Raw genomic sequence first — 72,089 nt, 5'->3', positions numbered from 1 at the left:
AAAGAGCAAAGTAAAGACAATGTGTGGAAAGAAATTAAACACCTTTGGCAAGATAAGAATAATGTTACGATTAGACACCATTACACTGTACGCAATGACGTTCTGTTTCGCCGCTCTCATCCAGACAGCAACAATTGGTTATTATGCATTCCTGACGAACTGGTTAACAAATTAATATGGTATACTCATTTAAGTTATGCACATTATGGAGCCAGAAAATGTTTTCTTATACTGAGACAGAATTGTTATTTTGCCAACATGGAAAAACGTATACGACGAGTTTTAGCGTCATGTAAAATTTGCCAGAAAGCTAAGTCAGACTCAACTTCACATATTCCTCCATTATATCCCATTATACCTGTTAAATTAAGACATATGGCCGCAATAGACATTTTTGGTCCTATTCCCAGAACTAATAGAGGTTTTTGCTACATCTTTGTCGCTGTTGAACTCACTTCAAAATTTGTTACTTTCACTCCGTTACGCAAAGCTACTGCTAAAACTGTTTCGAAAGCATTTGTAAAACATTTTCTATTTCATGTAGGGTATGTGATGAAAGTAATTTCCGATAATGGATCACAATTTCGATCTGCTATATGGACACGCATGTTACGAGCTAGAAACATTTCCCCGATCTATATATCCAAGTACCATGCTTCTTCGAACCCTTGTGAACGACTAATGAAAGAAATTGGTAAACTGTGTAGAAAATACTGCCACAAAAGACATATTGACTGGGATACACACATACTCTCCTTCCAAGATGTAATTAATTCCATACCAAATGAATCCACTATGCTATCTCCGTCTGTTATACTGAAAAACGTTGAACCACCGAACAAAATTAAAGAATTAGTAAACTTTCCTAGATCAGGTCGACTAAGACACCACGAAATAATTGACATTGCGCTGAACAACATCAAACGTGCCGCAGAGCGCCGGAGAAGACAGCAAAAACAGGTTTGTACACGCCGCGACTTTCACATTGGACAGAAAATATTAGTACGTACACACTATTTATCCAACAAAGGAAAAGGTAGGTGCAGTAAATTTGAACTTCTATACGCAGGTCCATATCGGATTCGCAGCATTCCTCACCCCAATGTTGTACACGTCGAGACTTTGAGAACCAAAAAATCGAAAGGCAATCACCATATCTCCAATGTTAAACCATTTATTGAATGAACATACTTTAGGATTTATCACACTGTAATACATTTTCCAGATATTTATGTGAACAATTATTGATGATTATCGTATTTTTTCTTGGCAAGTGCCCGGCAAGGTGAGGTTAGCAGGTCGCTTTTCTTGTCGTTACACATCAGACAGTGCACATTTTTCCATTTTTTATGTATGTACAATTGTTTTCATCTTTTGTTTGTATGCACTGTGAAATAGTTAAGATATAACACACACCAGTTGACTTTGACATTTTTTGCCTTATGACATCTCAAGATCGTGACTGTTTTACATTTTTTGCTGCTGCATTGTGATATTCTGTGTACATTTTTGCCTTTGAACACTGTCTATGCTTTTGATATATTACGTTTTCTGTCATGTTATGCTGTATGCTTAATTATGGCACCATAAACCAGTCATTATTTAGTGGGTATATGATTTAAATGAAAGACATTAATCTCTGTTCATCATTTTCAGAAAGAAATAACGTGTAAAGGAAATAAATTAAACAGAAATGGGAATTTCAACTACGGAATAGACGAAAGAAGATACAAAAACCTTATGAGGAAGAGTAAATGGATCAGAATTAACAAGCTTTAACAAGAATATACTATGCACATCGTATAGTAGCAGTGTTAACTAATTTTTTCTTTCAGAATACAAGGCGATTGATGCAGGCTGTCAGACAGAACTACACATCTTAGTTTTAAGTGATGAAATATGCTAGAGATAAGGAATAGTTGTGTAATGAATAATGAAGTGATTTTTTTGCAGATGATAATGAATACTGATGAAGAGTAATGATGAAGAATATGCTACTATGAATAATGAAGTTTTTCTTTACAGGTGATGATAATAATGAAGTTATGATAATATGGATAATGAAGTTTTTCCTTACAGAGGAGGATGATGTTGAAGTTTATGCATTTATGCTATGTAGTCATTTAAGTATTTGTTGCAGTTTGTTTTGACAGTATGTTTTATATGGTATGGTATGATGACTGAAGGTTTTGGAAAGGACAGCTATGGAACACATTTTTATACACATTTCACTACCTGTTAATTCACTACTTTTCAGCATAGTCTGCGTTTCTTCTTTCAGCTCAATAATCCATTTTGTATTTTTTTTTCCAGGAGAAGCTTTTCATGATACTTACTAAACTTGTTACTTATTATACCTGTTCTAGTACTTTCATTTTTATTTTTTACCCATTTGTGTCTATAATTTATAAATGTGATCACATATACTGCCTTGTTACATAGCCTTGCTACAGCTGACTCATGACGAATGACGTTACCTATCCTCATTTGCAGCAATAGGTAAAAAGCAAATATTGTTATGCCTCAGCAATTAATTATTGATCCCAACGCAATGCATTGCTAGCACAAAAACAAAAACAACAAAAAAACAAAATGTATTACCAGTCCCAAATAATGCTACTAGTTTAAGAGAATTCTGAATAATACTGATCAGCTCTGAATAGTATGTCACTTCAGTAATAACTTCTTAATGATACAAAAAGAAATATAAAATAATGCTTTGTAACTGGCTAATAACTGCCACTGTTTATTGTAATGAGACTACTTATAATGCCCATGATTATTAATGCTATGACTGTAATTAACTGATTTTTAATAATGACTTCTTAATGATCTGAATAATACTGAATGATGAACAATGTTTTATACTATTCAATACTTGCTGGCCACTGAGTGCCAATAATTAATATAACTAAATGAATTATGACTTTTCATATTTTGCTAACTGGCCACTGAGTGCCAATAATTAATCTCACGAAATGAATTATGTTATTAATTATGCCATTAATTAGCTCCTGTTTTCAATGATGACTTTTCATGTTCTATAACTGGCCACTGAGTGCCAATAATTAATGTCACTAAATGAATTATGTTATTAATTATGCCATTAATTAGCTCCTGTTTTCAATGATGACTTTTCATGTTCTATAACTGGCCACTGAGTGCCAATAATTAATGTCACTAAATGAATTATGTTATTAATTATGCCATTAATTAGCTCCTGTTTTCAATGATGACTTTTCATGTTCTATAACTGGCCACTGAGTGCCAATAATTAATGTCACTAAATGAATTATGTTATTAATTATGCCATTAATTAGCTCCTGTTTCCAATGATGACTTTTCATGTTCTATAACTGGCCACTGAGTGCCAATAATTAATGTCACTAAATGAATTGTGTTAATAATTATGCCATTAATTAGCTCTTTTTTCAATGGTGACTTTTCATGTTTTGGTAACTGGCCAATGAGTGCCAATAATTTGTATAACTCAATGTATTATGTTAATGCTAGGCCAATAATTGACTCTTTTTCAATGAAGACTTCTGATGAACATTATTCTGTCATATTAAATATGCTTAGTGACTGGCCAAGGACTGCCACCGTTTATTGTAATACGATTACCCACGATGCCAATAATTTAATTTTATGAACATTATTCTGTAATACTAAATACATGGTACAGAAATGTTCAATAACTGGGCTATGAATGCCGCAAACTACTAATGTAATTCCTAATCAAGACTAGTCTGTGACTTAATGTCCTTCACCTTCTGTCCTAACTACCTGGAGTTACTGTAATATCCATTTGTCTTGTCCATCCTCATGATCATGGAGCACTATATTTGGTTTTTGCACTAATTCTACGTTGGTGTGCCTTGTAAGAGCGTGGTGTTGACACGACATGCTGTCCACCACCGTGAGCGATGAAGACGTTATTATGGTCCCACTGTTTGGTGTACCTGATGTACTGCCTAAATGATAACAGGAAATATTACTACGACATTTCAGTGTTTTGGATACGCTGATAAATACTTCTGGGAAAAGAACTGCAAATTGTCTCACTTGGTGTTGTACTTCTGTGGAAAGATATGGACTTCCAGTGCAGCTGCGTGCAACCTAAGTGCTACAACCATGACGCAATCCTTCCTATTCCTTCCATAATTCTTGTAAAATGAAAAAGTCATATACAGTGCGTGTGCACTTCCTTTCTTTTGTTAATAAGATCAGTTATCCTGAAATTACTAAAGACTTCTATAGTGCATGTGCACTTTATTACACTCCTTGATTTGTTTGTTTGTTGTAGAAAAATACTAGAGAGTACTACAGTCTGTGTGCATTTTTATCATTTGTCAATATAGTTTGTACTCATTAGGTTTATTTGTCGTAAAAATATTAAACAGTTTTTCAGTGCATGTGCACCTATGTTATGTGTTAGTATGTTTTCTACTGAACTTCAGTGCCTGTGCACTTTTCTCATTTTTCAATATGATTTGTACTCATTCTGTATACCTTTTACGATATGTTCAATACTTCAGTGCGTATGCACTTATGTCATTTGTTACTCATTGTATATACGTTTCGTCATTTGCTAATATGTTCTGAACTGCAGTGCATGTGCACTCATGTCACTTATCAACATGATTTTTTGGGCATTCTGTTCTGAAAATGCTAAAGAATTTTTCAGTGCGTGTGCACTTTGTTATCTATCAAATAATTTGTATATACATTTTCCTGATATGTTTTGTACTCTTATTTTGTCTTTGTCTGAAATGTTTTGTACTCGGTGCATGTGCACCACATTTAATTTATGTACTACATTTGAATATTCTGTAAATTGTAAAAATTGATTAATTAAAGAAAAAATTTTGCCGCGCTTGGCAAGTCCAAATGACTCACCATCGCTGCCAAATTTTTGCCCCCCCAGTGGAGGGTTATGAAACACGTATGTTGTGTGGCGGCGATGCCGAGGCATTGCAGAGTCTCTGAGCAGAGAGCTATTTGTCGTCTAGTCTGCGCTTGACCGCGCGAGAGTTCAGTGCAGTGGCAGTCGAGTTACGAGACAGTTCAGTTGCGGGTTAGCAGTTGTGTGTGAGCAGTCGTCGGGTGTCGACATGGCATTCTGGTCAAGATTCCGGACGAGGTATATTATTTTTAAATAAGGTAATGAAGCAACATTGCGCTCAGCTAATGATGTAAATTAACTGTAACTAATTTGTCCAAGAATCGCCCCAATAATAATTTTGTTTTCAAAGCAATTTTTTAACAAAGAATCCTTTAATGAAAGAAATATTTCCCTTGCTATTCCTTAAAGAAAAGTTTCCCTTAAATTCAAAATTTTTGCAATGAATTTCCTCCAAGCTATGGCAAAAATAAGAGCAGATGCACTTTTACTAAGGTAAGAATTACAGTTTAATTAGTGAACAGGGCCTAAGATCGACATTTCGATCTATTTGTGTTTTCATTGTCACTGAGATTTTATTATCACTGAATTGACTTTCATTTTTTTGTGAGGAACTTATACTTGGGTCAGATAGCTAGTTTTCATTTAATTGGCATTGTCTTTAAATTTATTTGCTGCGAGGTTACATTAAGTTGTATTCTAATTAACATTCAATTATTGTGTTTCAAAATTTCTCTGGGGAGCTTACACTTAGCACAATGTCCATTAGCATTTAAAAATATTTACTTTTAAATTTCTTGCGGGGAGGTTACACCGGTTGAGCAAAAAATGGTTCAAATGGCTCTGAGCACTATGGGACTCAACTGCTGAGGTCATTAGTCCCCTAGAACTTAGAACTAGTTAAACCTAACTAACCTAAGGACATCACAAACATCCATGTCCGAGGCAGGATTCGAACCTGCGACCGTAGCGGTCTTGCGGTTTCGGACTGCAGCGCCTTTAACCGCACGGCCACTTCGGCCGGCCCGGTTGAGCAGCAAGGTGTTTGTGATCCGTTGATCATCTCGAATGAGATTGTCCGCAGATTCCAACATTGCAGGAGTCACAGTTGTGTGCGGCCGACCGGCACCCGAGAAATCGTACAAATTTTCGCGGTCTTGTTACAACAACGACAGATGCCTCGCCAATCATTCACCGTGCTTTTGTTCACTGACAGGTCTTTGCAGACATTCTGCAAGTGGAAATGAATATCTGTGATGCTCTGCTTTTCCTCCAAAAGAAAGATATTGGCAGCTCCGTGCTTGGAACGTACCACCATTTCAGACGCCGTTTTGAAGGCTATGACAGCTACTGGAACTTCATGAAAGTATGCTGAAGCAGGAATATTCCATGATGTTCCATAACAGACTCCGCATTTTTTCAATCGTAATTGGCCGATGAAGAAAGTGTTGCATTATTAATTAAACGCCCCTCGTTTATTATATAACCAGCGACAAAAAATGTAGCTATTGTAGGCTGAAATAGGCAAATCGAAGTGGGTACCGTTATATTTTGACGAACTGTAGGAAAAACTTGTAATAATCAAATTTGTCGAGAATTTTGTGCCCTTTCAAAACAGAAATACACTCCAAAACGCTAGGAGTATAATTAAAGAGCGATTTTTTCGATAAAACTTAAAAAGGCCAGAAACTTTCAAAAAATTCGGCTATAGAAAGCTTAACCAACATTAATTTTGTTGGTTAAACTTTATTTTCGTGTCCTTCAAACGATATGAATGATGTAAAAAAAAAAATCTTCTTCATCACCTTTCGCATGTTGTACCTGTTGTTCGACTGAACTAAATGACATCGTTTTCATTGGCAAGTTAAACTCCAATCTTCCTTCCGTCCTCCCAGGAGGAAATATTTCGCAGTCGATCTCCTCTTCCAAGGATGTTTCTGACGTACCGATCTTTTTGCAAAGAAGGCTGGATGCCTGTCCTTTCTACTGTTGTGCGTGACTTGAATTTGTTCTGCTCATATAGGAGACTAGCAGTATTTCATGCAAGAGAAAGGCCAATAGCCTATAAATAATGATTTTGTCTCTTTTTAACATTTAATTTTCTCCATCCACAAGTCTAGTCGAGCCGTTCACTTCGTGTAGCTGCAGTTGCCAATAAAGCAGAGGTCTCGGTGGATCGCTATATTGGGAACTAATACGGGTGGGCTATTAATCAACCCGAGTGAGGTGAGTCAAAGTCTGCTACCCCATCGATTACGCGCATAACGAGTGAAACAAAGAGTGATTGACTACTAAATCAAAATGTCGGCATGAGGTCCACTTTGGAATGTGATCAGCATCCGAACTGGTCGTATTTATCACGCGATTTGAGAATTAGTATCACTCACGCCTACAGTGGGGACACAAATCTGCGAGATTTAGTACTGCACACGTTCTTTACCAACCGTTCTCGCTCTGTAAGACTGATTTTCCATGGGTAGGGCTTTTCGAATCGCTATTGTCACACGCTAGACCCTAGAATTTCTATGTTCCGATTTGGGTAAAAAATATTGTCATTACTGGACTGCAATGGTTTCTGGCCAAGAGACATTCCCAGCTACTTGTGCACCCGGGCACAATTTCACGAAATTCTGTTGAATAGAGAGTAACAGGCACCATAGGACGTAGCTGCATCAACTACTTTATACTAACGGACAAAAAAGATTGCGGAAGTTTAAAATTCAATACAAGTTAGTGAGGCGGAAGACGAATTAAATAACATCAGAAGGGTTATTTGGACTGCAGTGAAGGACCGAGAACATGACAGAACTGAATCCATTACTTATATTTTCCTTCAGAGCAATACAGCAGGGAAGAAATCGTGGTATAGGGTTTACTCCAAACAAAACTAACGACAGTAATGAAGATTTTTAAGGAACATCTTACAGACCAGCAACATCGGTGTTAAAAGCGTGAAAAGATTTTCTATAGAAATCATTCAAGAATATGTTCCAAAGTAAGCACTGATGGACAAGTAGGTTTTAGGTACTGATAACATGCTACGAAATTCCTCTATAGGGTAAAAACAGGAGATTTTATTGAAAACGTAGGACAAACATTGATGAACGATTGTTCATTATCAGACTCAGTACACACTTTTCTCAGTAAACTCTACTTCTTACAGCATTTTGGATGAACTTTTTTAACACATTTTCCAGATGGAAATGTTAAGAAAATTAAGTGATAAGAGGACTGTAACGGATGTGACACTTTTGGATTTTAAATGGTCCAACGGCCCTACGAAAGTGCAAAAGGCGACAAAAAAGCATCAAAGGAACGCATTTATCTGGCAGGCAGTAAGAAGTGTACACTAAGGTAATTTATTGAAGAAAAGTTAGCTATTCCATTATAAATGAGGTAATAAACACAGCTTGCTGGAGAATGAAGATTGTACCACTATAAATAGAAGAGTAAGTCGTTTAACCACTTTATTAAGGTAAGGAGCAAAAGATGTTGCAGATAGGCAGAAAGCAAATGAAATTTAATTGTGAACCTAAGCAATCAACTACAAAGAAGAAACCTGAAGATTCAAGCAAACAATAACAGAACTTGATAAAACACGCACTGTTAAATAAAACTTTTTGACAATGTCCTACAGACGGGCAAAGAAGACAATATGAATATTTCGAGGTGAAAGAATTGCGAATAATAAACAGTTTGATGTAAAGTAAATGGAGACGAACATTAGGTAGACATAATATATCTTCAGCTGAGATGATAAATGACACAATAAGTAACAAGAAAGACCAATTCGGGCTATCACTATAATCGTTACGTATTTGTGTAGTACAAGAGATTAATCACTACACACATCATAAGGAAGTAGATGGACAAGACATAAAACCTACAGCTCTACCTGAATCCTCTCCGTAACATATAAGATACTGACTAAAACTATCATCAACAAACACAAAGGAATATTAGATTGCAATATCTAGGATGCCTGCATACTAGGATCGGTAGACAAACAATCAAACAAGTCATATTAATGAGTGTTATTACGAAAAGAAAATTACAATACTTAACTTGGCAATTCTACAGATTTGTCACAAGCAAAGGGCGACATATGAAATAATCTATCTTACTCAGTACAGACAATTTCAAGCCTGTGCTACATAGAGATTACAAGCGAGGTCGCTAATCTTGAAGCTGCTATTGAACTGGGCCGTCTCCAATCGGTCGCGGTGCTTATGTGCTCTCCACGTAGGGGCCGCTACTGTCGCGTTGTCGTATTGCAGGGAGGTCCAGTCAGCGTGCGATTGCTGACTTCTTCTCACAGCCGTCTCTTTCATTTCGTTCCCGACTGGCGTGCCGGAGCTTGACATTACGCCATAACATTCCTTCCCACCAAAACGACGGACCGTCGTCGTGTAAGGAGCACGACAACGGAAGGGGAGGCAGGAGGGTGGACAACCTGATGGACTGGAAGCAGTGGCTGCAGGGGACATCAGACCTCCGGTCCTATCCCACCATCCGGCGTTCGCTCCCCCGGAAAACGCCAAGACGGGTACGCCTCCACCTCCTGAGGCCCATAGCCAGATGTAGAAGGCGTCGGCTGCTGCGGCGTGCCCGGGTCCAGCTCTATCGGTAGGACGAGAGGAGGCGGAGGAGGTGAAGCCTCCGTCTCCATGGGGTCGTCCCGTAGTGCCATGATGACACCCTTAGGCGGCTACTGTGGCCGCACTCTCTTCGGGATCCGTGAATCTGGGAGAAGAAATACCTTAGAATCCCCGTGCACATGGCAGGGGCGAATTTGATTGTGATGTCGGCCTGAAAGGAGATACATGCATGCACCAAGTCGACGAAGGATCTCCCCTCACACCCACCGTCTGCTGCCGCTAAATGGCTCTGAGCGCTATTGGACTTAACATCTGTGGTTATCTGTCCCCTAGAACTTAGAACTACTTAAACCTAACTAACCTAAGGACATCACACACATCCAAGCCCGAGGCAGGATTCGAACCTGCGACCGTAACGGTCACGCGGTTCCAGACTGAAGAGCCTACAACCGCACGGCTACACCGGCCGGCCTGCTGCCGCTAAAAACCTTGAAAAATACAATTTCATATAAAACGATACTTGTGGCCTTCCTTCGACGCCAGTTGCCGAGGAGGGAGTAGCAGGTGGAGCAGTGTCCGATGGCGGCTGCCGTGAAGCAGTACCGCCAGCGATGGTCCATCTCGCGGATGCAAACGATATGAGGCGAGAAACAGTTGTAATGTTTGATCCCTGGTGTGCGGTGCGGAGTTTGGCTACCTGCTGCTTGCATGTTCTGACAAAATGTTCCGCTTCACCATTGGACACTGGATGGAACGGTGCACTAGTTAGATGCTGTATGCCATTGCATTCACAGAATGCTGAAAATTCATTTGACATGAACTGAGGGCCGTTGACCGATACTATGACGTCAGGCAAATCTTCGATGCAGAAAACAGAGGACGACGCCTGAACTGTGCTACGTGACGTTGTCGAGTTCACTGGCACAGCAAAAGGAAACTTGCTATAAGAGTCTACCACAATCAACTAACTAATCTTCCAAAATGGTCTCGCAAAGTCTATGTGCACAGGTAGCCAGGGTGCTTGCGACTTATGCCAAGCAGAGAATTTTTGTAGCGGAGCGGACTGGTTTTCCGCACATGCGTGACACTGTTGTCATCTCTTCTATTTGGGTGTCCATCCCTGCGAAGTACAGAGTCGACGCGCTAACAATCTCCTTGGAAAAGTAACTGCAACACTTCTTTTTTCAAAGCTTTAGGGATCAACACACTTTACTGTCTGCATCAGGACCAGTCGGAAGACGTGAAAGTGCGTCCGCATTACCACGTTGAGTTGTCGGGCGATACACCATCTCGTACTGGTACTGAGACAACGCAAAACCCATCTTTGCAATTTTTTGGCAGTTCGTACAGCAACCTGCTTCATCGGATGTAACAAGGACTGCAATGGCTTATTATTCGTTACTAAGTAGAATTTTCTGCCACAAAAATAGTGATGGAGTCTGGTGAGACCACACACAACAGCCAATGCCTCTTTTTCTATTTGTGAATAGTTACACTGAGCTTCGGACAACACTTTTGATGCGAAAGCAATAGGACTGTCTTTATCACTGAGCAAAGCATCTTTAAGTTTCTTCTTGGCACTCATCTGTCCAAACGAAGGGGAGGTTTTTGCGGCACAAGCGATGCATTGGAGCTGCGATTTGTGCAGTATTTGGCATGAACCGAATGTAATAGTTCATTTTCCCTAAAACTGACTGCAATTCTGTGACACTGCTTGATACTGGCATGGCACGTATGGCTAACAAATGTGATTGAAGGGGATGTACACCTTGACTATTTATGACATGATCAAGATACTGCAACTCACGTTTAAAAAAAATCACACTTGTCCAATCTACACTTCTGTCCTGCACTAAACAGCACACGAAACAAAGCACTCAAATTTGATGTGTGTTCTTTAGGTGTACCACCTGCTACGACAAATCGTCCAAATAGTTTGAACCGTTCGGTACTTGAGCAGTCAGCAGTTCGAAAACTGTTGGAAAATGGCGGGTGCAGAAGCACTGCTAAACGGCAAACGCAAATATTTAAACAAGCCCAAATGAGTGTTTGCAACACATACGGTTTGAGAATCTTCATCTAGTGGTATCAGAAGACATGCGTCGTGCATATCAATTTTTGTAAAGTAACGGCCAGCGCCTAAGCTGTCCATGAGATCGTCTGGTTGTGGCAGTGGATAAGTATCAATCACAGTTTGTGGGTTGACTGTAGACTTAAAGTCAACACAGAGGCGAAGGCCACCAGAAGAAAACCAGTGTAGTTGCCTAATTGACCAGCTTGCATGGGCCCAATAGCTCCTCTATCTTGGAATTCTTAAAGTTCAGCAGCCACTTTGTTGCGTGGTACAATGGCAACAGTTGTGGCCGGTCAAAATTTCGGCTGAGCATTGTATTTCATACTAATATGTGCAACAAAATTATTAGCCTTACCTAAACTTTCAGAAAAGTGTTCAGGGAATCATTTCAGCAAGCTAGCTACACTGTCTTTTGCATTGAATGTACTCACTGACAACACATTGTCCTGAATTTGGAAACCAAACAAATTAAACAAATATGTTCTCACAATCGTGCGATTGTAGCATAGTGAAGTCACAGCTCACGTATGCGAGCGATACATGGCAGGCAAAGTACTTTTTCCGAGAACGGAAATGTCTTGTCCATTGTAAGCAGTCGGGTGCATACTGATTTCAGACGGGAGTGCGAGCCTAACATTTCATATGTGTTATGATTCAACAATATGATAGAGGCACTCGTGTGTAACTGTATTTTCACTCGTTTTCCACTAAGATGCAAATGAACAAAAAAATGTGTTGGACTGACGGTGCACTGAGGAAACTGTTTGCTTGCTAGTTTTGTGAATGCTTGAAGCAGGCTTTGAATACACTGCCTTGATTCTATGGGCCTTGTGACAACTTTTGTGAGTGGGCAGAAGTCTTATGTTTGTTCTGTTGCAAACATACGGATTGTACGCGACGTCTCTCTCCACAAGCGGATCACTGTGCTTGACTGGAAGGGCAATTCGGGCGTTTGTACCATACATAGCACCGTGCGCACGACTTAAGTCTATTCGCCTGTTTAAAGAACTGACTTGGAACTCGCGGGGTGTTGCTGCGACTGGGCCGGTCATGAGCAAGGGGCGACTCAACGCGACAAATTGGTATCTGTTCAAATTTATAAGCCGCTACGGCACCTCAATCACACTGATTGAGAATTTGCACTACGTGATGAAATGATTGATCTCACTGTTTCAAAATCTGTTTTCTATTTCTGACATCAGGTACATTGTACACGATCCCATCAATCAACATTTCATTCGAATATAAACACCACAAGCACATTTGAATATCCATTTCCTCTTCAGACCCTGAAAACCCGTTACCTACTCGCAATAAGATTGTTCTGGCCGTTTCTTGCAATGAAAGAATTGGTACCTAGCTGCCTACCACATTCACTTGTTGGTCGTAATAGGTAGTTGGAGAACCTATTACCTGATCATAGGAAAGTTCAGTCGGAGTGGCGTTAGGGAATACTGGATGAATGAGGCGAAAGACAGCACTTCCTACCGTTGACAAAAAGTAATGTACTTTCACAGTACCTGGTACGTTGCGAGCAATGATGTGCGCTTCATACTGTTGCAACGACTCGAGCCATTCCTCTTCTTTTTCATTAAGCTGGCGAAAAGGCGGTAAAACACCCGGAGCTACCGTCCTTTCTTGTTGCGCTGCGTTAGTAGCATGGATCGTCTGGAGCTGCTGTACATTGTTTAGTAGAGTGGCAATGTACAGCGTCTGAAACTGAAACATCTGTGTTAGCTGCGCTGCATCTATCGCTTCCAACTAGGCGCCTGAGCAGCGGTTGGAACAGCCGGGCTGCTCATTGTGGAATAGGCGGCAAATGGGATAAACGTACAATGCAAGCCATAAGGATAACACACAAGCAAAGAAAATTTCTGTGACGCCCACCTGAAAACACCGAATAGAAAAAACAGTATAAGACGCTGTTAAAGCATGTAAACCCACTCCTACAAGGAAAAAGGGCGCCAGCAGAACACAAAAGCCCACGACAAAACAAAATAGCGGCTCTGGGTGCGAAATGTGAACAGATTGCCGCGTTGGTATTCGTCCAGCCTCGTCGTCAAAGACGTAATGTCTAGGGAGCTTGCATACTCGTATCGCTAGACTAATAATCAAACAAGTCGTATTAATGAGTTTCATTACAAAAAGATAATTAAAATACTTACCTTGGCAGTTACACAGACGTGTCGCAAGCAAAAGTTGACGTACGAGATAATCAGTCTTCTTCAGTATAGGAAATCCCAGATCTGAGCTGCCTAGAGAGTACAAGCCAAGTCAACAATTTTGAAGCTGCTACTGAGCTGGGCCGTCAGCATTCGGTCGCGGCCGCTGTTGTCGCATTGTCGTCCTGGAGGGAGGCCCAGTCAGAGTGCGACTGGCTGATTTCTTCTCACAGCCGTCTCTTCTCTTTCGTGCCCGACTGGCGTGCCGGCGCTTGATTTTACGCCGCAACATAGATTTTAAGTAGGAAAAGGTACAAGTGTGATTTACAAGTATAACACATGGACCACTTGCACGGTGTCAACAACATAATAGAACGAAGTGAACTGTATGACTAACTTGATTGTTATATTCAAAGATTTTCCGAAAGCTTTCTCAACAAAACATTTAGTACCAGATCTCTACCACCAGCTCAGTAGTCGAAACTGTGTTTTTAAAGTGAAGAAAATGAATGTCAGTGTTAAGATATTCAATGAACTTCAGCACTATAGTAAGACCTTTGTAACTAAACGACGATACAGAGAAGGAGATTATATCTAAGAAATCCTAAAAAATTTCAGTTCCGTAAAATAGACGAATGAAGAATGAATATGGGCTAAGAGAAAATATTTGAGCCTTCTCGGTTTTCCTAACGACACTGTACTGTTGGTCGCCAGTGCACAAAACGTCAGCGACTAATGGAAGGAACGAGTTTGAGTGTAGAACTGTAAAATCAGGTATAGTAAGACTAAAATAATACAGAAAGAAAATATTCGAAGTGTCATTAAGATTACTGGTTTGAGCACCAGTCTTTCACTATGAGACGAAAGTAGTAGAGCAGTGGAATAACCGCCAACGACCATCTGCGCCGCCATTTCAAATCCACGTGACATTGCACCATATCGGCGAAACTCTTCTGCAGGCAGCAACGAGTCACTATGTGGAAGAAAAGTGAATCAATTCTTTCATCACATACCTCTCCCTTAAGATGTCTACCACAGACAGGGACCAAACAGATACATTTGACTACGGGATAACTGAAATATATTTTCTTCTTAATTTGGATTCCTTGAGTAATCTTCGGCAGTTCTCATATTTAAGAATGTCAAGTTCTTTTTTCTGTCACCCTTCAACACACGCTTCCTCCTTATCTCGATTTCTGAGTTACGAATCTCTAGTACCCCATTCAGTAACTGCTCAAGGTACTCCGTATTTGAAGCGATGTAAACATTGGAATTATACTTGTTTCACTTACGCACTTCATTTTGAAATTTCCCTTCGAAACTCAATTTAAACAGTATACTGGGGAAAATTCGAAAACCCTGGTGAAGGGCTGTCCAATTCGATCTTCTTTCTAATGTTGCCGTTGTTATTACTTCATCTTAGTTATATCTTTTAGCTTTATCTCAGTTTCCAACCTCTGTATCTGCGCTTCAGTCTCAGGCTTTTGATTATTTTCTCCTTACGCATCTTCTACTTTGGGAAGCTATTATCTACATTCACAAATGCTATGAGAATACCCTTGCTTTTCTTAAGTCAATCCAGGATCTTAAAATTATGAGCTATGTAGCAACGTGGGGCAGTTGTAGTGTAGTGTGAACAGAATTTTTTTTTTTTAATTTGCTGAGACGTCTCTAGTTTATAGATCGTGTTAAGTAGAAAAATAACCTTATGGTATCCAAATTGATTCTAATAGGGAATGAGCTTTCATAATGTGCTTGTTGTGATGACAATTCTAATAAGCAAGGTAGTTAGTAGCTGTAAAATGCAGCAACAGTCTGTGGTTGGCAAAGGGTGCTGTTACTGTGTGTGTTTTTAGCGGAATACAGCCGATACACAGCTTTCCGTTACCAGCAGTTAGTGGCTAGCTGCCCTTGCAATGTCACAGGTGTGTTGCAAGCGTGTACCCTTCTAGACCAGCGGGCAGTTTTTTAGTTTCTGACGACCAGCGGACTACCCACGTTCATCTCCGTAGTTGGGTAGTGGGCGCGTCTCAAAAAAATGGTTCAAATGGCTCTGAGCACTATGGGACATAACATCTGAGGTCATCAGTCCCCTACAACTTAGAACTACTTAAACCTAACTAACCTAAGGACATCACACACATCCATGCCCGAGGCAGGATTCGAACCTGCGACCGTAGCGATCGCGCGGTTCCAGATTGTAGCGCCTAGAACCGCTCGGCCACCACGGCCGGCCGGCGCGTGTCACTGACACGTGGAGTCCCTCGGTTCAGTTCCCTGTACTGCCACGTATTGTTTATTGGTGGGAGAATTCGACACCGTTTCGGTGTCCTCTCACTCTCGTGCTGCCAATTGAGGAGCTCCTTGAAAGAGAAGCACCCGATCCAAGGTCTGGAAAGCAGACAACAGCCGGGAGAGCTGTGTTCCGACTCCATGCCCCTCCACACTGCTGAAGATGCTCTTTTGGGTATCTACTTTATTGTAATGTCCGCCGAACACTCCGTTATCGAGTTACAAGGCGATTTATGAAAATATGCCCCGAAAATCATTCACAGAGGGAATAGATGAGTCGACATGTAATTTCAATGACGGCATAACAGGCATTATGGAAATTATAAATGTACCTGTTACAGCTTTGCACAACAAGGGACGAAAAGCGTATCGACCGAACGGAACAGAGGATGACAGGAACTGCAAAAGAGGCCTATAGGACAACCATGGCCACGAAAAAAATTGGGGAGGATCTCTTTTGTAGCTGGATGTATTATTATACAGTCCAGACATCGATCGATGACTGGACGTATGTTTAGCTTAACGCATACCCTATGATGTTCTCAAGGAACAGCGTACATCATTCGTAACAAAGTGAATTTTTGTAAAGATGGCTTACTACCAAACACAAAGGGACCGAAATACCCCAACCAATAAAGCTATTCGTACTTTGCTGTGAGTTAAAAAGTAGTTTTCTAACGTGGATTATGTGTTAACCGCCATCAAACTAGGTCGGAGCTATTTTCTGTGGACTAGAATCATCCCTCCTGCGTTGAAAAGTTAAACAAGTTTCAGGCTGGTCCTCTCTTGTTGATGTCGCTACACTGTTTTGGAACTTCGTTATTGTGCTACCCTCGTGAGTGCTGTGGGAACACTCTAGCCTCCGAGGGTCCGTTAACGGCGATGTTGACAGTGTTGTACTACAAAGAGAGTCTGTAGGGAAAAAAAAGAAAACTAAAATGTTTGGCGTTTAACGAATCATATCCTACTACATGTTTCTCTCTTTCCTGCAAAACGATATTACTTGCGTATCTTCTAAACTACCTAATTTCGGACATGCGTCTTTTTATATGCGATTCTATAGCCCATGTGTGGTTTAATCCAATCTACACTCCTGGAAATGGAAAAAAGAACACATTGACACCGGTGTGTCAGACCCACCATACTTGCTCCGGACACTGCGAGAGGGCTGTACAAGCAATGATCACACGCACGGCACAGCGGACACACCAGGAACCGCGGTGTTGGCCGTGGAATGGCGCTAGCTGCGCAGCATTTGTGCACCGCCGCCGTCAGTGTCAGCCAGTTTGCCGTGGCATACGGAGCTCCATCGCAGTCTTTAACACTGGTAGCATGCCGCGACAGCGTGGACGTGAACCGTATGTGCAGTTGACGGACTTTGAGCGAGGGCGTATAGTGGGCATGCGGGAGGCCGGGTGGACGTACCGCCGAATTGCTCAACACATGGGGCGTGAGGTCTCCACAGTACATCGATGTTGTCGCCAGTGGTCGGCGGAAGGTGCACGTGCCCGTCGACCTGGGACCGGACCGCAGAGACGCACGGATGCACGCCAAGACCGTAGGATCCTACGCAGTGCCGTAGGGGACCGCACCGCCACTTCTCAGCAAATTAGGGACACTGTTGCTCCTGGGGTATCGGCGAGGACCATTCGCAACCGTCTCCATGAAGCTGGGCTTCGGTCCCGCACACCGTTAGGCCGTCTTCCGCTCACGCCCCAACATCGTGCAGCCCGCCTCCAGTGGTGTCGCGACAGGCGTGAATGGAGGGATGAATGGAGACGTGTCGTCCTCAGCGATGAGAGTCGCTTCTGCCTTGGTGCCAATGATGGTCGTATGCGTGTTTGGCGCCGTGGAGGTGAGCGCCACAATCAGGACTGCATACGACCGAGGCACACAGGGCCAACACCCGGCATCATGGTGTGGGAGCGATCTCCTACACTGGCCGTACACCACTGGTGATCGTCGAGGGGACACTGAATAGTGCACGGTACATCCAAACCGTCATCGAACCCATCGTTCTACCATTCCTAGACCGGCAAGGGAACTTGCTGTTCCAACAGGACAATGCACGTCCGCATGTATCCCGTGCCACCCAACGTGCTCTAGAAGGTGTAAGTCAACTACCCTGGCCAGCAAGATCTCCGGATCTGTCCCCCATTGAGCATGTTTGGGACTGGATGAAGCGTCGTCTCACGCGGTCTGCACGTCCAGCACGAACACTGGTCCAACTGAGGCGCCAGGTGGAAATGGCATGGCAAGCCGTTCCACAGAACTACATCCAGCATCTCTACGATCGTCTCCATGGGAGAATAGCAGCCTGCATTGCTGCGAAAGGTGGATATACACTGTACTAGTGCCGACATTGTGCATGCTCTGTTGCCTGTGTCTATGTGCCTGTGGTTCTGTCAGTGTGATCATGTGATGTATCTGACCCCAGGAATGTGTCAATAAAGTTTCCCCTTCCTGGGACAATGAATTCACGGTGTTCTTATTTCAATTTCCAGGAGTGTATATGAAAACGCTGAGATACAGAAACTGAAATGCAATGGAGACGCACATAAGTGGATGGACACACGCCTCAGGAAATTAAAACAAACTCTTCACGACAGTGGGAGATGATAAGCCACTGTGTAATCGAATGACTGATAAAACAATATATCTGTTTCAGCAGTATAATGGAATCACCATCAGGAATAACGGATGTTATTTAAAAATTATGAAAAGAAACAGTCTTGGCCTCATAACTGCGCAAACTCTCAACTGAAAGGTAACCGATATATTCACTTTGCCCACCTGGACCTGAATCATAGCGCCAATTCCGGAAGGCTGCTGATATCCAAGCCATCAAGCTGAAACATCACATTGGAAAAATTATAAATGACTGTGCTGGTATTACATTATTTCAATTTCAAACAGTTGAGCAAAACTGAACGTACTCAGACATTTCTCTCTTTACTTATTCTGATCATCGCTAAACTGACGCACAATATTTTAGCACAACGCAATCTGAGTTTCAATAGTCCCTACAAAAGAATGGCCCTGACTAACAATAATCTATACCTTTCATGAATCACTTACCTCACAAAAATCTTCGTTGCTCGAACTACTGCAATAGAGCGAGCACCAATACCGCCAGCTAAATAAAAGTTTCTAACTACTGAAGGTACTAACTACTGACAGACATAGTTAGCAAATGAAAGCTTTTGATAGAGAACAAACAATGTATTTATCTTCATAATGTTCAAAAGTCATCGTATATATATCTGTCAATTCATGACATCCATCTTTACAAATTTCCTTCTTCCGGCGGACACACGTCCAGTTCGTCCGCTTATAGCAACCACTCAAAACTCTGGCGTCTCTCTCTCCACATCCACCACTGCTGGCGGCTCACATCCAACTGCTCAACGCTATGCGCTGTTCACATCCAACTGCCCAACACTACTAAAGCGAATATTCTAACAATGCCAACCAGCCACAGACTGCCCACAGCACTATCAGTGGTTTTCATACAGAGCGCTACGTGGCGTTACCAACATAAAAACCTAAACAGCCTACTTACAAAGCGAATTTATAGGAACTTAACTCCCGCAGACTTCCTCTTAAAGTGTCTACATGGGCGGACCCAGAATCCCTTTGACTCTTTCAATAATATTATCTGCATACGAGTGCTCAAAAATGTGTTTGTAGTGTTATATAGACTGCAACGGGAAGTTAGTGATAATGTATTAATGCTTGATGATGGATTCATGGAGAGGATAAGAGTTGTGGTCCATCTTAACATCACCCCAGGCTGTCATACAGTAAAGAAGTTGAAACTGTTGGACAAGTCGAGACATGTCAAGCCATAGCGTGTAGCCGTGCTCAGCACCGAAGAACCAGAGAAGCAAGATCAACCAGAAGCAAGAAGCTTTTAGAGAAGGAGGGTGGCAAGGAACGTGATACTGACTATGCTGCTGGCTGATTTTTGGCCTTAATTTAAAAATGTGAGTTTTTAGCATTTTAAACGCGATTTTCTCAAAATGACTTTTGTTTCACTTTATGTACCTATATCAAAGGTACCTATACAAAAACTACTCGTGAAAGCTACAATGAAACTTTCTGCCCTTTTTCACTACAGCGTACTGTACCTCCTGAAGCACAGTCACTGTAATGATTTATATAGGTATGAATCTACGGGCTCACATGTACAAACACTCGCAATTAAAAAAAGGCACAAATTTATAAAAAAAATATCTGTGGTTCTTTTGTATTTTATGTCTTATCTCTGTTTCAGTATACATAAATGACTGAATAAATAACGTGGTATCTACATTGATTCCAGAGGCAAAGGTACAGAAACTTGGATTATTTAACAATGATTACGTAGGCCCTGCAATCTCCCCTTACCGGCGAACCGCCGCCGCAACCACTACGTTGGACCGGCTCTGCCGCGGATTGAATATTCCTGCGGAAAGGCCACATGTGCGACGTCCCCGATGACTAAGCCCCCGCCGGGGTTACCTAATGCCTCATCAGCAGGGCTATCTATTTTAAATATCGCCGGCTGCCCTCGCATACGAATCGCTGGAGGCTCGTTACGTAACTAGAACACGGGGCGCCCTGCGGCGTTAACCGGACATGAAGCAAAGCACCGTCCATTCGCTTTCAAAATGCAGTAGAAGAACAAACTAAATCTTGCGCAGCGCAACGCTGAGACGGCAAGACACCTGCCAGTGCATGTGGATGTGTGTGTGTGTGTGTGTGTGTGTGTGAACTGTCTCATTTACATGGCCAGCTATAGGCTCTGACACCTAATCAGATATATCTCTGCGAACAGGTGCAAATGGATTGGTGTGACCGACGAAGGAAATTAGTCCCCCGTAAATTTGGAACGTCAGCTATCATTCCAATCGCTTTCACGAGTCGTCAACTTCCGCCAGTAACTGTTAAACTGAGAAATGTGGCCATGTGGTTATGCCACTGGTTTTCTGTACCAGGGAACAGATGTTACATTCAGCCGCCACGAACGTAGAAATTTGGTAACCTACACAAGGGCACACACGGGTCGATGGTAATGGTTAACTCTACAAGGAGCTTTGTCACTTGATGCTGAAGGTGGATTTGACAATCTGAGCATTTCTGACCTGGTGGCTAGTTAGCCCCGTCATTATCTTAGTGGGACGAGTACCACTGTGAACGACTGTTGGACGGCTGTGTTTGTCAAAGCACGTCGTCAGACCCCTGTAAAAGGCTATCAACCCTAAGATCGGGTACAGGGCTGCACATTTTTAATAAATAGTCTACTTAACTCTCCTACACAAAGTAATGGACAGGGCAAGGTCGGTCAGTATTTAGATTACGTCGGACTAGTTACGCAGTGTGGACTATGGAGCAACAAGGCCGCTCACACGATTAGGAATCAGAATAGCTGTGCGCTTCCGAGTGGCACCAATTATCTGTTTCTAGTGAATTTTTCGGTGCGCGGAATTTGGTTTTATATAATATTATATTTTTCATGTATTCCTACAAATAAATGGATAACATGATCTACATTGGAGAGTGTCACTATCTCTAGTCCAAATACGAGAGTGGGAACTTCAATAGTGGACGCTATTTAGTTAGAACTGACATAAAATTGGTAGATGTTTCAGAGCCATACTGTATTTCAAAGTAGACTCCACCATTGTGTCTAACCCGTTGCCAGCGATATAGAAGTGGTAGAAGACACTTAGCAGCGTCAGGTCTGTTGATAGTATATAAGGTACTCCTTCTGCTCAACCAACAATTTTGTTTACTTATTTTCCAGTTTTACGGTTTTGTACGTCAGACACTTTCGCCTGAGATCGCCGAGTAACATCGGCCGACAACATGATCATAGCGCGTTCGATCTCTTTCGTCAGTTTTTGACAGGATGAACGAGGTTAGGTTAGAATCTATTCTGTGTATGAAGAAGGTTAGATTTAAATCTTATAGGGTGGGCGGATACCAAGTCGCTTCTGTGCTTGGATACGAGTGCTGCACAGCGGCTTCTGCCATTAAAGAGACTCCGAATGCATTTGAATGAGCTTTCCTGTCTCGTAAGGAATGTGGCGAGTACTATACAGTCTGTCCTCAGTTCTCGGAATAACCAGATAAACTTTACGAATATATCACATGACGGGGCAAACGTTCTATTGCATATTCGAGATAATTCGTGGTGATCTACAACAGAAAGTTATAAAGACTCTTCTTTTGCTGTATTTATTTAAAGTTGTGCAGACGTAAGTCAAAAAACCTTCAATGACTATAATTTAGAACACGAGTGAAAGACAAGCACAAAGTGTACCATAAGATGCTATTAAAACTTAAAGCGCTCAAAAGTGAAATTACATACCGTACAGCACATCTGCAAACCACTTCATGTTAATATAAACACTATCAGAATGGCATAAAAGGCCAGTAAGCAGTAATAGTAAATTGTAGACTACTAATCACAACCTACCACAAAAAGGATACAGTACAACAGCTATAAGCAAATGATACACGCCTCCCTTCTCATTTGAACAAATTATTTTTTGAAGTTATAATCTACGCCTAAAATTTCCGATAAAGATCTGCCTATTTGAGGTTTCGAATAAACCTGCGATCCCAGTGCAAACTATATCCCGATTATGATATCTTCATCCTCGAGATGTCGCAAACTCACTCTTTCTGGGACTAAACTTATCAGTTTCTCACGCTCTGTATTTAGTGTACGAGTATGTCGCTCGATTCGACCGAAGGAAACAAACTGATCTGAATTTCACCGATTGTCGTCCGAAGTCTGTACATTCGGAAGATAGGGTTGGCTATGGTGTGACCGGGCACGTAATGCCGTACTGATCCGGAAAGGTCGGCCATCTCCGGCAGATGTCGGACGTCGGCGGAATCCTCCGATATCGGATTACGATTATGCAAGAAGTTTTTATCGGTAAGCTCAGTTATGATGCAATATTTTGTGAATTGAAAATTATACCCTTCTCCACCCCCCTGAAACACAAATGTGGCCCTGTGCTCCATACTCCAGACGGTGTATGTTTTGCTCTTGTTATTTTTAATTTATTATTGCCTTTAATAACAATTTACACTCACATCAGTTTGCAATTTCCCCAGATTGTCTGACTATGTTTAGAACAGGCGACACATGTGAAGATTAAATAAACCTATCTTTTACAGTCAAGACTGCTTTTCCTGTTCTAAATAGCCAACAGTGGCTCATCCGTTTCTAAAAGCTGCTTTTTCTTCAGATGTTAGCTTCTCCACGATGTTTTCGAGTCTTGCATTCAGGATTTTGGGCATAATTTACAGGCTGACTGCAGTAGGGTTATACCTCGATAGTTACTACATTTATTTTTGTTGCCCTTTTTAAAGATAGATTTTATTTTCGCTCTTTGCCAGTTTTTTGGTACCTCGTTATTTATCCAACATTGATTAAACACGCGAAGAAGACTTAGATGTAGGAAGAACCCTCCATATTACCACAGTTCCATATTAGTAGCATCTAAACCAATGGCCTTCCTATTTTTTCTAGCTTTTAGAACTTCCGTCAATTCTCTCATGTATCACTGCAATATTTTTGGCTTTGCAGCTATAATATTCGGATACATGTAGATATTCTTAGAGCGGCTGAGAAGGCAGCAGTGGAAAAATGACATAATGTGGTGTGAGATACCGATGACAAATGGTGTATTCGGTACGGGTACTGAAATTGTGGTCCTTCTACGCGATTTGGCTGCAAAAATGATAGTGTTCTGTTATTAATATTAGACAAACTAAATAGCATATTTACTTCCATTTCAAATTAAAGCATTTCTCAATACCGTACTATCATACCATTATGTCACAAGTATTAATAACCAGTACAATAAAAAACAACTCCAAACGAAAAGGCACACAAAGCACTTCGGAGATCTTCGGATCGCACCAAAATTGAATGGCTGGCGAAGTGGTTCGGCTGTAAGATCAGAGCGGGTTCAGCAGTTTCGCAGGACAGACATGTTGTCTGCCGCAACCTGTATAGTTAAGACTTAGTTTCCAATGTATGGTTTGTAAATATGAGAGCTGGTTAGGCAGTCTCGGAGGGTAGACATATTGTCTGCTGCATTCGATGTCAAGACTTTATTAGCAAACTCTGGTTATTTGGACGTATAGTAGAGAACTGCGGGGATATGCTGTTCATTATTTAGTTGAAGAATGGTTCAAATGGCTCTGACCACTATGGGACTTAATTTCTGAGGTCATCAGTCCCCTAGAACTTAGAACTACTTAAACGTAACTAACCTAAGGACATCACACACACCCATGCCCGAGGCAGGATTCGAACCTGCGACCGTAGCGGTCGCGCGGTTCCAGACTGTAGCGCCTAGAACCGCTCGGTCACGCCGGCCGGCGATGAAGAATGGAAATTATTTGTGACTCTAAAGTGGAATGCAATCATGCAGTTTCTCGTGTTCTGCTAACAAAAAGTGAGTGGCATCTCATATAAACAATTTTTTTGGAAAATTTGATTATTCACACAATATCACTTCCTCGCTATGAATTTCTTTCAGACTCAAGATAACGGATTCACGACCTAAGTGCTGTTTTCTGCGCAGGGGACAACAACTGTGGCAGTGTGGTGAACATTAATTAGAACTGATGCATTCCACTCAGGGCGGTGGAAGCAAATAGGCACCTCACGTGTACTACAATCTTAGTACAAAGGAGATCAGCGACCAGTGATACATCATCTGTGGTAACACAGAGAAGGTATGGAGGAGAGAAATTTTCGAGGGAAGGGGTTTAGCATATGCACATTGTAATGGTCGCCTAGTCGTTGATATTGCTAATTGCTGTAATCGCACTATTTCACTCCCGTTTACGGAGCTTGTTAGCACTTGATGTTTGGTTGGCGCCATTAAAATGCGTTGTAGTAATCGCTGCTGCTTGCTGGATCGCTGCTGTGTCTCGATGCTGATGCTGGCTCTAAATCTGGTTGTCTAGGGTTACAACATGAGGTCCTGTGTTTTTTATATGCTTTTGATGATAAAGAACGAGCGAAACCAACAAATATGTAAACCTCAAATATTTATTACTCTGGTGGCCATCTTAATTCCACTGTCCACCAAAGACCATGACACAAGACAAAGTAGTATTTCCGTTACATGTTCTTTGCATTGTTTATCCACCTCAAACAATAACACACAAACACACTCTACCAAAGTGACATTCCGACTGCTTCCCGACCGTTCTTGCTGCTTGTATTTATAACATTGTCAAATAACTACTAAAAAGAGATATAGTTTACAAGTCACATGTACATCTGTTATCATAATTTGTGCAGAAAAGTTATTAATTTGCATCGAGTGACATAATGTAACATGTTATTAAAATGACAGACAGATTTGTAGACTTGACAGAATAATTCTTTGTTACAAAAAGGCCGTTTTTTAGAAGTTTGTCAACTGACTTCTCTAATTTGCATAAATAAGTAATTAACATGAATTATTAAGAATTACATTGGTTTTCGTCTAAAATAGGATTGATTACGTGAATACTGAGTGAAAACGCTCCTAGTGAACAAATAGGTTTCACTGGGTGATTTTTATTTAAGGAGATCCAAAATACCTAAGTTGGCTACTATTTTTCGTACTTCATATTAATTATTTAAGATAAACTTAGTGCTTTTACATGATGACATTTGCTGTATCAGTCATCAAGTGATATTAACTTTTGTGTGGGTCAGTTATTCAGTATAATTTAATGGGTTGACTGTTTATGGAGACATGTTGTGCAATCATTGTTAACATACACAATAACTCTTCTATAATCATAAATACTCGTTAAACTGGTTGAATTTGGAGGGTATCACATACTTCATTAAAGTAAAGCCTTTAATATGTTCCGTTACAACATGTATATACCTCTCCCTCGTTTTAAACTTGACTATCATCCAGGCCTATTTTGTCGTTTAGCGCAGGTAATGTCTTTACTGAATTATCATCATACCACAACTTTTGTATGAGTTATCCATTCGTTCACTTCTATTTTATTATCACGGGCACTATCAGTTTCCCTGTGGACATATCGTCTGGAATGAACAACGGAATGTCAACGACGAAGGCAGTAAGGACCTCAAATCGATGGGAGGTTAAACGCAAATCTCTATTTCTACTTTCTAATTTCATTTTATATGGAATGCTAAATTCATTTTCTTCTTACAACGTACTATTGCGGTCGCTTAGTGTTATAAACTGAATGGTCAGCAGTGATGGGATCAGCTATCCCATTTGAGGATGTGTCGTGTACAGCACCCGTTTGTTGCGGTTAGAAGCGAGTATGACGCGAATGTATACACAATATCTAAGCACCCTGTAATGAATACGTGTACAGTCAACATCTTGATTTAACCGACTTTGAACATCGCTTTATAAGGTCAGCAGTGTCTAGGACGCATCTGTTACACGATGCACCTAAAGTGTACACCTAGGCAGCAGCGCCCCAAGCGTACATGTTTCGAACTGCAGATTGACTCAGGTCGTTCGATTACACGTTACACACGGCATAGTGCCTTGCGCGAATCCATGCATGCGCATTAGACAGCTATACTAGGCGAATCTCGAAGGGGCTTGTACGATTTCTTCTAAAGCCTTTCACTCGAATTAAAAATTTCTCAGAGGTAGGTAACTACCACAGAATTATCTTATTACTGTTCTGAATTATGGGCTGCATTATTCGCTTTATATTACGACACGTGGTAGCACAAAATTATGTCGAGCTAAATTTACGTTCATGCAACATCTTGCACATGAAGGACGTAGCTGTTTTTGGAGCTATTGCCATGCCAGTGTCTGTAATCCATACAGTTTGGACACGATAAGGACGACGAAAAACAAGACATGGTTGGATTCTGTCCTGTTGACGAAGACATGTATTTCCTATCGACGAAGGAACAGAGCGCCGAAATCGGCTACAAATTCGGACCTCCGTGAGAATGAAAGTGGTTTATTTCGGCGAGAAGATGCTATCTAAAATAAGGGATGAATGCGCTCAAGTTACTGAGCAATGTAGGAGGCAGTTTCACCTAGCCAGAAGGAAGAATTAAACCATTGGGCTCTCTCGTCAACTATTACCAGTTTCTCCTTGCTGGCACGCGGAAATAAAACAAAAGATGGAGTCAGATCAAACGTGACTTTTCGTCAATTACGGCAGCATATATATCCAAGTAGAAAATGAAAAATACGAAGTTATATGCATATTTACTCAAAAAATTATTTCCGACGTTTCTTATTATGATACAGTGATCATGTCATGGTAGTCAGTGGATAGCTTTCCTCTCTATAAGCCTGAATTAGGACGTTTAATTTGTGTTTTGAACATTCCATTTGTAGAATTCGAAGCAGTCAGTACGCAGAATGCTTTTCACAAACAACTTGTATAATAGAATGTTGGTTGCCAAAAGAAATATTGCATTTGTTTAATTGCGGCATTTATGAAAATTTAGTCACTGAAAAATTCGCAAAATCTCCAATATCAAAACTTGGTTCAAATGGCTCTGAGCACTATGGGACTCAACTGCTGAGGTCATTAGTCCCCTATAACTTAGAACTAGTTAAACCTAACTAACCTAAGGACATCACACACATCCATGCCCGAGGCAGGATTCGAACCTGCTACCGTAGCGGTCTGGCGGTTCCAGACTGCAGCGCCAGAACCGCGCGGCCACTTCGGCCGGCCTATCAAAACTTGAAATAAGCTGCTGCTCACAGATATCAACAACAATAGTAAATCATAGACAACAACAAACAGAAAACATAATGAGAGTACTCACTTTTGAGCAGTGTAGTGCGCTTGCTTGGATTCTCGGGAGTTTAGAATTACTTTCAATTTCCGAGCGCGGTTGTCAGTTAATTCTCTTAGTTCCAAGCGTTCTACAGCCAGATGGCTGTCGCGGTAGACCTACATCATTCGTAGCGATTTGTCGTCTAATAGCATAGTGGAGATAGTGTTTCCTGTTGTGTCGGTATCTGGGCCGACACCGTGAAGTTGAGATGGCTGAAAAGGCAAGCTAGACTAACGCAGACGGGCGTGAAGTACTGGAACAGGATACGTAATTAATATTAGGAAGAAAAGTACGGAGCAGGTTTAATACTTAACTTTACTCAATCATGGTGGTACATCGATCTTGACGATACACAGGAGACTTTAAGTACAATCACTGTATGGCTAATGGCGCCTTGCTAGTTCGTAGCCATTAACTTAGCTGATGGCTATTCTGTCTCTCGGCTAATGAGAGAGAAAGGCTTCGTACATCTGGTCGGTAGCTAGGTTCTCGTACAACTGGGGCGAGTGCTCTCTCGTATCACGAGACCTGCCTTGGTGGTGGCGCTAGGTCTGCGATTACACAGTGGCGACACGCGGGTCCGACATGTACTAAATGGACCGCGGCCGATTTAAGCTACCACCTAGCAAGTGTGGTGTCTGGCGGTGACACCACATTTCCACTGGAGTAAACCGCTGCACAAGACGACCTAGTCGCCTCTGCCGAACCATAAGAATCTAGCGACGGTCTAAATTGTCAGTTTACGCCTTTTTGATTGTGGTGCGTCAGGAAATCAATTGTACCGGGCTGTACGGCGAGAAATGTATCGCATAGGCTTCGGCAGACGAAAACCATCTTGAATCTCTCAACGGAACATTCCCGATTGTCAGTAAACGATATTGATGAAACCAGGCGGGAGTGTAGACAGGGCGCCATTGTGCAACACGTATATTTTCTTTTGTACCCAGTTTCACTTTCAAGTGATGAAACACATCGAGAAAGGTAATTTGACAATTTAGGTTTAGAGGGTATAACGTCGAAACGACGATGTATAAAAAATGGTTTTCATATAAAAGTTTACATGTAATTAATGTTGTTAATAACTATATAATTTACTTTCGTAATAATTTGAAATTCTGCAGACTACCTCGCCACTATTAATTAATTCTGAAAACTGAAAGCCGGCCAGGGTGGCCGAGCGGTTTTAGGCGCTACAGTCTGGAACCGCGCGATCGCTACGGCCGCAGGTTCGAATCCTGCCTTGGGCGTGGATGTGTGTGATGTCCTTAGGTTAGTTAGGCTTAAGTAGTTCTAAGTTCTAGGGGACTGATGACCTCAGAAGTTAAGTCCCATAGTGCTCAGAGCCATTTGATTTGAAAAGGGAAAACTTTTGTTACGACTTAAATTAAAGAAGCTTTCAGGAAACGTACATCCCTGTGCAATGAAGCTGGTGCCTGAAACACCATTTTTGGAAAGTAAGGTGTACACAAGGTGCTGTCGGAGGATTTTCAACATACCTCATTAAAATATCCAAAGATGCATTACTAGTTTAACTATTTATTTTACTTATATTTGTTTTATCTTTTAAATCGTTATTCCGAGTTTTACAAGCAAGGTATTTTTAGTTTTTTAGTTTACCGTTTCACATACGTATATTTTGTTAACTGAATATAATAAGTAACTCACTATTTTGATAGAAAATAATTACAATAATCATAATCATTTGCATCATTCACACAGAATGAACGAGATTTCTTAACGTAACATACATGACAGAGAAGAAAATATGAAACAAAATTCAGCACGATTTCAAATTACTATAGATGATCCTCTAAATATGCTGATTTGTATCAGGAATATTTCAGTAGATTATTAAGCTTCGACGAATAGAATTGTTATGTGCTAGTGACTGCAGCTTGATTGATTTTTCAAGCGGACATCGACATCAAAATCATTCATTTTCCTATTCATTTTCAAAAGGTTCTTACAACATCGGAAGCCGTATATGTACTACATCTGCGCGTGTGCTGTCGATTCCTTTTGGAACATCAGATGAACAAGTTTCTTGTCCTCGGGCATGATGGACGCACTGACCACCAGTCTTTTCACATTATTAAAAGAAACTAATGGCGAGTTCGGACCGAAAGTTTGAGAATCACTTTTTGAAGTCCCAAATGCCCTTGGGACAGCATCGGAATCTGGTAAACAAACGCTTGACCACGTCAAAATGTGTTTGAAAGATGCTTTTTGAACCAGTGATGGAGGAGTCTCTGCATTACTGTTAGATTCCTAGGGCTGTCAATGTGAAACAACCGTGTAGAGCAGCGTAGCTGAGGACAAGGTACTTGTTCATCTGGTGATTCGAAAGGACTCGACAGCTTTCGATGTTGTAAGAACTTTGTGAGATTTTTCACATCTATTTCTGATTTAGAAGTCAATCTCCACTTGGTAAACAATATAACTAAGCTGCAGCCACTAGCAATGGCTTACTGAAAGATTCCCGATACAAATCAGGATATTTAAGCAATCACAACAACTTGATATTCTGCTGAATTTTGTTTTATATTGTCTTATCCGTCGAGCACATTACACGGAGAAATTTCGTTCATTTTATGTGAGTGATGTAAAAACAAGTTATGTTTCAACATTTCTTTTACAGATCATCACTACTGTAATTATTTTCCTACAAAATGAAGTAATTATTATTTTCCATTAACAAAATACATGTGTGTGAAACGGTAAACTAAGAAACAAACAAAAAAGGCTTTAAACCTAAAACAACAATTTAAAACATGAAACAAATACACTCCTGGAAATGGAAAAAAGAACACATTGACACCGGTGTGTCAGACCCACCATACTTGCTCCGGACACTGTGAGAGGGCTGTACAAGCAATGATCACACGCACGGCACAGCGGACACACCAGGAACCGCGGTGTTGGCCTTCGAATGGCGCTAGCTGCGCAGCATTTGTGCACCGCCGCCGTCAGTGTCAGCCAGTTTGCCGTGGCATACGGAGCTCCATCGCAGTCTTTAACACTGGTAGCATGCCGCGACAGCGTGGACGTGAACCGTATGTGCAGTTGACGGACTTTGAGCGAGGGCGTATAGTGGGCATGCGGGAGGCCGGGTGGACGTACCGCCGAATTGCTCAACACGTGGGGCGTGAGGTCTCCACAGTACATCGATGTTGTCGCCAGTGGTCGGCGGAAGGTGCACGTGCCCGTCGACCTGGGACCGGACCGCAGCGACGCACGGATGCACGCCAAGACCGTAGGATCCTACGCAGTGCCGTAGGGGACCGCACCGCCACTTCCCAGCAAATTAGGGACACTGTTGTTCCTGGGGTATCGGCGAGGACCATTCGCAACCGTCTCCATGAAGCTGGGCTACGGTCCCGCACACCGTTAGGCCGTCTTCCGCTCATGCCCCAACATCGTGCAGCCCGCCTCCAGTGGTGTCGCGACAGGCGTGAATGGAGGGACGAATGGAGACGTGTCGTCTTCAGCGATGAGAGTCGCTTCTGCCTTGGTGCCAATGATGGTCGTATGCGTGTTTGGCGCCGTGCAGGTGAGCGCCACAATCAGGACTGCATACGACCGAGGTACACAGGGCCAACACCCGGCATCATGGTGTGGGGAGCGATCTCCTACACTGGCCGTACACCACTGGTGGTCGTCGAGGGGACACTGAATAGTGCACGGTACATCCAAACCGTCATCGAACCCATCGTTCTACCATTCCTAGACCGGCAAGGGAACTTGCTGTTCCAACAGGACAATGCACGTCCGCATGTATCCCGTGCCACCCAACGTGCTCTAGAAGGTGTAAGTCAACTACCCCGGCCAGCAAGATCTCCGGATCTGTCCCCCATTGAGCATGTTTGGGACTGGATGAAGCGACGTCTCACGCGGTCTGCACGTCCAGCTCGAACGCTGGTCCAACTGAGGCGCCAGGTGGAAATGGCATGGCAAGCCGTTCCACAGGACTACATCCAGCATCTCTACGATTGTCTCCATGGGAGAATAGCAGCCTGCATTGCTGCGAAAGGTGGATATACACTGTACTAGTGCCGACATTGTGCATGCTCTGTTGCCTGTGTCTATGTGCCTGTGGTTCTGTCAGTGTGATCATGTGATGTATCTGACCCCAGGAATGTGTCAATAAAGTTTCCCCTTCCTGGGACAATGAATTCACGGTGTTCTTATTTCAATTTCCAGGAGTGTATAACAAAAATAAATAATTAAAGTGTAATTAATGTTTGGGTATTTTAATTAGGTATATGGAAAATACTCCTACAGCATATCATATAGAGCCCAGTTTTCCAAAAGCTATATTTCAGTTTTATTACACAGGGATTCATGTGGCTTGAACACTTCTTTAATTCATGTTGTAACAAAACTTTTCATTTTTCAAATTAATTAATGGATTATTCTGCCAAATTTCTGAGTACTACTAAATTTCACTCTACAGTTTTCTTTACATAGTGCATATGAGAAACATTTTTATGTATCCTTGTTTCGAAGATATTCCCTCCAAACCTAAGGTGCCAAATCACGTTTTGGGTTGTGTTTAATCCTTGAAAGTGACACTAAGCACAAAAAAAAAAAAAAATAAGTATTGGGCTGTTCTGCTACCTCTACATGTCCGCCAAGTACCATCAAGGTCGTTTATTGACAATTGGGAATGTTTCCTCATCAGTGCCACCCCATGAGATTCGGCCAGTGTATCATATTTTCAGTGTCACGTAAAAAGTTATCTTTACTTTTCGTGTGACTTCCTCCTCCCTTCGGGAGACCACTCTCCGTCTTCTCGATCACAGCTTTGTGACCAGTGCAAAATAACGTCGCGTACACGTTGTTTTGTGAGACACTAAACATTTACAACACATCCGCCGGGAAAGCTTGAAGAGTCACACTAAACATGTAGCCTTCATCCATTAGAAAGAGCTGCCTCTCCTGTTACAGTAAGAAGCAATTCCGTTACAAATGGATAAGAGTGAAGCAACTTTCCTAGCCCGTATCTCTGGTAATAAGAGAAGAATATAGCTGTCTTGGCTGAAGTGGATCCCGATAAGACATTGTCCGTGAAGAAAGGAGATGCTCATAAGGCAGCACTTTTATGTCCCGGACGAATGGACATCAGTCGACGTCGTAAATTTTAAGAGCCAATTAGGGTGATGTAGGATCAGCAACGCATTCATCTGCCTTAAGCCCAAGAGGCACAGACAACAAATCATAGTAATGAGCTGTTGAAATTGCCTTCTGGAGGAAATGAGAGTGGTTAGAGGTTTACGTCCCGTCGGCGCCGTGGTCATCAGAGACACATCCCAAGTTATTACTGGACAAAGACGGTGAAGGAAATCGTCTGTGGCCACGTCGAGTACACTGTTACGGTATTCCCTTTGACGGATTTAGGAAAACCCACATCTATATGGCCAGATGGCGATTCCAGTGCAACCCCACAACGTCTGCACTGCGCAAAAGAATTAAAGGATCACTTTTTCGAAATACCGTTAAAAACACCTGTTGCAAAGCATGAGCTTCAAATGTGGCTCAAAGGCCTGTAAACTCTTCCACTGTGATGGTACAAAACCGTGGCGCCCTGTGATATTACATACGGGATGCTCGACAACACTTCAAACGTCAGCTTGTCGACACATGTGAAAAAAAAAAGGCCACAGCTCAGAAGTTCATGCGAAGTGTAAGGGGGGTTAATTACGTCACACTGGCACGATGTTTCACCATAATTGTGCCCAACGCAACCATGGACTTGTCACACGATGTCAGGGTCGTCACAGCCCCTATTACCTACATTTCACCCCTTCTTTTGACACGTCTGTGGTGGAGGTCAGAACCGCGACGCCCAGTGGTTTTCCTATGGGTGACATAGGAAAACATTTCAGACGCACCGCCCCTCAGAATCGAAACGAAATGACCTCAGCGGGTGATAAAAAGATTGCCAATAAAACCACCCTTTCCCTTGGGGCGTTGATTTCCACATATTTTGCGGTCGTAAGTTCGCAGTGCAATGAGCATTGCCACTGCTGACACCCTCGAAGGTTTCAACCCTTCTCTAAGGACGGCGTGAGGCCGCATCTCCATTAAACGTGATCGCACCATTCAGGAGTGCAGCGCGACCGCAGTTTTTGATCTAGCGTACAGGCTCATTTCGAAACGGGACTCATCACTGACGATATTTTTACTCAAGCCAACCTACGTTTCTAGCATTTGTAGACGTAGAGAAAGCTTTTGACAATGTTGACTGGAATACTCTCTTTCAAATTCTAAAGGTGGTAGGGGTAAAATACAGGGAGCGAGAGGCTATTTACAATTTGTACAGAAACCAGATGGCAGTTGTAAGAGTCAAGGGGCATGAATGGGAAGCAGTGGTTGGGAAGGAATTGAGACAGGGTTGTAGCCTCTCCCCGATGTAATTCAATCTGTATATTGAGCAAGCAGTAAAGGAAACAAAAGAAAAATTCGGAGTAGGTATTAAAATCCATGGAGAAGAGATAAAAACTTTGAGGTTCGCCGATGACATTGTAATTCCGTCAGAGACAGCAAAGGAGTTGGAAGAGCAGTCGAACGGAATGGACAGTGTCTTGAAAGGAGGATATAATATGAACATCAACAAAAGCAAAACGAGGATAGTGGAATGTAGTCTAATTAAGTCAGGGGATGCTGAGGGAATAAGATTAGGAAATGAGACACTTAAAGTAGTAAAGGAGTGTTGCTATTTGGGGAGCAAACTAACTGATGATGGTCGAACTAGAGAAGATATAAAATGTAGACTGGCAATGGCAAGGAAAGCGTTTCTGGATAAGAGAAATTTGTTAATATCGAGTACAGATTTAAGTGTCAGGAAGTCGTTTCTAAAAGTATTTGTATGGAGTGTAGCCATGTATGGAAGTGAATCATGGTCGATAAATAGTTTGGACAAGAAGAGTACAGCTTTCAAAATGTGGTGCTACAGAAGAATGCTGAAGATTAGATGGGTAGATCACATAACTAATGAGGAGGTATTAAATATAATTGGGGAGAAGAGGAGTTTGCGGCACAACTTGGCAAAAAGAAGGGACCGGTTAGTAGGACATGTTCCGAGGCATCCAGAGATCACAAATTTAGCATTGGAGGGCAGCGTGGAGGGTAAAAATCGTAGAGGGAGACCAAGAGATGAATACACTAAGCAGATTCAGAAGGATGTAGGTTGCAGTAAGTACTGAGAAATGAAGAAGCTTGCACAGGATAGGGTAGCAAGGAGAGATGAATCAAACCAGTCTCAGGACTGAAGACCACAACAACAACAACAATGAGATTCCAGTACGAAGACGTGTCTGGAGACGCCCTGGACAGCGACGAGTACCAACCAGCCTGACTGTGGCACTGCAAGAACCCCCACTCGTACTAGCCTTCCAGAGATGTCTCACTTTAGCCGGTGAATCCGTAGATGGAGGTATAAGAGGCGGGCAGTATAACTGGCTACGATTTCCGATCCGGGTTTTGAGATAATCATGCCAGTCCGTCATTGAAATGACTTAGTAAAAGAGTCTCCTCTTAGGAATTCTTCCTACCTGTTATGCGGAGATGATCTTGTAGTCTTATGTCCTACTGAAGTGCCATAGCGGTGCCGTCGGATTCTGAAAGAGCAATAGTACTCTCTATGGGTTACGTAATGAAGTGGGGAGAAGCTTTTCTGTGCAAATAATATTTGCATGGGATGCCACTATATTGCGTTTATTCGAGGAACACCGAAAAATGAGCTTGTTCGCACTGAATATAAGCTAACTATTAACGGTACGAGAGCATGGTTTATCACACGACTAGATCTAAAGGCATCCTATCGACGGCTGCCGACTACGGCGCACAGTCTGTAACTTGAGGGTACAATCGGTATAGTTCGTATAAGATCTTCCATTATGCGAAAGTTATTCATTTATTTATTGATATCAACGTTTCCTGGTGTTGTAATATTACTGAAAGACAGTATTTATGATATGTAGTCTCCTCCCAATGTCTGAGAGGAAAAAGACAACTGTTGTTAACAAATATTTGTTAATGACGATTACCTGATTTGGGACAGAATAACTATACTTTCCCCACGTATCTCTTTGCTGAAGTCTCGAGCGATTTCTGCATCGGTACATCATCCCACTGGTTCTGAAAGCGCCAGATGGCCAACCGCCCCTACGAGCGTGGGAATTCATCGCTCGCTCGATACTCTCCGTACTTACTGCAGCGCTGATACATTCACTTGACGTATACGAATCAGAAAAACTGTATGTTGTTGTTGTTGTGGTCTTCAGTCCTGAGACTGGTTTGATGCAGCTCTCCATGCTACTCTATCCTGTGTAAGCTACTTCATCACCCAGTACCAACTGCAGCCTACATCCTTCTGAATCTGCCTAGTGTATTCATCTCTTGGTCTCCCTCTACGATTTTTACCCTCCACGCTGTCCTCCAGTACCAAATTGGTGATCCCTTGATGCCTCAGAACATGTCCTACCAACCGATCCCGTCTTCTAGTCAAGTTGTGCCACGAACTCACCAATTCTATTCAATACCTCCTCATTAGTTATGTGATCTACCCATCTAATCTTCATCATTCTTCTGTAGCACCACATTTCGAAAGCTTCTATTCTCTTCTTGTCTAAACGATTTATCGTCCATGTTTCACATCCATACATGGCTACACTCCATACATATACTTTCAGAAACGACTTCCTGACAATTAAATCTATACTCGATGTTAACAGATTTATCTTCTTCAGGAACGCTCTCCTTACCATTGCCAGTCTACATTTTATATCCTCTCTACTTCGACCTTGATCAGTTATTTTGCTCCCCAAATAGCAAAACTCCTTTACTACTTTAGGTGTCTCATTTCCTAATCTAATTCCCTCAGCATCACCTGACTTAATTCGATTACATTCCATTATCCTCGTTTTCCTTTTGTTGATGTTCATCTTATACACTCCTTTCAAGATACTTTCCATTCCGTTCAACTGCTCTTCCAACTCCTTTACTGTCTCTGACAGAATTACAATGTCATCGGCAAACCCTTCAAGTTTTTATTTCTTCTCCATGGATTTTAATACCTACTCCGGACTTTTCTTTTGTTTCCTTTACTGCTTGATCAATATACAGATTGTATAGCATCGGGTAGAGGCTACAATCCTGTCTCACTCCCTTCCCAACCACTGCTTCCCTTTCATGTCCCTCGACTCTTATAACTACCATCTGGTTTCTGTACAAATTGTAAATAGCCTTTCGCTCCCTGTATTTTACTCCTGCCACCTTCAGAATTTGAAAGAGAGTATTCCAGTCAACATTGTCAAAAGCTTTCTCTATGTCTACAAATGCTAGAAACGTAGGTTCGCTTTTCCTTAATCTTTCTTCTAAGATAAGTCGTAAGGTCAGTATTGCCTCACGTGTTCCAACACTTCTACGGAACCCAAACTGATCTTACCCGAGGTCAGCTTCTACCAGTTTTTCCATTCGTATGTAAAGAATTCGCGTTAGTATTTTGCAGCTGTGACTTATTAAACTGATAGTACGGTAATTTTCACATCTGTCAACACCTGCTTTCTTTGAGATCGGAATTACTATATTCTTCTTGAAGTCTGAGGGAATTTCGCGTGTCTCATACATCTTGCTCACCAGATGGTAGAGTTTTGTTAGGCCTGGCTCTCCCAAGGCTGTCAGTAGTTCTAATGGAATGTTGTCTACTCTCGGGGCCTTGTTTCGACTTAGGCATTTCAATGCTCTGTCAAACTCTTCACGCAGTATCATATCTCCCATTTCATCTTCCTCTTCCATTTCCATAATAGTGTCCTCAAGAACATCGCCCCTGTATAGACCCTCTATATACTCCTCCCACCTTTCTGCTTTCCCTTCTTTGCTTAGAACTGGGTTTCCATCTGAGCTCTTGATATTCATGCAAGTGGTTCTCTTTTCTCCAAAGGTCTGTTTAATTTTCCTTTAGGCAGTATCAAATCAATTGAAATTCACTTTTATCTGGAAATAAGGGGTACCTTACAGCACGTCGTATGACCAAACAATCAGGAGTGATGGTGTGGTGTGATATTTCTTCTCGAAGCGGGACCACTTTGGTTGTCATCCGCGGCAACCTTACAGTTTATTTATTTATTTATTTTTTGATTCATTAGTCTTCTGACTGGTATGATCCAGCACACCACGAATTCCCCTCATGTGCCGACCTCTTCATCTCAGAGTAACACCTGCAAATTACATCCCCAATTATTTGAGGACTGTATTCCAATCTCTGTCTTCCTCTACAGACTTTGCCCTTACAGCTCCCTCTAGTATCTTCGAAATCATTCCCTGACGTCGTAACATCCTGTGCCTTCCTCCTTGTCAGTGTTTTCCACATATTCCTTTCTTCTCCGATTCAACGCAGAACTTCCTCATTCCTTACCTTACCAGTCCACCTAATTTTCAACATTCGGCTGTAGCATCGCGTCGCAAATGCTTCGATTCTTTTCTGGTTTTGCCACAGTCCATCCAATGCTGTGATGCAAACATACATTCTCAGAAATTTCTTCCTCAAGTTAATGCCTACGATTGACACTAGTAGGCTTCTCTGGGCAGGAATGCCATTTTTGCCAGTGCTAGTCTGCTTTTGATGTCCTCCTTGCTCCGTCCCTCATTGGTTATTTTGCTGGCTAGGTAGTGGAACTCCTTAACTTCATGTACTTCGTGATCATCGGTCCTGATGTTAAGTTTCTCGCTGTTATCATTTCTGCTACTTCCCATTACTTATGGCTTTCTTCGATTTATTCTCTATCCACATTCTTACTCATTAGAGTGTTCATTACATTCAGCAGATCATGCAATTCTTCAACACTCTCACTCATGATAGCAATGTCATCAGCGAATCATATAATATCATTGATATCCTTTCACCTTGAATTTTAGTTCCATCATTGCTTCTTCATTGTCCAGATTGAACAGTATGGACGAAGGACTACATCCCTGTCTTACACCCGTTTTCATCCAAGCACTTCGTTCGTCGTCGTCAACTCTCATTATTCCCTCTTGGTTCTTGTACATATTGTATATTACCCGTCTCTCACCATAGCTTACCCCTGTTTTTCTCAGAATTTTGAACATCATGCACTATTTCACATTACCGAACGCTTTTTCCAGGTCGACAAATCCTATGAACGTGTCTTAATTTTTCTTTACTCTTGCTTTCTTTCTTGGCCGCAACATCAGAATTACTTCTTTCGTGCCTTTACCTTTCCTAAAGCCAATCTGATCGTCATGTAACACATCCTCAATTTTCTTTAGAATTATTCTGTATATTATTCTTGTAAGCAACTTGGATGCATGAGCTGTTAAGCTGATTGTGCGATAATCCTCGCACTTCGGAGCTCTTGCAGTCCTCGGAATTATACGGACGATATTTTTCCGAAAGTCGAATGGTATGTCGCCAGTCTCATAGATCCTACACACCAGCGTTAATAGCCGTTTTGTTGTCACTCCTCCTAGTGATACTGGAAATTATGATGGAATTTTATCTATCCCTTTTACCTTATTTGATCTTAACTCATCCAAATCTCTGGAGATCCTATCTCTTCTAAATCGACTCCTGTTTATTGTCTATCAAATCAGTCAAATCTTCCCCCTCATAGAGTTCTTCAATGTAATCTTTCCACCTATCCACTCTCTCCTCTGCGCCGGCCGGGGTGGTCGAGCGGTTCTAGTCGCTACAGTCTGGAACGCGCGACCGCTACCGTCCCAGGTTCGAATCCTGTCTCGGGCATGGCTGTGTGTGATGTCCTTAGGTTAGTTAGGTTTAAGTAGTTCTATGTTCTAGGGGACTGATGATCTCAGTAGTTAAGTCCCACAGTGCTCAGAGCCATTTGAACCATTTTTTTCTCCTCTCTCGTTCCTTGTCCCAACCTCATATTATCCTGTAACATTTTCTTCTACTCCTCCCCGAGAACTGCATCGCCGTCCCCCATAACTACTAGATTTTCAACCCCCATTACGTACTGTATTACCCTATGAATAATCTTTAATATTTTCTCTATCTCTTCGTCTTCAGCTTGCGATGTCGGCATATATACAAGAACTAACGTTGTCAGTGTTGGTTTGCTGTCGATTCTGATACGAAAAACCATTTCACTGAACTATTCACAGTAACACACACTCTGTCCTACCTTCCTATTTATAACGGATCCTACACCAGTTATACCATTTTGTGCTGCTGTTGGTATCACCCGATATTCATCTGACCAGAAACCCACTATATCTAAACTGAGTATTAGCATTAGCCTTCTCAGATTTTCTAGCTTCTCTATCACGTTCACGGTCCTTACATTTCACGCCCCGTCTCGCAGAACTTTGTCTTTTCGTTTGTTTTTCAATCTTTCTTCTCATAGTCACCTCTTCCTTGCCTGTCCTCTTCCAGATATACGAATGGAGGACTATTCCAGAATCTTTTGCCTATGGATAGATCATCATCACACTTTTTCAATTGCAGGCCAGCTGTCCTGTGGATACACGTTATTCGTCTTTAATGCTGTGGTTTCCGTTGCCTTCTGCATCATCATGCCGTTGATCGTTGCTTATTCTTCCGCCTTTATGGGAAATTTCCCACCCCATGTACAGGAGAGTGCCCTGAACCTCTGTCCGCTCTTTCGCCCTCTTTGACAAGGTGTTGGCAGAATGAGGGTGACTTCTTATCGAACTTGTGACCGAGAACGTTTTGATTACCAATCGAAGACGCTACCGCTTGACCACAGTGGTAAGTCAACGATATTACACGTTCCGTTGTGTTACCCTATATGGCAAGCCAAGCTTGGCTTACATTTCAGCAAGATGATGCACGCCAGCACACGGCGAGAGTTTCTACTGCTGGTCTTCTTGCCTTCCAAACCCTACCAGGCCAGCAACATCGCCGGATTTCTACCCAACAGATACCTCCTGGACCATTCTGGGCAGGGCCCTCCAACCATCTGGCGATTTTGACGATCCAACGCGCCTATTGGACAGAATTTGGCGTGACGTACCTCAAAAAGACATGCAACAACTCTATCAATAAATTCCAAGACTAATAACTGCCTGCATAAGGGTCAGAGGTGGACAAACGTGTTACTGACTTGCTCATTTGTGAAGCTCTTTGTCTTGAATAAATCATATAATCTTTCTGAAATTGTAATCACATGTACATCACGTCTACCGATTTCAGTCCCATTTGGTTAATTCCTTCGTGGTGCGTCTTTTTTTTTCTTGTTGAAGTGTAACTGATAAAGTGTGTTGGGGGGATTACGAATAGCGAGATAAGTTTTCAGGAACAAAAGCTGACAACGAGATTTCGTTGACTTAAATTACTAATTCCTTCAATGTTCGACTGCAGGACAAACACTACCCCTCAGAAGAAGAAAATTCTAGATGTGCAAGCACACGTTGAAAAGTAAAAAGTAAAACCTCGAACTATAGAGTCGATTGATACCTTAAAATACAAAATAAGTTAATTTATTTAAAAATTTGTCGCTTTCTCAACCACCGTTTACGTTCTTGTTTATCCATGGTGTTAGGCCTCACACTTTGTGTTGGTTTCTTCAAACAGTAGCCGGCCGCTGTGGCCGAGCTGGTCTAGGCGCTTCAGTCCAGAACCGCGCTGCTGCTACGGTCGCAGGTTCGAATCCTGCCGCCCGCATCTCGTGGTCGTGCGGTAGCGTTCTCGCTTCCCACGCCCGGGTTCCCGGGTTCGATTCCCGGCGGGGTCAGGGATTTTCTCTGCCTCGTGATGGCTGGGTGTTGTGTGCTGTCCTTAGGTTAGTTAGGTTTAAGTAGTTCTAAGTTCTAGAGGACTGATGACCATAGATGTTAAGTCCCATAGTGCTCAGAGCCATTTGCACCATTTTTTTGAATCCTGCCACGGGCAGGTGTATTGTCCTTACGTTAGTTAGGTTTAAGTAGTTCTACGTTCTTGGGGACTGATGACCTCAGATGTTAAGTCCCATAGTGCTTAGAGCCATTTGAGCCATTTCAAACAGGAAACAATATTCAAAGATCCAAATTTTGAAGTCTACTGTTTCCATCTCTGAACATCACTTTAGCAAATTATATGAATGTCAGCTATGTGGTACACATCCAACAAATTTATAATGTTTTCGTAAATTCATGTTCCTACGTCAGATTGAATATACCTGCTATCAAGTTATTTCCTCATATTTATATCTCGCTATATCATGCTGCAGAAAAGTAATATGTTGCGCTCAACCTGAAACTTTTTCATCTGGCGGAATATATGCCCTCCAAGAATATACTGCGACCACCTTCTAAAAGCCTGAATAACCACGTTTTCCAGCGCGGACCTCTAGGAGACGTGCAGGAAGAGAGTCAGGGAGGTTCTGGAAGATTCTGGATATTTAATTGAATCAAAAGATAAGACTTAAGGAGCGTGTATATCACTGTGCAGGGCGAGATCAAAGCTGACAGACAATAATTTTGATTGGTTACTCAACGAGGATCCAGAGTTCACCTCTGTATCAGACAAGGAGAACGGTGACGACTCTGAAGAAGAAGAGGTAGTTATCACACGATATGACCACGATTCAGATTCTGATCAAGTCCACGATTCAGATGTTGACTGTGAAGAGCCACTCTCCACTGCTCGTATTTTTATTGGGAGGGACGAAACGTATAAATGGAATAAAATATGTCCTAAAGTGACTTCGAAGACAAAAAGAAAGAATATTGTGAAAATATTCCCTGGGCCTGCGTGTTGCCAGAGGGGTCACAAGTAAAACAGAGGCTTTATGCACAATACTTAGTCTGGAAATAATTGATGAAATTGTAAAATACGCGAACATATACATTCAATCTAAGAAAGAATATGCACAATATTCCATAGAAAGGGACGCTAAGGAAACTAAAAGGTGTGAAATTATGGCATTGTTGGGACTGCTATATATCATCGAGACTAAGAAAGCAAACCACACAAATGTCGGTGACCTGTGGACAGTAGATGGTACTGGTATTGAGAATATGAAAGTTGTGATCAGCTACAGAAGATTGCTAGTAGTTTTACGATGTGTCCGTTTTGACGACAAGAATGCAAGGCAACGAAGAAGACTAACTGATAATCTTGCAGCAGTAAGGCAAATATTGGAAGCCTTCGTGTCGAAGAGCAAGAACGCTTATACTTTAGGACAATTTGTGACAGTAGAAGAAAATCTGCGGGCTTTCCGGGGTCTCTGTTCTTTTGTTCAGTATACCCCGAACAAACCAGAGAAGCACGGGATAATTTTTTTCTTTTAGCAGATGCTAAAACATTCTTCGCTATTAATATTGAAGTATATTGTGAAAAGCAACCTAAAGGACAATACGAAGTCTCTGGGTCACCCTAGGATACTGTAGGAAGGCTAGTTACTCACACTAAAGGCTCAGGAAGAAACGTTACAATGGATGGTTCAAATGGCTCTGAGCACTATGGGACTTAAGTTCTGAGGTCATCAGTCCCCTAGAACTTAGAACCACTTAAACCTAACTAACCTAAGGACATCACACACATCCATGCCCGAGGCAGAATTCCAACCTGCGACCGTAGCGGGCGCGAGGTTCCAGACTGTAGCGCCTAGAACCTCTCGGCCACTCCGGGCGGCGTTACAATGGATAATTCGTACACTATCTATTCCGTGGCCAACTCACTTTTGAAAAAGCAACTAACATGCATTGACACGTTAAGAAAAAGCAAACGAAAGATCACACAAGAATTTTTACCTGGGAAATGTAGGGCTATCCACTCCCCTCTATTTAGTTTTGAGAATGATATGACGCTAGTTTCGTACGAGGCGAAACAAAACAAGGCACTTATATTTCAACTATGCGCTGTTTTGGAACCATTGACGAAATTACAGGTAAACCAGTGATAGTTTTCGATTAAAGTATAATAAAGGGGTAGTCGACACAGTTGATCATCTGGGAGGTGTGTATTCCGTTGCACGGGTGACAAGAAGATGGCCATTTTTTCTATTAGTATGCAACCAATTGCCATCTCATTGTCACCCGTGCGACGGAATACGCACCCCAGTTGATCGACTGTGTTCTCCTCCCTTTGTTATATTGTAATCCAAAACAATGTCTGGTTTACCTGTAATGGATATAGAAGGAATCAATGCTCAAATAATTTTTCATGCAAATGAGGCAATTCCACAAAAAAAAAGAGAAGAATTTTCGTCAAAGATTAAGCACTCTCTTTTACGAAGTCTCAACTAGTGGGAAGAGGTAATTTTCCTTCACTTCCTGCCGAGATTGCCACTTACCTCGTGAAATACAAAGATCGACGTGTTGAAAAACACCACCAAGGAAAGACAAAAATAAAAACACCTACAGCCGTCCTTATGATTTTATTATACTTTGTCGCTACCAGTTTCGACGCTTCATTCAGGCTGTTTTGATGCGGTACAGGTGGATACGATCCCCTTGCATAACCCATCAGTTGCCAGCCTTACTGGATTCGCAGATAATCTGAAACTCACGTGTCAGCAGTCCAACCACCAACTGTCCAACTGGGACAGTTGATGGTTGAAATGCAGTTGCCAGCCTTACTATTCAACTGGGACAGTTGATGGTTGGAGTGCTGACACGTGAGTTTCAGATTATCTGCGAATCCAGTAAGGCTGGCAACTGATTGGTTATGCATGGGGATCGTATCTACCTGTACCGCATCAAAACAGCCTGTAGATGAAGCAATGAAGCGTCGAAACTGGTAGCGACAAAATAAAATAAAATCATAAGGACGCATGTAGGTGTTTTTATTTTTTGTCAAGATAGTGAACGGGCGTCGACCCAGAGACGTCCTGCTAAAAGGACGGACATACAAAACCATGAAAAGAGGTCGGTGCGTGACATGTGGACGTGCAAGAAACATATCTGGTACCATACGGTGTAACTCATGTCATAGCTACGTTTGCAAAGGACATGTAAAAACAGTGCATACATTTGAGAAGTGTTCAGGCGTAACCACAAGCACCGGAACGCAGATATGGAACGCAAGACCAGAGGAGGCAGTGAGGAAGCGTCGGCCAATGCTAAGCGGAATTGTACCGCCCTGCGCCAGGAGCGCCCCCTGCCAAAAGTGAATACAAGCGCCGCGCCTGCCAGCCCCAACGGCTCAGATCGCCTCAGTGTACTAACATGAGTGGAACGTATTTTCGGAACGTGCTACAAGAACAACTACTTCTGATCCTTATCAGATACTTGTCTAGACTTTGCCTATAGCGAGAATCATTACTGTTTGCATGTTACATGTGACACCGATGTATCTCCAGAGTTAAGTATTGTCAGTTGCTTTATAGAAATAAAACTGCGAATGGAGGAGGAGATTAGTGTTTAACGTCCCGTCGACAACGAGGTCATTAGAGACGGAGCGCAAGCTCAGGTGGGGGAAGGATGGGGAAGGAAACCGGCCGTGCCCTTTCAAAGGAACCATCCCGGCATTTGCCTGAAGCGATTTAGGGAAATCACGGAAAACCTAAATCAGGATGGCCGGAGACGGGATTGAACCGTCGTCCTCCCGAATGCGAGTCCAGTGTGCTAACCACTGCGCCACCTCGCTCGGTAAAACTGCGAATGTAATTTATTTGAATTGTTGTGTAGCATTTCGAGAACGCTGCATCTCTTATGCACCCTACTAGCAATGAGTGGGCAAGATCCAACAACGGCGACGGGATGTTAGAAACAATCCCCGTGCCCGACGGCCATCGATTTTTTATGTATACGGTGCCGGCGCCTTAATTCTCTCTTGTCTTTACTTTGCAGGGGCCCCGGCTTTGATTTAACAGTTTCTTGTTGTTTGTGCTGATCGTGTTTTCAGGTGGCCGTTGCACAACATTTCTTTGTGCATATATGTGTCTAATTATTACATTTGTGTCTTCCAACATGACCCCCCCCACCTGTCCCGCCCCCTGCTCAGGAGCCACAGCTGCAACCATTAAATACCACACAGCTAGCGCAGATGTTTCAGTTCGATACTCGATAAATCTCCGCGTTACTCAACCCGGTGCAGCAGCGACTGGCCAACGCTGCGCGCCCGATGGAACAAGCACTGCCTACTTCAGCTGCGATACAAACTTTTCGACAATTTTGTGAACAAGATGAAGGCTGCCTCGAGTGGTTACAATAGTTTGAGGCACATTTACTCGCCCACAATGTTGCAGGTACTGTGAAAGTTCCCTATCTGTTATCCACAGTAGGAAGTGTTCAGATTAATTCAAAAACTCTCTCCCAACGCCACTCCAAGTGAACTTGCTTACGACGCAGTTCAAAAAATAGCTCTGAGCACTATGGGACTTAACATCGGAGGTTATCAGTTCCCTAGAACTTAGAACTACTTAAACCTAACTAATCTAAGGACATCACACACATCAATGCCCGAGGCAGGATTTGAACCTACGCCCGTAGCCGTCGCGCGGTTCCAGACTGAAGCGCCTAGAACAGCTCGGCCACGACGGCCGGCCTACGACGCAGTGATAGACTCACTAACAAACTACTGTGACCAACAAGTGAATGTGGCATCATCTAGGTATCAAAACTTTAATTGTAGACAATGGTCAGAACAAACTTATCGCAAGTGGGTAACAGATTTGCAAGGTATGACTAGGAAATGCAAATTCAAATGTGCTTGCGGTGCCTTATATTCAGATGTTATGTTGCGTGATGTAATCGTGTGCAGTCTACCTGATGCCAAAATCAGAGAACAAATTTTGAAACAGTCTGATCCATTATTTTATCAGGTAGTGCAAATACTAGATCAGTTCGATTCCGGTGCCTTGTTAGTTCATACGTTTGAGCAGCCAGGTATTTGTTGGGTAGAGTCCCTTAGTTGCGATCCCCCCATTCCTCACCGGCAGCTTACGCTAGTAAACAATGCCTTTCCATGCCGTATAAACAGTTCGCTACACGGGCGACTACACGGGCGAACAGAACGAAGTCTTGCCCTAGGTGTTATTCACAGCACAAACGCCAAGACTAAAAAAAATGGCTCTGAGCACTATGGGACTTAACATCTGTGGTCATCAGTCCCCTAGAACTTAGAACTACTTAAACCTATCTAATCTAAGGACATCACACACATCCATGCCCGAGGCAGGATTCGAACCTGCGACCGTAGCAGCCGCGCGGTTCCGGACTGAGCGCCTAGAACCGCTAGACCACCGCGGCCAGCAACGCCAAGACTGCCCCTCCTGACAAGCTCAATGTTGCGCTTGTGGTAGGAAACGATATGTGCAAGCTGTATGCTTGCAGCGGAACAAACACAACAATTCAGCCCACTCACAAAAATCTAGTCACAATGCCCCTGTCATTAATGCAGTGTGTTCCAAGTCCGCAACTAGCAAGCGTGCAGTTTCATCAGTGATATTACACTCAAACAAACTTCTTATTCATTTACTTATTTGTGGGAAGCGTGTGCAATTTCAGTTGGACATGGGTGCCCCTGTCACATTGCTGAATCGTCACATGTATGAACTGTTAGGCTCCCCATGCTTGTCTACAATTAGCAAGCTACTGACGGCTTGTAATGGACAAGACATTACCGTTCTCGAAACATGCACGTTGCCTGCTAGGTATCGTTCACATACACGAACAGTAACTCTTACAGTTCTAAAATCCCGCGAGTGTGAGAAAATATTTGGTCTTGATTCTTTTGATTTGTTTGGCTTCAACATTCAGGACAATGTGTTGTCAGTGTGCATTCAATACAAAAGACAGTGTAGCTGGCTAAAAGAATTCCCGGAACTCATTTCTGCAGGTTTTGGCAAAGCTAACAATTTTGTTGCACATATTATGCTGAAAGAGAATGCTCAGCAGAAATTGCCATGCCAGAACTGTTCCCATTGCATTACGGGACAAACGCGCGGCTGAACTTAAAGAACTTCAAGATATCTGAGTTATTGCGTCCATATCAGCTAGTCAGTGGGCAAGTCCACTGGTTTTGCTTCCCAAATCTTCAGGTCGTATTCGCCTCTGTGTTTTGTTTAAGTCTACAGTCAGCCCGCAAACTGTCATTGATACTTATCCATTGCCACGCCCAGAGCATCTCATGGACAGAGTAAGCACTTGACTCTACTTTTCTAAAATTGATTTGCGCGACGCGTATCTTCAAACCCCGCTCGATGAACAATCTCAAAAAGTGTGTGAGGTAAGTACTCGTTTGGGCTTGTTTAAACATTTGCGTTTGCCTTTTGGGCAGTGCTTCCACACCCACCATATTCCAATGGTATTTGGAACAGCTGACTGCACAAGTGCCAAACTGTTCAAACTACTTGGACGATATTGTCGAAGCAGGTCGTACACCTGAAGAACATATTGAAAATTTACGTTCTTTGTTTCGTGTGTTATCCGAGTACAACTAAAGTGTAGACTGGACAAGTGAGATTTTTTTAAACCTGAGTCAGTATCTTGGGCATGTCATAAACAGTCAAGGTGCACTTCCCCTACAGTCACATTTGTTAGCCATACACGACTTGCCAGTTCCTCGCAATATCACAGAATTGCAGTCAGTCATAGGGAAAATAAACTATTATATTCGGTTCATAACGAATGCTGCACAAATCGCAGCTCCATTGCATCGCTTTTCTTAAAAATGCATTAGTCAGTGATCGATGCTTAGTTCACTTTGATCCTGACAAACCAGTGGTCTTCTTTCATGTCCAGATGGTTTGCCACTAAAATCAATTTCATCTTTGTCAGGTACACGATGATCTTTCACTTTCTCTTCCCCCAGATTCACGGATACAGAGGACAACGCGTCCGTAGCATCACGAGAACGCGGGACGACCACATGGAGACGGCGCCCCCTCTCATCCTACCGATGGAGCTGGACCCGCCCACGCCGCAGCAGACGTCAACTTCTTCCACTGGTTCATGGCAGCAGAAGGTGGACATGTATCCTTCTGGTCGTTTTCCGGGGGATGTTTGCGCCAGAGCGCAGGCCGGATGGCGGTGTATGGCCGGAAGCTTGACGATCCTTGCAGCTGCAGCTTCTGGCTCGTCGAGCGCCCACACTCCTGCATACTCCGCCGTGATCGCACTCCATACACCAAGACAGTCCGTCGCATTGGGGCGGGGGTTTGAGGAGGAATTGCCTGGCGTAACCACAAGCGCCGAAACGAAGATGAAGAACGCAAGAGAAGAGATGGCGGTGAAACGACGTCGGCCAGTGGTGCGCGGAATTGGACCACTTTACAGGGGGATTGTTCGCCCCTCGAAATAAGTGACTATAAGCGCCGCTCCTGCGAGTCTGCACGGCTCAGATCGGCTCAGTATACTGACTTTAGTAGAACGTATTTGTGGATCAAACTAGAAGAACAACTACACTACTGCCCATTAAAATTGCTACACCAAGAAGAAATGCATATGATTAACGGGTATTCATTGAACAAATATATTATACTACAACTGACATGTGATTACATTTTCACGCAATTTGGGTGCATAGATCCTGAGAAATCAGTACCCAGAACAACCACCTCTGGCCGTAAGAACGGCCTTGATACACCAGGGCATTGAATCAAACAGAGGTTGGATGGCGTGTACAGGTACAGCTGCCCATGCAGCTTCAATACGATACCACAGTTCATCAAGAGTAGTGACTGGCGTATTGTGAAAAGCCAGTTGCTCGGCCACCATTGACCAGACGTTTTCAGTTGGTGAGAGTTCTGGAGAATGTGCTGGTCAGGGCAGCAGTCGAACATTTTCTGTATCCAGAAAGACCCGTATAGAACCTGCAACATGCGGTCGTGCATTATCCTCTGAAATGTAGGGTTTCGCAGGGATCGAATGAAGGGTAGAGCCACGGGTCGTAACACATCTGAAATGTATCATCCAAAGTGCCGTCAATGCGAACAAGAGGTGACCGAGACGTGTAACCAATCGTACCCCATACCATCACGCCAGGTGATACGCCAGTATGGCGATGACGAATACACGCTTCGCTAAACACGGATGCGACCATCATGATGCTGTAAACAGAACCTGGTTTCATCCGAAAAAATGACGTTTTGCCATTCGTGCACCCAGGTTCGTCGTTGAGTACACCATCGCAGGCGCTCCCGTCTGTGATGCAACGTCAATGCCATGGTCTCCGAGCTGACAGTCCATGCTGCTGCAAACGTCGTCGAATTGTTCGTGCAGATGGTTGTTGTCTTGCAAACGTCCCCATCTGTTGACTCAGGGATCGAGACGTGGTTGCACGATCCGTTACAGCCATGCGGATAAGATGCCTGTCATCCCGACTGCTAGTGATACGAGGCCGTTGGGATCCAGCACGGCGTTCCGTATTACCCTCCTGAACCCACAGATTCCATATTCTGCTAACGGTCATTGGATCTCGACCAACGCTAGCAGCAATGTCACAATACGATAAACCGTAATAGCGATAGGCTACAATCCGACCTTTATCAAAGTCGGAAACGTGATGGTACGCATTTCTCCTCCTTACACGAGGCATCACAACAACGTTTCACCAGGCAACGGCGGTCAACTTCTATTTGTGTATGAGAAATCGGTTGGAAACTTCCCTCATGTCAGCACGTTGTAGGTGTCGCCACCGGCGCCAACCTTGTGTGAATGCTCTGAAAAGCTAGTCATTTGCATATCACAGCATCTCCTTCGTGTCGGTTAAATTTCGCGTCTGTAGCACGTCATCTTCGTGTTGTAGCAATTTTAATAGCTAGTAGTTAGTTGTGATCCTTATCAGTTACTTGTCTAGACTATTGCTGTTTGCATGTTACTTGTGACACTGAAGTATCTCCAAAGATAAGTATTGTCAGTTGCTTTATAGAAATAAAACTACTAATGTTATTTGTTTGAATTGTTGTGTAGCATTCCGAGTACGCAGCATCCCTTAGGCATTCTATTAGTGACGAGTGGGCAAGATCCACTAAGAAGTGTAAAGTATTTCCCGAAAATGTGAATGACAATTAACTGTGTAAATGGAAGGAACTTTGTGATGACTGATACTTCTTCAATATATAAAGCGGTTGTCCTTTTATATTGCAGTGAAGGAGTGTTTTTGTTTAGTACGTGCTTAAAAAAGTGTTGGAATAGATTGATATGTCAGCTGCTGTAATATGATGAAAGTTTCTCACTTGTTTAATCAAACTGTAAATTAGCGATGTAATTTAAGGGTCTTGTAACGTTGTTTAAATAAACTAAAATTAACCTGTGATTTATCACATACATGTTTCCCTTTGTGGCATAACGACAGCTTTTGACAACACGTGTACAAAGTGCGCCGCTCGCCCGCTCATGTTACGAAAATCGGCGAGCCGGCTCGAGGGTTAAGTGCTGCAGATTTTTGAAGTGTAATGTATTTAGCATCACATGAATTATCCGGTATCTGGTACATTACATTATCACAGTTTAGTGCCATACGATGTATGCGGGTGAACCGTGATACCTGACTGTGTTGTGTTCTCAAAAAAACCTGAACTATTTTACAGCACCAAAAGATAGAATAGTTTTTTACCTTCATGTCCACCAGTAGACAAAAACAACAAGTACTGCAAAAGAAAGGTCTGCACAACTCCTCACCAATTATCTTCATAGTCGCTGGAATGAGTAGACAGTGCAGTTACGGCTAACAAATAATGCACCAATAAATGTATAGTGTTAGATCTGTCCCCCTACAAGCCACAATACACGCAACTTACCAGGTTCTTACCACCACAGTTGCGTCCGATTCAAATGATCCAGTACCTGCAGCATCTACGGGTAGTCTAGTTATTTTTTCTAGGTCTTTGGTACCGTAGCAGGCCGCTACAGTAGGCGAAACAAAATGGCGCGAGCGATTTATAATGTGGAGTATCATGTGGTAATTAGTTTTCTCGAGGCAGAACACTGTCCCAACAGTCGGCGCTTAGTTGGTTCAAATGCGCGACAGCGGAGTATCAACATATGATACAGTGGCTAGGAGAGGCAGATTCTTCCTTCGTGGTCAAACGAGACCGAATAACGAAGAATAGGTTGGTTCAAATGGCTCTGGGACTTAACAGCTATGGTCATCAGTCCCCTAGAACTTAGAACTACTTAAACCTAACTAACCTAAGGACATCACACAACACCCAATCATCACGAGGCAGAGAAAATCCCTGACGCCGCCGGGAATCGAACCCGGGAACCCGGGCGTGGGAGGCGAGAACGCTACCGCACGACCACGAGCTGCGGACTAACGAAGAATAGGTGGCTGACTTTCTCGCCATGAAGAACTGGGAATCCAGGATAAATGGGGACCCTGGTGCTCGAAGAAGGGCATATCACAATCACTGCGATAGAAGAAAGAGTTAAAATCAGTCATGGATCAGTTTTCAACACCTTCTATGACATTTTGTACATGACAAATGTCTCCGCTGGATCTGTTCCGCAACAGTTCAGAACCATTCATGAAGGACCTCTAACGCAGGCAGCAGCGGAAGTTTAGCAGTTATGTTAGGCCAATTCAGATGACACCTTTAGTTGCATAGTCATCATGGAAGAGTACTGGGTGTATCGCTGCGGCCCCGAGAACAAGCGATAAAAACATACGGATTTACCACGGCCGAAGGAAGATGCAGCCATCACGGTTTGCATTTCCATAGTAACGACGAGATGATTTCGGAGGTGAATCCTTTCCTGAAAATCAAAATGCAAACTTCTACACCCAAGATCTCCGGTAAATCTTCTATCATTGGGGAAATTTTTGACGCATTGAAGGGTGAACTGGTAAGGAGGACTAACACCTACAGCACGTTTCATGATAGCAGCTTCATTTTTTCGACGTCATAATTAAAACTGTATGAGCGCCACTGACTCGCAGCTCATTACTTATACAAAGTTTTCATCGTAATCAGACGAGACTCAAAGTTTTGAGTACGAAATATTATCTTTAGGAAAGGCGAATGGTCGACATCGGCTTTTTGGTAGAATGTTAAGGAAGCGGGGTCATCCTTAAAGGAGATCGCATATAGGACGCTAGTGCGACCCATTCTTGAGTACTGTTCCAGTGTTTGGGATCTGTACCAAGGCGGATTAATGGAAAACATCGAAGCAGTTCTGAGACAGGCTGTTATATCTGTCACGGGTAGTTTCGAATAACATGCAAGTATTACGGAGATGTGTCGGCAGCACAAATGCGAAACCCTGGAGAGAAGGAGACTTTCTTTTCGGGGAATACTACTGTGAAAATGTAGATAACATGTGTTTGAGGCTGATTGTAGAACGATTATACTACCGCCAACGAAACATTTCGCCTAAGGACAACGAAGTTGAGACGGACAGATTAGGATTCGTAAGGAGGCGAGTGGAACAGAAAGAGAAATGACGAGTCGTGGTATAGGATACTCTCCGTCATGGGCCATACGGTGGCTTGCGAAGTATGTATGTAGATGTAGATGCAGATGTAGATGTAGACGACGAGGTGAGTACAGACTTAGTTGAGGGTCAGTGTGTACAAGGATTGGGAAAGGAACCAGCTGTGTCATTTCTGTCAAAGTAATCATCCCGTAATTGATCGAAAATATTCACGTAACCCATGAGAGACCGAATGCGAAGACCACTGAGCCACCTAGCCCGGTCATCGGTTTCTACAGGGAAGATAGTCAGTTCCTCTCCAAGTCGTCCGAAGAAATGAGGTCAAAGAGACTGCAGAGGAAGCTGTAAAGTAGGTTTTCTCCTTTCACCATCCGGCATCGTTTTGCAGTTGCAACGACGGTTCCCATGTTTACGCAGTACATTATTTCAATTCGTGCAGAGGCCCTTCTTCTTTTCCATTATAATACGACGTTAGACGTGATAGCTTCCTGTTATTGTAAACTAAACTCTCACTACAAAAAAAAGAGTTCGTTATGAATCCTGTCCATTTTACGAATGGAGATAATAAAACGTAATTACTCTAGTCCATGAATTAAGGTGATATACTTCTTAGCTCATGCTGTTTTTGTAACCAACGTAAACAGCAACATAATTTACCGGAAAAGTGATGATGAACTGGTGTATCGGCGGAACAGGTATTTTAAATTTGCCATGCCGACTTCTGGTGTAGGTCACAATATGTACCAACATGGACGTAGATAGTACAGCAGTAATTACTGTACTGAAGGAGAAGATTGTATAATGATGTAAACATAGGTCCGAAGACGGCAACAGAGAATTGCTGAAACCGATCATCTGTATGAATGAAGTATTCTAGTTATCTTCGAAGTTGAAAATTTATTCGGTGTTCAATATAATTTAGCGCGAATGACGTGTTCGGTACAGTTATTACTAGGGAAAAGGAATTAGGTCGCTATCGGAAGATGGCCGGTGATGCCCGAAGCTAGTAAAATTGAATTTGGCTCATAGAGGTCCAAAACTTGTTATTCGTAATTCAGTATAAGGCGTAAAAAGAAGTATTCCCTAATCTTTCTGAACCTTTATTTATTTCTATGTCCTCTAAAAATCTTCAAAAATTGTCCTTTAACTGTGGGAAACACAGAGGAACAGAACATCCAGTACACCACGTAAAATTGTTTCATATGTCAACATCTACATTCTGCAGACCACTGTGGAGTTCATAGCAGATGGTAATTAACACGGTACCATGTATTAAGATCCATCTCTATTCCATCTACTCTGAAGCACGGAACTAATTATTGCTTCCGTGCTTTAGTGCAGGCCGTAATTACATTAATCACATCTTCTTCAAACGTACGGGAGCGATACATAAGAGGTTATAATATATTCAAAGATTCTTCACTCAAGGATACCAAATGTGCCATTCACTCTTTTACCATGAAAATATGTTGATGGATGGTGGCGAGCATATCAGTTACCGGCAGTAGCTACACTGCCTGACAAAAAACATGATGCTCCTGTAAGTGGAGAACAAACTATATGAAACTTCACTGGTTGAGAGAACATGTGCTGTTATTCCAGTGACAAGATTATCGACTGAAATTTACGAAGAACATGGCAGTATGAGCTCACTTGTCAGTATGACGCTGCACCCCCTCTGGCCTGGAGGCATGTGCATCTTCATCTAGATCTACATAGAAACTCCGCAAGCCAACGCAAGGTGCGTGGCGGATGGTACCCCTACCACTATTTGTCATTTTCCCTCCTGTTCCACTCACAAACAGAGCGAGGGAATAACGACTGTACTCAAGGATAGGTCGCACCAGCCTGCCATAAGCGGTCTCCCTTACAGGTGAACCACTCTTGCCTAATAAACCGAAGTCGACCATTTGCGTTCCCTACCACAGTATTCATATGTTCGTTCCACCTCATATCAGTTTGCAAAGTTCGGCCCAGATATTTAAACGACTTGGCTGTGTCAAGCTGGACACTAGTAATACTGTATCAGAACAAAACAGTTTTGACCTTCCTACTCGTCCACATTAAGTTATGTTTTTCCGCATTTATGGCTATCTTCCATTCATCACACCAACTGGAAGTTTCATCTAAGTTGTATGCTCGTATAGTCACTCAAATGTCTCTGAGCACTATGGGACTTAACATCTGAGGTCATCAGTCACCTAGAACTTAGTACTTAAACCTAACCAACTTAAGGACATCATACACATCCATGCCCGAGGCAGGATTCGAACCTGCGACCATAGCGGTCGCGCGGTTCCAGACTAAAGGGCCTAGAACCGCTCGGCGACTGCGGCGGGCATAGTCACTCAACTTCGACACCTTACCGTACATCATCGCATCATCAGCTAACAACCGCAGAGTTCTGCCCATCCTGCCCGCCAAATTATTTATATACAGGGTGTAAATTTTAAGTTGACAACCAGAATAGCTCGAAAAATAAGCTTCACACGAAAAATGTGTAGAATCCAAAGTTGATTATTTTCGAGGCTGACATCAGCTAGTGCTAAAATTAGCCCGCTACCCCAGCCCCCTAGGGGTGGTCGCGAAGCAACTTTAAAATTTCAAATGGAAATCCCCATTTTTATTGCAGACTCAGATTCTACATAAAAAACTACGTACATTTTGTCTGAAACATTTGTTTTGATTCTTGGTAGTTGGCCCTGTAAAATGCATGTTCTCATTTTGGCGTGAAAAATGGTTACGTATAAATAAAAGAATACTTATTTACTTCGTACATTTTGATTCGCTAACACTAAAACTCTCCTCATCTCCCCATAGGGTGGAGTTTGAGAGAGATGAATTAGAGTCTTACAAATGTTGACGCAAAGAGAGAGGAATTGGAGTTTTACAAACGTTGACCCAGATACTTTTATTGCAATTCTTCTATACTACCACACCCTAAAATATTTACTGTTCCTCCTGAAACACCCTGTATAATTTCTGATAATTAAGAGTGATCAAGGCGATTTCAATGTTAATGAGAATCAACAACGTCAAACAGAAGCCACTGCATGAAACACAACGAAGTGTGAGACACGTATAATTCCTAAAATCCTCGCCATTATCAGCAGAACGAATAAGATCTACATGTCATAGCGCAGTTTTCTAGAAATATGAATGCTGATGGAAACTGAGACGTCTGAAGACAGAGGTGAATAGGTTAACGCTATATTTGGCAGGTATTGTGAATGTTAAAAATCAAATAAAAACAGTCTCGATCGTGTTTTGGCTCTGAGCACTATGTAACTTAACATCTGTGGTCATCAGTCCCCTAGAACTTAGAACTACTTAAACCTAACCAACCTAAGGACATCACACACATCCATGCCGATCGTGTTTTAAGATTTTTATTCGTTAGCAACTGGTTTCGGCCCTTTCCTCTTTCCACCTACAGGCTTTTCACGGCCATTATGGTTGCTGGTGGCTCAGACAGAGCGAGATCAGTAGAAGTAACGATGTAGAAGTAAGTGACAGATTTACTTCTACGAATTCAGTATTGTATTACTTACTGCTCTGCATATATTTATTAGGACCATGGAATTTTGCTGTTTGCACTTTGTTATTGAAACTCGCAAATAATGCGATTGGCGTAACTTTCTGAAGAAGGGCGCTAAGTGACAGAAACCGGTCAAGAAATCAAATTTCATTTATGCAAATGGTTGTTTATTATTTCATTGTGTGCGATTACAGTTGATGAAGATGGATAAAATGCTAAAATATGTCAACTGTATGGGAATATACGAGGCGTGGTTGGTTGGTTGGTTGGTTTGGGAAGGAGACCAGACAGCGTGGTCATCGGTCTCATCGGATTAGGGAAGGATGGGGAAGGAAGTCGGCCGTGCCCTTTAAGAGGAAACATCCCGGCATTTACCTGGAGTGATTTAGGGAAATCACGGAAAACCTAAATCAGGATGGCCGGACGTGGGATTGAACCGTCGTCCTCCCGAATGCGAGTCCATACGAGGCGTGCTTTTTAAGTAAGTACCGGTGTGAAATTAAAAAAAACGTGCTAAGATATCTCAATAATTTAATTTGACATGAAAGCATGTACCTTAATCTACGCACTGACGCCATTAGAGTCTGATTCTTCCTTGTTTACGTTGTGTACTGTGTGTTTAAGATGCCTCCGATAATCGTGAGTCCCGCCGACTGTGAAGTACGGGCTGTTATAAGATTTCTTAGTGTTAAAGGCCTAAAAGCGATCGATATTCATCGTGAAATCTGTGCAGTTTACAGAGAAAACATTTTGAGTGATGGAATGGTAAGAAAGTGGGTGAGAGCATTTAAAGGTGACCGCACAAATGTGCATGATGAACAACGGAGTGAGTGTCCTTCGGTCGTTAATGAAAGTTTGGTGCAGGAAGTGGACAAAATCCTCCTTGCGAGATGACTTTCCTAATGTTTCTCGTAGTGTTTTGCATGACATTGTGACCGAGAAATTAAATTACCGAAAATTGTGCTATGTTGGGTACCGAAAATGTTGACGGGTGTGCACAAAACCAAATGTTTAGACAGTGCATTGACTTTCCTTGAGCGGTACCACAACGACAGTGATAATTTCAAATTGTTATGGGCGATGAAACATGGGTGGCCTACGTCGCACCAGAATCAAAGCAACAGTCCATGAAAGTCGAGCAAGGGCATCGTTTTGCTGCAAGACAATGCTCGTCCGAATGTGTCGAATCAGACCGAAGATCTCTTCACATCTTTTCGATGGGAAACTCTAAATCATCCTCCGTACAGGCCCGATCTTGCGCCCAGTGACTATGATCTGTTCCTGCACTTGAAGAAACACCTGGGCGGTCAGCGTCTTCAAGACGATGGCGAAGTCAAAAACAGTGGTGATGCAGTGGTTAACAAGTCAGGTGGCAGACTTCTATGAGGAGGCCGTTCAGAAACTGGTACAACGTAATGACAAGTGCCTCAATATTGACGGAAATTATATAGCAAAGTAGATTAAGGTACAGGCTTTCATGTAAAAATAAAATTATTGACATATCTTAGCACGTCTTTTTTAAATTTCAAAACGGTACTTACTTAAAAAACACGCCTCGTACATGATGGATGTACGAGTCCAGACGGTAGACCCATGGTTAACGACTCATGTAAGTTTTGGTCTGCATCTGAGTCGCGCACGGATAACCAAATGCTAAGGTGACCGCTCCCGAAATGCAGGAAATCCGGGTTCGTGTCCCGGTCCGACACAGATTTTCATTGTCGTCGTTCCATTATACGACTGATGGTTATCCATATTCGCAGATGAGAATACGTTTGATGTACTGCTGATACACTGAGTTGCCGCGGTGAATATAGATACGTGTAAACAGGATGTGGAATCCGCCGCGAAAGCGAACGCAAACGGAAGGAAGGTCAACAGCACCGCCTGGAGCCGAAGCAGATGTGGTGGAGGTAGCAGGGCACTGGGGTTACGAACGGTCACCGTTGGCTGTACCCTGCTGTTAATACGAAGCATTATTTGGCTGGAGAGGCAGACAGTGTTTGCCTCTGGATATTCTGAGGATACAGCAAATGGGAGCCAGGAAGCGTTTGACGAAAAAGGATTTCCATTACGCCGACTGGAAGATTGTGCGTAAGAGTGACTCGTGCCATTTTGTTGTGCTGATCTTTGAGTCTGTGATAGCACTTGTGCACTGCCAAATTTTTGAACTGACGAAACAAGTCGGGACCGCTAATCGACCAGTAATTTGAGGAGCAGTGCCTTCTGCAAGTATACTATGTTGATGAAACACTGTGATATTGTGTGGGACATTAACATTAAAAGCAGTGAATTATCTGAATTACTGTACTTCAGTGATAAATTTCCTGTGCTTCAAAGTCTTTCTATGTCTACGTTTTGTTATTGTGTCAGTATAGATTGTGTAGGTTGTCAGTGTTGTCTGTCCGTGTCTACTTAAGATGTTGGTGTAGTTGGGGATTGCTTGTGAGCCTTAGTTGTGTCCGGCTCTTCGAAAAGCGCACCAGGCGGAGTGCTTTCGCTTCGCGTGTAGTGTTTGCGGTGGCGCTTTCGGTTTGGCGCGGTGTTTGGATCGCTACCGACCCCTGGCGGGAGGTGGAGCAAGTGTACGGTCGTGTGACGATCGAGGGGCACGCACTGGACGGTGACCGAGAGAGGTGGTGTCGCGAGCGGGGCCCTGCTGTTGGGGGTCGTCAACTGCTCGCCACGTGCTTTGGCCGACCTCTTGGCTGTCAGCGGCTAAGTCTGCCTTACCCGCATGTACGTGGCTTATGAAGCTTAGAAGCCGTGGTGCAGGAGATCAGTGCGTGGAACCGTATGTCTTCTTATCGGCCGATGAAACCACTGGCAGCGGTTGGCTCTGACGAGCATTTGGAAGTACGACGTGTTCCCGGCGCTGGAGTGGAGTGTGAGAAGTTGAGTACTGTTTTTATGTAACATAGTTATAAGAGAAGGTTTTCAAGTTGTAGTGAAGTGTGTTTCTTCACCAGCAGTTTTGTTGGGGTCGTCCCACCACAGTTTTCGTTTGCCTGTCCGCGGGAATGTGGTAGTCGCTTCTCGGTCGGGCCGTTTTGATTCACACATCGATTGGGTGATTTAGGGTCGGTGTCGCGGGTCTCTGTGGTTCGGAGTCTGTGCAGGCACCCCCCTTGCTACGTCTTTTGGTTTTGAGTTACTCGGGGAGGTGGCGGCTTGGAATGGAAGTTTTGAGTTTTGGGGCTGATCTGCTGTGGCCCTGTAGACCACCAATAACTATTCCGCCTATTGTGATTTGGGCCCCTCACCGAGCTACGGATGATTTTTTTTTTCTTTGGGGAACTGCCTTTAACGTCAAGGTTTGTGTGCTAGCTTATTCATATTTATCTTGTAACAAGTATAAGTTATGTAACTGGCGAGAGACAACTGTTTTTGCTTAGTACAAACTAGCTACTTAAGGTTTTTTTTTTGAATTTTTCCCTTATTGATATAACAAGTTTAAAATCTTCTTATTGTTAACGTCAAACCTTGCAATATCCTTTACATATAGCTATTTTAAGAGTTTTTTGTCCTATTGTGTTATATATATATATTGTGTTATAGTTAAAATCTCATTATTGGCAAGTTGTTAATGTCATACCTGGTAATCTCCTTTTCATAATGAAAATTGTCAAGCTGTTTGAAATTGTTTTGAAATTTGTTTTAGAGAAATGCCAGACTTAAAAATTTATTATTGAGAAAGTTTTAAAATAAAAAGGTATCTTTAGCAGTGTGTGTTACTTCACCAGCACCTCCAGGCCCCTACTTCCACGATAACGTTTAGGAATAACATGTGTACTTGAGTTGTTGTTTGTGACCGCCCTTAACTGACGGTTCAGCTTGTGCTACCTTGTTGACTAGTGTTCGTTGTTGTAGGTTTAATGAATAAACTTTTGTAAAATTAATCTTAGTGGGGTGAAGCATTGATATTCTATTATACACAACTATATAAGTATATTAGGTGGCGATTCTTTGATTATATATTTAATTGTGCTCCCTTAACGTTTTTGTTTTTATAATGTGTGCAGAACTCATTTTCCTGAATTTTTAGGTTATTATGTCAGATGTTAAGCCACTTGGAAAATTGAGCACAGACTCCTGGTCTGCTTTTATCCTGTGCATGCGCTCTGATATGGTTAATATTGTTAATAAAATTAAGTTACATTTGGTTAACATTCCTCGCTTGCACGACGGCAGTCAAACTCCTCTCCCACAGATCGAGTGAGGTGACGCAGTGGACTCGCGTTCGGTAGGACGATGGTTCGAACCTGCGTCCGGCAATCCTGGTTTAGGTTTTCCCTGATTTCCTTAAATCGCTTAAGGCAAATGCCGACTTGGCTCCTTTGAGACAGCACGGCCAATTTCCTTCTCTATCCTTCCGTGGTCCGTGCGTGTGCTCCGTCTCTAATGACCTCGCTGTCGACTCGACTTTAAACACTGATCTCCTCCTCCTCTCCCACCGAAATCCTGCGTCGCAGAGCTAAGAGAGTAACAGTTTAGGGATGGAGCTTATCACTACCGTGCTATATTGTATTGAGAAACATCAGAAACGAAAGAAAATTTCCGCAGGGAGAAATTTGCAATGTAAATTGATATCAGTGCCAGTTAAAGTCGACGATATTGTCCTTTAAGAAAGTGAGGTTCTTATGTTACAAATGCGAATACCGTTAACAAATACCTGCTGCAGAATATCGTTTAGGGACTTAATAATGCAAAGAATAATGTAATCAAAATCAGCAGAATTGTTGACGTTGAAAAAGATTAGTAACGAAGGGAGGACCTAAGAAACACGCCTTGTATGTCAAATAAAGCGTTATTCAAAAAAATATTTCCATTAGCTTCAAATACTGACCTGGGGTTGAGAAAAATACTGTCTTGGAGCAGATCGATCTATGAACGGTTATCAGAGTCGACGGAGAAATGGAGAAGAAATAAAAACGTCTGATATTCACTGTTACCAACGGATATTAAAAACATAGGTGTGCGTGCGAAACTGAAAGATTTACGTTTAAATGTGTATACAGCCAGTCACACTGTGGTTTGTGCCGGCCGGAGTGGCCGAGCGGTTCTAGACGCTACAGTCTGGAACCGCGCGACCTCTACGGTCGCAGGTTCGAATCCTTCCTCGGGCATGGGTGTCTGTGATGTCCTTAGGTCAGTTAGGTTTAAGTAGTTCTGAGTTCTAGGGGTCTGATGACCTCAGCAATTAAGTCCCATAGTGCTCAGAGCCATTTGAACCATTTTTGAACTGTGGTTTGTGTATAGGTGGATGCAGGGGGGGGGGGGGGCGGGGGGCAGGAGGATCCAATATGATTTGGTCGTGGGAAGAACGACCGACAGTGCACTGAAAGTGCTATAATTTCTCAGAATTTCTCCGTGATCGTTATTTTATTAGATGGGGAGAGGAAGTAATGTTTTGCGACATGCTTCATCGAACTACAATAACCTGCTTTGGAAAAATGTTGATGTGAACATTTTAGCAGCAAAAGGTACACGCTAGTTATTATGTATTGTCAATAGATCATCGAGGATGTTAGTTGAATTGGCTGTTTGGAGCCGAAAACCTTAGCGTAAGAAAGGAAAATATTGGGAATGGTATCTAATCTGTCGCAATACTGATATCAACGAGGGGAAAATGAAATGATCGTGCGGCATTGTTGGCCGGGAGCCGCCATCCGGGGAAGTCCGGTCACCGGGTTGGATGCCTTATTTTAGGTGACGCCACTTTGGGCAACTTGCGCGTCGGTGATAATGAAACGATTATGAGGACAACACAACACCCAGCCCACAAGCGGAAAAAATAATATCCAACCCGGCAGGGAATCGAACACGGACCGGCTGCGTGGTAGGTAAACACGTTGTCACCCAGTTCTTCTATTTTTTTATCCCAGCTAAGCAGATGGACTAGAGGGAGGAGGGGAGAGGGGGGGAAGAGAAAGAGAAAGAGAAAGAGAGACAGAGAGAGACACCCAGCTAAGCAGGTAGACAAGGGCTGGGGGGGAGGGACAGAGAGAGAGAGAGAGAGAGGGGGAGAGAGGGAGAGAGGGAGAGTGGCGGCAGAGGTAAGTCGGAAGAAAGAGAAAGAACCCTCGTTCTGTTTATAAACTTGTTCGAAGGATTTCGCTTTTCCTCTGAGGCGTGTTGTTGTACACCTTTCGAAACAGAAGACGTGACTTCCTTGTTAGCAAAGCGTATTCATTCCCATGGTACTCGTAGTGGATTGGTTGTAATTACATGACTGACGCGTGTAAATAACACGCAAGCGCAATTAGTCTCACAATCCGAGGTGAACAGTTGGTACCTGAGAGGTCATGAGGCCGACCCACCCCCGGGCGTAGCCGGGCTATCGGCGCGTGCATCCGGTGCCCGTGTTATGGCCGGGCGCGTAGGCCATTAGAGGCTGCGTATTGTGCTGGACGCTTCGCCATACAGGAAGCCGTTGTACTGAAGTTTAGCGTGGTTTTGACAACACTACGGTACCTCGTGGAAAGGGCGAAATACTCCAGAACGTCTACACAGTATCTATCGTGCGTCACCTAACTTCGGCATCGACGAACGATTTCAGAATTTTCTACTGCGTGAGTAATATTAGTTTTAAGCACGTTTTTATTAGGTCGCTTTCTTGTCTGCTTGTCGGTTCGGTACAAGTTTTCAAGTGATTCTGAACTAACTGCCAGGTGAGCTAGAGACCTGAAACTTTCAACATAGCTCATAACTGGATGACAATGCAATATTCACTCGCTCTTTTGTCTAGCGAATGGCGAAGAGTACTTCTTTCTTCTGTCCTTCCATTTAGTACAAATTTTTGCAACTGATTTTAAATTAACTTCCCGGTCAGCCAGAGACATTAAACTTGCAACACAGCTCAGAACTGGATCACAATTCAACATTAACTCGCTTTCATGTTTGGTGTGTAGCGGAGGATACTCTGTTTTTCTGTCCAGTACAAATTTTGTGCCTCATTTCAAACTAACTTCCCGATGAGCTAATGACTTTCAGCAAAACTCAGAATTTGATGACAATACCTTATTAACTGCCTTTCTTGTGTGTTGCGTACGGAGGGTACTTCGTGTAGCTATGCTATTTCTCCCATCCCCGTCCCAGTTGCAAATGGCTCCCGGGAAAAACGATTGCCGGTAAGCCTCCGTGTGGGTTCGAATTTCTCTAATTTTAAGGTTCACCGTCTTTCCGTCAGACACATGTACTGGTATGAGCGGGAAGTAAGGTGCTGCCTGAAATTTTTCTTAAAATAATCTATTACACAGAAACTCGAACTTCAATATTAAAAAACCAAAACCTTGTTTTAACTTTCACAGGATGAATAACACATGCTATGTGCTTCATATTACGATTTATGATGACATCATGCTATAAGAAACCAAACTTTGATGGTGATCCTCATGAAAATCAGCTGAAACCACACATTTTTCGCATTAACTTTAGCTCAGGACTAGAAGGTTTCAAAACTTGTAGAGTTCATAGAGTTTAGGTAACAACTTTACAACTTAAAGCCCGAATTAGAAAACTTAGCTGCGCTTTCGTGAATTTTGACTTAATTTACTTCCTGCAGAATGAACTTGCAATTACCATATAAATTGCTACAACTTATTAGACAATGAACAGATTTTAAAAGGAGCAACAATAATTACATAACTTCAGCGAGTGAACACTTTAAAATTTAAAAAATAAATAAGCAAATTCCAAATAACGTAAATCTCAGGCACAGAGCGTTTTCAAACAGTATCTACTCATAGGGGATGATACATCTTATTACAAACAGTGGTAGTTCCAAGAAAAACATTGACTAGCTTACAACACGAGAAATTAAAACCCATATTACTTAACTGGCACCAAACAATAACACACAAGTATAGGCCCCACTGTCAAATGGCTGTTTCCTGGGCTTCTAACAAAATAACAGGCATCACAATGACCTTTACAATGCTTTAACAAAGAAGAACATTTGGGTAGAAATATCTGAAGCATAGATTTATTACCACAAGCAACCAACACAACTAAAACATAAGAGATGGCATTTACACGCTTGTTACGTGCAATACCAATCGATTAGAATATTAATAACACACTAAACAACTTGAGGTGACAGCTCGGTTCCGATGTTGACGTGAGAATAAAGATAATTCGGATTTTAGATGTAACCAGTGCCCGAGAACAGTTTAAGTAGTACAAAATTCTCAGCGCTTTCTGGAGAACTCGTTAGAAGGGAACGATCAGCACATAGCATATCTCAGGACCACCTGGAATTAACACGGCGATGACAGGATACCAAAGTAAGAATAACTGACAAGACTCCCACAACATGACAAAAGAAATCTTTTTATATAATTACAAATTAACAGTTTTCGGATTTGTTCTACTGCTTGTACTGTGAAATCTTGATTCTTGCCAAATTTCATGGTCGCATCTTTTGACTGCATTCGCTTAGAACTTTAACATTTTTGCCTCACCAGGGGATAACTGATCTTAGTACGTGACGTAAATATCAAACTGATACGTCGACCTGGTCCTGAGAAAATTACGTCTTAACGGACCGGACGGAAGGACAGACAAAGAATGTTCAAATGTGTGTGAATTTGTAAGGGACCAAACTGCTGAGGTCATCGGTCCCTAGTCCTACACACTACTTGAACTAATTTATGCTAAGAACAACACACACACCCATGCCCGAGGGAGCACTCGAATCTCCGACGGGGGAAGCCGCACGAACCGTGACATGACGCCTAGGACCACGCGGCTACCCCGCGCCGCTGCTAAGTGAGTTTGCGCGTATATGTGAGTTAAACTGCCTTGCCTTTTGACTACATTGACTTAAAAACTTACATTTGTTATACTGCCAAGTCTCCTTAGATATTAGTATGTGACATCAATTTGAACATGATAGCCGGCCGGAGTGGCCGTGCGGTTCTAGGCGCAGGTTCGAATCCTGCCTCGGGCATGGATGTGTGTGATGTCCTTAGGTTAGTTAGGTTTAAGTAGTTCTAAGTTCTAGGCGACTGATGACCTCCGAAGTTAAGTCGCATAGTGCTCAGAGCCATTTGAACCATTTGAACATGATACATCTCCCATTCCTTAGAAAAAGGGTTTTTAGTAGACGAACAGACAGGCAGACGTACCGACAGACGGACAACATAGTAATCCCATAAGACAGGAGCCGTGAAACCGTATTGTCCGCGGTTCTCAGACTTATTTTATAGCAATCTGCATCTAGCAACTAACAGCCGACTCCAAAAATGTCCATTAACGCGTGTTACCGATGCAAACCGCGTTGTCGGTAGTTTGTCTTCGTGCGTATATTTACGCCACTCGCAGGAACGTGTTTACCTCCCACGCCCGTAGGGGGCAGCCGGCGCATTGCGAACTTCAGCGGTTCGTTCATCCTGACGGGATCAGTCGTGTGAAGAAATTACGTGGGACATTTAAACCGCGGATGGGCGAGAGGCGCTACGCTGCCATACGATTCCATGTTGTGGCCTAGTGGGAAAGTTTTACTTGGCGCCTTCCACTTCTGAGCGGTTCCCACACTGCTGGCGTGGCTGTTAACTTCGAGAAGCGCCTTAAGAAGGAAGACAGCCGAAGCGTCACACCTGAGATGTTGCAGCGAGCTGATTATGTCACTAGTTTGGGCCATTAAAGGATGCCATTCGTGGAAGACATTTTGAGGAGGTGACTAACACAGCGATGCTCTGGCTCCGCCACCAGGGCAAGGGTTGGTACCGACAGGGCATACACGCCCTTGGTATGCGCCGGAGGAAGGATCATGTGGAAAAATTGGGTGTGTAGTGTAACCTCCCCACCTTAATTTTAAAAGAAGTAAAAGGCAATACTTAATACAAATGGGAGCCAAGTGTAACCTCCCCACAAAATTTTTAAAGAAAAAGGACGATACTAATTGTGAAAATACGCAATCTGACTCAAATATAAATCCTTCAAAATTAAAGTCCATTCAGTGACAAGAAAATTCAATTAAACCGAAACATCGGTCTTTGGCCCTGTGTAAAAACAATCAGAATTAAAGTCTTACCTCAGAATAAATGGATGTCACATATGTGCTCTTGTTGTTGCGCACCACTTGGAGGAACTGCATTGCAAATAATAATATTCTCCCTTTTTTTTTTTTGTAATTCTAGTGAAATTTTTCTTCAAAAAAAGTGGAATGAAATGGGAAGTGCAACGAGGTCTTTAGTTCAATAAAAAATTAAATTTTTGAGAAAATGCTTTTGAAATAAAAAAATTATTATTGGGAGACTTGTTGGAGAATAATTACAATAAATAAAATTTTTCATTATCTAATGATTATATTAATTAACAGTATACCTTATTCCTCATCGTGACCATTGTTGCCGACCGCCTACATCACACAACCGCACTGGGCTGCTACTACTGACCGACCGCTCTGCATGACGACTACAGACTGAGTACTGCTCTCAACTAGACAGAGCTACAGACTCGCAACGACTGAACTGACAGACTCGCAACGACAGACTGACCGCTACTCTGCATAGCGACAACTAACTCGCAAAGACTACTACTGACTGAGAACCGCTCGCAACACTCGCGCGGTCAAGCGCATACTCTCTGGTCACAGATGCTACAATGCCTCGCCATCGCTGCTGCGTTACATACGTGTTTCATAACCCTCCACTCGGGGGGCAAAAATTTGGCAGCGATGGTGAGTCATTTGGACTTGCCAAGCGCGGCAAAATTTTTCTTTAATTAACAAAATCCTACAACTTACAGAATATTTAAATGTTGTGCACACGCACTAAGTACAAAATATATCAGACAAGGACAAAATGTGAATACTAAACATAGTAGCAAATCAGAAAAAAGTATATACAAACTTTTTGACAGATAAAGTGCACAGGCACTGAAAAAATTCTTTAGCATATTCAGAACAAATAAACAGACTGGCAAAAAATATTATGTTGACAAGTGTACATGCACTGAAAAATGTCTTTAGCATTTTCACAACAAATAAACATAATGGCAAAAAAAAAAAATCATGTCCAAAGTGCACATGCACTGAAAAATGTCTTTAGTATTTTCACAACAAATAAACATAATGGCAAACATCATGTCGACCAGTGACATAAGCGTACTCACACTGGAGTTTAGCGAATCGAAAAATGTATAACCTATGAACATAAATGATGTTACCAAAAAAAAATTTTTTTCTTTATGTGACAAGAATCAGGATAGGAAAGGGAAGGATTGCATCATGGTTGTAGCACTTTAGATTGCACACAGCTGCTCTGAAAGTCCATATCTTTCCACAGTAGTACAACACCAAGTGACACAACTTGAAGTTCTTTTCCCATCAGAATTTATCAGTGTAGCCAAGACACTGAACTGTCGTAGTAATGTTCCATGTTTTCATTTTGGCAGTACATTAGGTACACCAAACAGTGGGACCATAATAATGTCTTCATCGCTCATGGTGGTGGACAGCATGTCGTGTCAACACCACACTCTTACAAGGCACACCAACGTAGAATTAGTGCAAAACCAAATATAGTGCTCCATGATCACTGGGATAAACAGGACAAATGGACATTGCAGTAATTCAGGGTAGTCAGCTTATGAGGTGAAGGACATCAAGTCACATAATATTGACAATTACAGTCTTCATTGATAGTTCGTGGCATTCATAGCCCAGTTATTGAACATTTCTGTACCAAGTATGTAGTATTACAGAAAAATGTTCATTAATTGTTTTACATAGAATCAGTAGCCTTCTTTTCCTGGTTACAAAATATTATGAAATAATCGCATTCCTTTTCAGTTACAGAGTATAATTAAGAATCATTAACCTTCTCCTAATTACAGTTAATTAATCATTTGTCTTTAATTAATCATTTGTCTAATTACAGTTAATTAATCATTTGTATAATTACAGTTAATTAATTAATCATTTGTCATTTCAATATACTAAGAATTATTAGCCTTAATTAATTACAAAGCATTATTAAACAGTACCATAGTTAATTAATTATGTGTCATTCCAATCTATTAAGAATCATTAGTCTTTTCCTAATTACAAAGCATTATTAAACAATCACATTTATTTCCAATTACAAAGTATGAACATTGAAAACAAGAGTTAATTAATGGCATAATTAATAACAATTTTGTTGATTGACATTAATTATTGGCACTCAGTGGCCATCAAGTATTGAATAGAATAAAACATAGTTCATCATTCAGTATTATTCAGATCATTACAAAGTCATTATTAAAATTCAGTTAATTACAGTCAAATCATTAGTAATCACAGGCATTACAATAAACAGTGGCAGTTATTAGCTAGTGACAAAGCATTATTTTGAATATAGTCTCATTAAGAGGTCATTACTCGAGTGACATGCTATTCAGAGTTGATCAGAATTATTCAGAATTATCATAAACTAGTGACATTATGTGGGACTGGTAATACATTTTTTTGGTAGCAATGCATTGCGTTGGGATCGATAATTAATTGCTGAGGCATAATACTTTTTGCTTTTGACCTATTGCTGCAAATGAGGATAGGTAACGTCATTCGTCATGAGTCAGCTGTAGCAAGATTATGTAACAAGGCAGTACATGTGATCACATTTATAAATGATAAACACAAATGGGTAAAAAATATAAAAATGCAAGTACTAGAACAGGTATAATAAGTAACAGATCTAGTAAGTGTCATGAAAAACTTCTCCTGGAAAAAATACAAAAACGGATTATTGACCTGAAAGAAGAAACGCACACTATGCTGAAAAGTAGTGAACTTCGAATTAACAAGTAGTGAAATGTGTATAAAATGTGTTCCATAGCTGTCCTTTCCAAAACTTTCCGTCATCCTACTATGCAATGTAACACCTGCTGTCAAAGCAAACTGCAACAAATACTTAAATAACTACGTAGCATAAACACATAACTTCAACATTATCCTCATCTGTAAAGAAAAAAACTTCATTATCCATATCATCATAACTTCACCTGTAAAGACAAACTTCATTATTCATAATACCATATCCTTCATCATTATTCATCAGTATTCATTATCATCTGCAAAAAATCACTTCATTACTCATTACATAACTATTCCTTATCTCTAGCATATTTCATCACTAAAACTAAGATGTGTAGTTCTCTCTGACAGCCTGCATCAATCACCTTGTATTCTGAAAGAAAAAATTAGTTAAGACTGCTATTCTGTGATGAGTATAGTATAGTCTTGTTAATGCTTGTTAATCCTGATCCCTTTACTCTTCCTCATAAAGTTATTGCATCTCCTTTCGTTTATTCCGTAGGTGAAATTCCCATTTATGTTAAATTTATTTCTTAGAATCATCATTCCTTTCTGAAATTGATGAACAAAGATTAATGTCTTGCATTTAAATCCTATACCCACTAAATAATGACTGGTTTATGGTGACACAATTAACCATACAGCATAACATGACAGAAAACGTAATATGTCCAAGACATTGACAGTGTTCGGATGCAAAAAAATGTACACAGAATAATACAATGCAGTAGCAAAAAAAATGTGAAACAGTCACGATGTTGAGATGTCATAAGGCAAAAAAAAAAAAAATGTCAAAGTCGACTGGTGTGTGTTATATCTTAACTATTTCATAGTGCATACAAACAAAACTGGAGTACAGTCATATACACAAAAAAATGGAAAATGTGCACGGTCTGATGTGTAACGACAAGAAAAGCGACCTGCTAACCTTACCTTGCCGGGCACTTGCCAAGAAAAAAAATACGATAATCATCAATAAGTAGTCACATAAATATAATTGCAGAAATAGTCGTAAATGTGTAAATTCATCTGGAAAAATATGCACGGTCTGATGTGTGACGACAAGAAAAGCGACCTGCTAACCTTACCTTGCCGGGCACTTGCCAAGAAAAAAAATACGATAATCATCAATAATTAGTCAGGTGAATTAATTGCATTAGTAAATGGCATCATAGTGTGTTGAATCATACAGTGGTTTCACTCAATAAACGGTTTAATGTTTGAGATATGGTGATTGCCTTTCGATTTTCTGGTTCTCAAAGTTTCGACGTGTACAACATTGGGGTGAGGGATGCTGCGAATCCGATACGGACCTGCGTATAGAAGTTCAAATTTACTGCACTTACCTTTTAATTTGCTGGATAAATAGTGTGTACGTACTAATATCTTCTGTCCAACGTGAAAGTCGCGGCGTGTACAAACCTGTTTTTGCTGTCTTCTCCGGCGCTCTGCGGCACGTTTGATGTTGTTCAGCGCAATGTCAATTATTTCGTGGTGTCGTAGGCGACGATTTTTGGGGAATTCTATTAATTCTTTAATTTTGTTCGGTGGTTCAACGTTTTTCAGTATAACAGTCGGAGATAGCATAGTGGATTCATTTGGAATGGAATTAATTACATCTTGGAATGAGAGTATGTGTGTATCCCAATCAATATGTCTTTTGTGGCAGTATATTCTGCACAGCTTACCAATTTCCTTCATTAATCTTTCACAAGGGTTCGAAGAAGCGTGGTACTTGGATATATAAATCGGAGAAATGTTTCTAGCTCGTAACATGCGTGTCCATACACTACTACGAAATTGAGATCCATTATCAGAAATTACTTTCATTACATGCCCTACATGAAATAGAAAATGTTTTACAAATGCTTTCGAAACAGTTTTAGCAGTAGCTTTGCGTAACGGAGTGAAAGTAACAAATTTTGAAGTGAGCTCAACAGCGACAAAAATGTAGCAAAAACCTCTGTTAGTTCTCGGAATCGGACCAAAAATGTCTACTGCGGCCATGTGTCTTAATTTCACAGGTATAATGGGATATAAAGGAGGAATATGTGAAGTGGTGTCTGATTTAGCTTTCTGGCAAATTTTACAAGACGCTAGAACTCGTCGTATACGTTTTTCCATGTTAGTAAAATAACAGTTCTGTCTCAGTATAAGAAAACATTTTCGTGCTCCGTAATGTGCGTAACTTAAATGAGTGTACCAAATTAGTTTGTTAACCAGTTCGTCAGGAATGCATAATAACCAAATGTTGCTGTCAGGATGAGAGCGGCGAAACAGAATGTCATTACTTACAGTGTAATGGTTTCTAATCGTAACATTATTCCTATCTTGCCAAAGCTGTTTAATTTCTTTCCACACGTTGTCTTTATTTTGCTCCTTTGCTATGTCCTGTAATGACGATGAAATAAAGTTTTCAAATGCAACTTGTTGAATGTACATGACACTGAAATTTGCTTTGCAGAAGTGGGTTGCTACGTCTTGCTGATTGTTACTGAGAGAACGCGATAGTGCGTCTGCTATAACATTTTGCGTACCGGGAATGTGAACTATTGTAAAATTAAATTCCTGTAAATATAGTTTCCATCTGC

Source organism: Schistocerca serialis, chromosome 1 (assembly GCF_023864345.2).
Source record: "Schistocerca serialis cubense isolate TAMUIC-IGC-003099 chromosome 1, iqSchSeri2.2, whole genome shotgun sequence".
Classification (NCBI taxonomy): Eukaryota; Metazoa; Arthropoda; class Insecta; order Orthoptera; family Acrididae; genus Schistocerca; species Schistocerca serialis.
Note: the sequence above shows the minus strand (reverse complement) of the source record.